Raw genomic sequence first — 70458 nt, 5'->3', positions numbered from 1 at the left:
AGGCATCAAAAGCTTCTTGTTGTTGTTGGTCACTGCCAACAGCCTTCTTTCTAGTTAGTTTCTGCAGAGGCCTCATTAAAATTGCCAAATACAAGATAAAAGTCCTCCAGTACCCCAGAAGTCCCACAAAGGCCTGTAACTGCGCTACCGGGGTTGGTACAGGAAATTGCTGAACTGTCTGCTGCACTTTATTTGGTATTTCCTTAATCTACCCATGCCAGACGACTCCCAAGAACTGTACAGTGGTACTAGGGCCCTGTATTTTCTTTGGATTGATTGTCCAGGCCTGGTTCTGCAAATGTGACTGCAATGACTCAGCAGCTGCTTCAGTTTCTTGTTGTGACTCTGCCGTGAGCAAGACATCATCAGTATCATGTCGTACAGTAAGATACCTGACCATGGTGCTACGTCAGCTGCTACCATTGATGGCATATAGAGGGGCTGTGCTTGTATCCTCGGGGCAGTACCTGAAAGGTGTATTGCTTTTGCTGCCAGGTAAAAGCAAACTGGTCCTGACTTTCTGGGGCAATGGCAATTGAAAAGAAAGCATTAGCAAGGTCTAGTACCATTTTCCATGGCAATAAGTTCTTGCCAGTTTTTTCTGTGAGTGTAACCATATCTGGCACCATAACTGCAAGGTGTGTGGGGGTGACATTATTGAATTCTCTGTAGTCTACAGTCATTCTCCAAGTACCATCTGTTTTTCGAACAGGCCAGATAGGATTATTGAAAGCCGTCACAGTTTCTTTAATGATCCCCACTTGTCAGAGTGCCCGAATAGTCTCAGTAATTTCTTCCTCCCCCCTGGGATGCGATATTGTTTTATAGTCACCCCCTTGGCAGGTGCAGGCAGCACAACAGGATCCCATTTTGGGAATCTACACAAGACAGTTACAGACCGGATAGCAAATCCTGTGCGCAGAGAGCCGAAAGCAAAATGACCATTTAAGGCTCCAACCGTCTGCCCTGGTAGGACATCAATACGCAGGATATATTCTTTAACTGGGGCAACCAACACTGTTCCAGTAAATGGCTTGGGATTTGCGATTGTGAGGGGAACAGTAGCTTGGAGAGCAGGGCTCAGATGTCCCCCCAAACCACAAATCTGCAATGTAGCATCTTTGTTCTTAATATCACTATGTAAAACTGTGACCTCAGCCCCCATATCCACCAGAGCTAATGCATTCAAAATCCCCCCAGACTGCCACTCTAGAATTAAAGGAACGTAAGGGCGTCGGTTCTTCCACAGTTCCCATACAGCAGGGGTGGCACTGGATGAGCTTTGAAGGTCCCTTCCAACCCAAACCGTCCTGTGACTCTCTGAACCCGCACTGCCCCGGCTCAGCCCGGCAGTGCCGCTGGGAAAGTGGCTCCAGGACAGGGTGAAAGCGCCGGGCGGCAGCTGCTGGCGAGGAGGGGAGGGCAGCGTGAGAGACGAGGCCGGGCAGCCCGGAGCAGAGGGTCTCGCTGAAACGGCGCTGTGGAAACCCTCGGGGGATGGCGGGAGCTGAGGGCAAAACAGTGGGAAACAGCTCCTGGGGCGCTGGGACCAGCCCTGCTGTAAACCTGCGTGTCTTTGCTGCCCCCGTGCCTGCCGTGCCCGCACGGCCTTCTGCCTCCCCCTGCAGTGCAGAGCCTAGGGGCCAGCGAGCGCCCGCCCGCCGGCACCATAACTGCGCCTGGAACCAGGCTGTGCTGAGGGACAGACGTCCTGCGGCAGCGGGAGAGCCCAGGAACGACACCGTCTGCTCAGCACGCTCAGGGCGCTGCACATCTGAAGGACACCAGGGCTTTGGCATTCTCCTCCAGCTTTATTAAACTCCAGCCCTCCTCCCGAGAAGAGCTGCACCTCCGCCGGGCTTAGCGGGGCCAGCAGCACAGGGCTCGCAGGGTCCATCGCGATCTCGGCTGCTCCCTTGGGTTGCCCAGGATGCGGATGGTCTGGGCTGCCAGGGAGCAGATGGAGGGTTCACTATCCTGCTCCAAGGGCTGAAGGGCTGCAAGGGAAAGAAGCAGAACCCAGATGAGCTCCCACGTCTGCAGAGACCCCCGGGCATCCCCTCCCGACCACGCTCCCTACTCACCGCTGCAGATCTCAGCCAGCTCCTCCTCCTCCCTTCGGTCCCTCAGGGGCCGCGCAGCCAGCCCTGGGCACAGAGCTCCATCAGCCCCTGCTCCCTCCCCTCATCAGGGCTGAGCCCAGGGGAGAGCAGGAGCCGAGATGGTGGCACCGGGCAAGGCGGCCACCAAGGCCACCTGCGTGGGCAGGGCTGGGAGGGCAGGCCAAGGCCCTGCCCGGGGCAGCCGGGGCTCTGGCAGCCACAGGGCTGCTCCTTGTGCCAGGGCAGCGGCGGGGACTGGGGCCAGGCTGCCGAAAGAGGGACCCGGGGGCTGTGACTCACCAATGAACCTCACGGCCCTCTCTCGCAAGCTGGCCTGAGCATCCCTCAGGTACGGCAGGCTCTGACTCAAGAGCTCTTGAGCTCTGCTCCTGTCCCGCTCCAGCTGGAGAGAGCACAAGGGCATGGGCATGTCACTGTCTCTCCCCACTTGGCTGGATCAGTCTCTCCTCCCATGAACCCATGCTCCCATGAACCCTTCCCCTCCGGCCATTCCCGTGTTCCAGCCAGGAGCCCCGTGGGGCTGAGAGAGAGACACAGGCCGAGGGGTCCCAGGGGTGCTGAGAGCCCTCCCTCCCGCTGGCTGCGGGGCAGAGGGAAGAGCCCTGGGGACTCTGTTCTTGAGCACAGGGAACAAGGATGCAGCTCGGGGCTGCAGCAGGACAGGGGAGGCACATCTGCAGAGCCCACAGCACAGACATGTGGGGCAGCCCCGTCCAGCCTGGGCCCTGGGCCTTGGGGGTTGTCCTCACCAAGCTCTCTCCAATCCGCCATGTCTGCTGTGTCTGCACCAGGTGTTCAAGCTGTTTCCACTTGAGGAGCTCTGCTGCACCGAGGAGGGCTTCCCCAGCGGCCTGTGGAACAGGAGAAGCTGGGAGATGGCACCACGGTTGGGGCAGGAGACCTGGCGTCACCCTCCTCTGGGCTCCATTCCTGGGGTGATTCTGCCCTTAGGGAGTGGTGACATGCCCTGGCCCAAACGCCCAGGGGTCTCTTCCCTGCATCGCTGCTCGGCTTTGAAATCTGTACCTTGGCCACGCTCTGCACTTGGTCACTCATGCGGAAGAAGAGAGGGAGCAGGCCACGTCGCACCGTGTTCTTCATCTCCCTCTTGTCGTTCCGCACCACCATCTTCATCAGGTCTCTGAAGAGGCTGATGGAGATCTCTCTCAGCTGGCTCAGCTCCTGGGAGGGAGCAGCACAGTAGGACCTGAGCACCAGCAGCTCTCTGCCCACGGGGAGCAGAAGCTCCTGCATGGCTGATGGGAGGGGAGACGCTCCAGGGCGGCATTGTGCACACTGCAGTTGTGGCCAGATCTGCGGCCCTGGGTCCATGAAAGGCCACTCGTGAGACTTGCTCAGGCAGTGCCTGTGCCTCAAAGTGCTCTCCCAGCCAGCCAGCACCCCCAGCAGCCTCAGCAGCCATGGTGGGGAGGAGCTGTGGGAGCAGCGGGCAGGGAGAAGCTGGGCTGGGCTGCAGAACACAGAAGCCATCCCACAAGAGCCCCGGGGAGAAAACAGAGGAGAAGTCCCTGCTTTGAGTGGCTGGGCTGAAGGGCAGCTGTCATTGTCCAGTGCCCACCCGCGGGGCTCAGGCTTATACATCAGCCTTACACATCAGCCTTACACATCAGCCTTACACATCAGCCTTACACATCAGCCTTATACATCAGCCTTATACATCAGCCTTACGTCATCAAAGAGGGGCAGGAGAAATTCTGCCAGCTGCACAGCGGTGGGACTGGCCTTCTCCCTCTCCAGCTGAGCCATCGCGTTTCTGAAGACCACCAGAGCCTTGATCTTGATAGCCTTATTGCTGTACTGCAGGACCCACATCAGGTCTGGCAGCATGACCTTCATTTTTCTGGCCTATATGAAGAAGAGAGTTTCCGTCTTGGGACCAGGTCGATGCCTGGAGAGCTCTCCAGGCAGCCCCCAGGCTTCATTGCCTCAGAAACCTCATGACTAGGTACATTGGAGCAAACTCCTCATCTTGCAGGTCACTGCTGGCCAGTATCTGAAAGCAAGCCAGCAGTGAGCAGAGCTGCTCAGAGTGGCAGAGCTGCTGGGGCTCCTGGCACCGTGCAGCTCCTGGGGCACCAGGAGCTTTTTCCAGTAACTCACAGCCAAGCGAAGGATGGCGGTGTCCACCCAGTGTGTATATAAGACCCTATAGTGCTGGTCCTGGAGTTGGATGAGCAGCTCCTTCAAAACGCTTTGCAGGGTCTGGGGCACGGAGAACATCACCTCCCACAGTGCCAGGGCAGTGCTGCAAGAGAGCGCTCTGTCAGCAGGGCAGCCTGGGCCACAGCAGCGTGTCCGGCTCCGCGCTGCAGGACGCTTGGGATGCCCTGGGCAGCAGCAGAGGCTGAGCTGGTGCTCCCGTGGGGCTGGCAGGAGTGCAGTGGGGGGCTCTGGGCTGGCTTGCTCAGCTGTGGCTGCTGCGGGCCTGGCTGACCCCCAGCGCTGGAAAGCGTGGTGGGATGGAGGGTCCTGCTCCTCGGGGGTGTCCTGCAGGATTCCTTGGCGCTGGCAGCCAGAGCATCTCTGGGCCCCTCTCCCCCCAGGGAACAAGCCCTCATGGCTTTTGGAGCCAGTACCTGTCTCCTGGTGGTGCAATTGTCAGCAGCGTAGACACCACCTCCCCAGGGCACTTGTCAGCCATGGGGACAATTAGGGACATCACACTCCGCCGGGCTGGTGCTGTGTTAATGCACTGCAGGGCTTTGTGGATGCAGCTTGTGATCTTTGGCACCTGGAGGAGACACAGGTGAGGATGGTGCTGCCATTCGAGTGCAGCCATTTCCTCAGATGTCCTTCCCATCCCTCTCTGCCGCCTTCAGGTGGCTTCAGGTGTCCGAGACACCAGGATTTGAGAGGAAGAGATGGATGGAGGGAGGAACAAGGCCTGACAGGGCCGAAGGGCAGGACAATCCAGCCAAAGGCCACTTACATCCACCAGCCAGAAATCACAGTTTCTCTTGACCATGCCCAGCATGTTTCTGGCTGCCTCCTTGTCAAAAGTGCTGGAGTCGCTCATCGCCTCGATGAACACCAGGACCATGTCTGTCCTCTCGGGAGGCTGGAGGTATTCTGCAAAGAGCTAAGGGAGGAACGGAGTCAGCAAAGCCAAGTCACACCGAGTGCCCCGGTGCTGCTGCGTAGCCGGGCAGTGCCAGCCGCCCTGCAGAGACGCCCGGCGGTGCTGCGGCAGTGCCCGCAGCAAAGCTGGCAGCAGGGGGGCAGTGACTGCATGGGAAGATGAGAAGAGAGGTCCGGGGAGAGGGAGGAGGGTTGGGGTCCTGGGCACAGGCTGCTGGTCCTGCCGTGAACCAGGGCTTGCTGGTGGCCAGCAGGGCTGGGGCTGCTGCTGGGACACTGGAGAGCAGCCCTCGCATCGTCCCTGCTCGGGGACAGCAGGAACCCTCTCAGCAGGGACGTGCCAGCCCCCTGATTGTGGAGGCCTTTGCTCACACAAGTCCCCTGCTGATGCCACCAACAAGAGTGCCAGCAGGAGCTCTTTACCATGATGTCGGGTTTTAGCCAGTCCTCAGAGGAGCTGTCGGGATCTTCCAAGTGGGGCTGTTGTGCTTGATTCCTCCTGTCTAAACAGCAGGGAAACATAGAGAACTCAGCAAAGCACAGCAGCTTTGTCAGCAAGCTTCCCAAAGCACCCCAAGATCTGCCCTCGTGATGGCAGGGCATAAGTGGTCAAGGAGAATTCTGGAGGGAATCAGGAACAGCTTCTTGCTACAAGCACTGGAAGCTCTAGCCAGGAGGACTCAGAGACAGACCTGCTCTTCACTGGCAGGACAACCATGGCTTTGGGTCATGGCAATCAGCCGTATGTTTGGGTCTGGGAACCACAGAACAGCAGGCTTCAGGATCCCGAAAGGAGGGAGGAAGGAGAGCAGCAGAGAACAGATCCCAGACTTTGGGAGAGCGCTCAGCTGCTGCAGCAAAATGGCAGCTGGGATGCTACGGGAAGCAGCTGGGAAGGACAAAGGAGGTGAGGAACAGGAGCAGACCCATCGGGAGATGTCTGTGTGTAGAGGGATTGAGCCCAGCACAATTTCTCTTACTGTTTTGTCCAGCCAAGAAGACAGCGAGGTGCTGCACTGCATCTCGAGCCAGAGTTTTTGCCTCTTCCCAGGAATGTTGGAAAAGGAGGAGATGCCCCAGCAGCTGTCCCAGGTCTGGGATCTGGATGTCTCTATAGCTGACAGGACCGTGTATGTCTGTCCTAGAGCGGCACCAGGCCTGGGCGAGGGAGACAGAACAGCAGGAGGGTTGAGGACAGGCGGCTGTGCCAAAGCCCTGAACCCAAGCGTGTGTCCAGGGCTCGGTGGGCAGGCAGGACTGTCCAGGGCCGTGCTGGTCACAGCTCCCAAAGCAGCTGGGTGGGCAACAGCCCCGCGTGGGGAGAGCTGCAGGCTGCTCTGGGGTGCAGGGATGGGCAGACGCTCTGGCCGGAGGGTGCCTGGCTCCTTACCCCCAGTGTGGGATTCTCAGCCAACATGAAGCTCAGCCCCTCAATCCTCCCCACGGCCCTCTGCCGCACATGTTCTCTATCGGAGCTGCTCAGAGTCAAGAGCATCTGGGGAGAGAGAAGCTGCTGGTGAGCCCTGGGAGCAGCCACCGCTACAGCAGAAGCAGCACCGCTCAACTCCTGGGCTGGACTGGCCCGCTCCATTAAGGGTTCCCCAGGACTCGACCAAAGCCTGTAGTGAGGTTCTTGCCCTGGGGTCCCTGGCAGGCTTGGGGCACATGCCCCAGGCCAGCCCCATGGCCAGGCAGGAAGGCAGATGCCACCCTCTGCGGCCACTGTGCTGCGGAAGAGCCTGGAGGGCAGCCCCTGGTTCCCCGGGGAGGTGGGCACCCTCCCGGCAGCGCTCTCTGCACGGCACGGGGTGGGACTGTCACCTCCAGAGTGGACACCCCGTCCCCAGGGTGAGGAACAGCCCTTGCGAAGCCCAAACTTCGCACACCCAGACCTGGAAGATATTCTGCAGCAGGTCGCTGACTCTGGAGGCACGAGAGTTGAGGAGCAACGCCTGCAGCATGTTGTCCATGGACCGCATGGTCTGCAAGAACACAACAGGTTGTGGTCGTGTTTCCGGCCGGGCTCACAGGCAGGGGACAAAGGGATGAGGGTGGGACAGCAGAGCTGAGACCCTGCCCTGCCTTGGATCTCTGGTTATATCACGGCACGGGGTGGTTGGGGAGCAGACAGAGGGACTGGGGGCTCCTGTAGCTCACGCAGCACTTACTTCTAAGTAGAGGTAACAGTCCATGTCCTCCACTTCTGGTGGAAGTGAGAAGACACTGGAGAAGCAGGCTTGGAGCAGCCTTGTCTCCTTGCCCTCCAGCACCCTCTCCACTGCGCTGCAGAGAGAGAGAGAGCAGCCAGCCGCACGCTGGTACCTGGAGCAGCGCCTCGAGGCCTCATGCAGGCGTCCCCGGGAGGGATGGGCAGGTACCTCAGTTCGGCAATGGCACGCATGGCGATCTGCCGCAGCGCCGTGCGCAGTTGGTCCCTGGGCTCCTCTTCCAGCAGCACCTGCAGAGCACAGCTGGGATGGGACCTGCAGCTGCCAGTGCCCAGCGCCGCCAGCCCCCGGCCCTGCCCAGCGCTGTCCTCACATGGTGCCGGTGCCGGAGTCCTCGACCCCTTCCCCAGAGCCGCCGGGTATCCCCTCACCTTGATATTCTCCGCCAGCTCGTATCTCCGGCAGAAGACATCTAGGCCCATTGGGGAGCGCTGGCGCCTGCTGGTGTCGCACAGGTCACGGATGTCCATAAGAAACCCGATCTTGTGGCTCTCCTCCTGGCAGCCAGGAAGCAGAGAGGCCAACAGGGAGCGTGAGATGGGGACACGCGGCCAGCGTCACCGCAGCATGGGGGTGCAGTGCCCATTAGAGACCTGGGAGCAGCAGCTCTGCCCATCCAGCACCCTCCAGCACCCGCAGCAGAGTCCCTGTCAGCAGACGCCAGCACAGGTGCCTTTAAAGCGGCTGCGGTTACCTTTTCTGGGCTGCTGAGAAAGGACATGATGGAGTCCATGTATCCGCTTAGAAATGCGTTCACAGGTAACGCATCAGCATCTAATAAAGGAGGAGGGCTGCAGAGAGGGTTTGCAGGCAGGACAGAGCAGAAGGAGCTCTGCCCCATGTCCATCCCAGTGCCCGCTGCCCCAGCACAGTCTCCCCGTGTGTGTCAGGGCTGCAGGGTGCCCGGCAGACGGGCTGCGATGCTGGAGCCAAGCAGGACGGGGAAAGCGCCCAGTGCAGCGGGTGAGGAACTCGCTTCAGACGGGCAGGAAAGGTCCCCGTCCCACAGCACGGCTGCCTCCTGCCCGCCCAGCTGCCTCTCGCTGCCCGCGCCCTGCAGCAGGAGCTGGGTCCCCTCTGCCCGCAGAGGCTGTGCTGGGGCCGGCTCCCAGCTCGGAGCAGCCCTGGGCTTCAGGCAGCATAATCCCCACCCATGGAACCCCCTGCCATCGTGTGGGGAACCGCGACCCTGGTGTCGAGCAGGGAGCAATCACTGGGCCCCACCCTGCCCAGACAATCAGGGCCCCTCACTCACCAATCTGCGGTGGCTGGGCCACATCCACCTGGTTGGGCTGCGGTGGAGATGTGACCTCCTGGGGAGCCCCAACCTCCTCCTGCCAGGCCACCCTGGGGCAGCTGGGGGGTCTCTCCTGCCAGGCCAGCCTGCATCGGATGGGGGGTCTCCCTGCCATTTTGCAATCAAAGGGAAGGACTAGGGATGGGGAAGGCGGGCGCTTCGGCAAAACGCCTCGGTGCTGCAGCTCTGCCAGAGGCAGCGGTGAAGGGTGTGGGATGCGCCCGTGTGCTCCTCGTCGGGGAAAGACGTGAGCTCAGGAGCTCCTTGCTCCAAGTCTGCCGGGGGCAGCTAGAGCTAGGCTGTGGTTGGACTCTGTGATCTTAAGGGTCGCTTCCAACCAAGAAGACTCTGATTCTCTGACAGACGTGGGCTACGCTCGGGGCTCTCGCCAGCTCCGTGCTCGCACCCTGTCCCGTCACCGTCCTGTCGGACAGTGTGAGCTGGGCCCACGGCTGCGCTGAGCACGGCAGGGCAGTGGGTGTCACAGTGTGAGGTCACAAAGGGCCCCACTGTGACCCTGCGCCTGGGGAGGCACAGGCCAGCTCAGCCCTGGGCACCTGCGCAGGGGTTTCTGTTAGATGGAGATTTGTTACTGAACCAGCCAGGAATTTCAAGGCCAACTCAAATGCTGAAGACAGGACCTTCTGTGGGAGAGAAGCAGTTCTGTAATAACAAGGCCTCAACATGACGTGGATTGATGGACCTGTCATCAGTGAGACTCCAGCGCATGGACAGCTCGTGAGCATTGATGATATCCAATCAGTGAATGCGTGCTTGGAGCGTGGACGCGTGATCAGAGAACAATTGCACGTATAAGGAGGCTTGTTTCTGTAATAAATGACTTTGCGTGGTTCACATTGAATCGGAATGCCGAGTCCTTTATCGTTCCATCAAACGGTGACCCCGGCGTGATGCTCTGAATGGTGTCTCACTGCGATCGGGGAAAAGCTGGAGCAGCCCAGCCGGAGGCGGTTGAGCCGGACTGAAGACCGGACAGAGGCGTACGGACGCCCCGGGGATAAATTCGTCGATGGATCACCGGAAAAGGTGAGCAGCTGGGGCAGGAGGAGGGAAGAGTGAAGCTCCTCCTGATATTCTCTCTGTGAGAGGACTTCAATATGAAGAAAGTAACATATGTAGAGTGTTAGTTTGGTGTAGAATTAATGTCTACCCAGGAGAAACCGAGAAGGCTTTTAAATGTTAACTTTGGGACGATAAAGGGCAGAAATGATGGGATAAGTTCAGCAATAGAGATAAAGAAGCTAAACCATTAGTAACTACATGGAAGCTTATAAAAGGTTTAAGGCTGAACGGTCTGCTGCTGCTGGAGTTTTTGTAGCGTTGCAGACTGATAAGGATCCTGAAAGTCGCTGTGGAGTTTACCCGGTTCGTGTCTTTGATACCCTCCCTATTCCATGTGCTGCTGTGCCTTCAGGCCCCCGTTGGCTCAGCAGTCTGGGGCGGGGGGAGGAAAAATGCCGAGCGGTGTCCTCCTACTCAATTACCCAACCCTGATGAGAATAGCAAGTCCAAAGAACTGGAGTCAGACAACTTGCCTAAAGAACCTGCGAAAGCTGAGGATGCTAAAGTCGTAAACAAGTGTACTATCAGTCCTTATACCAATTTGTAATCTGCCTGTACCGCCTTTTAACCCTCCAACTTCCACGAGAGAGCAGAAGGAGTCCCTGGATAAGAACTGGACAACAGAACTGTGTGACAGATGAGTTAATAGCGAGTGAATCCAGCAGTCGGCAATGCGGTCATGCTGATCGTGTCGGGAAAGGGGACGCGCCTGGGAACTCAGGTTATACGAATAATTATGATGCTAGAAAGTATTGCCGAGAATGTGCAGTGTTCCAAACCCCCCGGTTACTAATGATTCTCCAGCGCCGCTCAAGTCCGTGTTATCTAATGATGAGGATGAGGATGAGGGTTTGCAGCATTTTCTCGAAAAGTTGAAGGAGTATGTGTACGAGTTGCCCCGAGATCAGATAAAAACCACGAAAGACTCAAGCAAAATTAGACCTATGCAATGTAACAGCTATAGATCGTTTAGAATGGAACGATGGGGATTCATTGAAAGGGGTGGGTATCCCCCAACTCTTGGAAGAGACACTAATTGGCACATCACAATTAGAGGCGCGATTAGCTTCTGAAATCCTGAGGCAGGCAGCAGACCTCGCATATCAAGCTATGATAAAGGTGTCTGAAACCAACACAGCAGCCAAATCATTTACAACTATTAATCAGGGTCCCAATGAGAACTACATGCAATTTATTGACCATCTTCAAGAGGCCATCAATAAGCAGGTTGAAAACTTAGAAGCTAAGGAAGCACTGGTGCTGAGATTAGCAGTAGAATGCTAATGTTTGCTATCAACATGTTACTTGCGAGTTTTACAGTACATATTATGTGCTCCTGTGTATTCCCTCTCTGAAAATCAAGCAGCTGGTCAGGAATGTGAGTTAATTGTTTTAATAGTTGTTTTTAAGTGCGCCGTAAAACCTTCTTCCCGCTTTTCCCACTCGCACTGCCAGCAGCCCTGTGCTTCCCACCTCCCCCTTCTCAAGGGTTTTACTTGCAAGATGGGGTCAGGAATGATTATTTTCAGTTGTTCCTAAAACCTCTGTATTGGGAGGTGTTTTAAAACATAGGAGAGCACTCGGAATTATGAGGAAGGAAGATCTTGTTAAATATTGAAATCAGTGTTGGCTGCTGTATAACTTAAATGGTTGGGAAAAGTGTCCAAAGAATAGAATTTTGAAGCATAACACCTTCACAGAATCACAGAATCGACTGGGTTGGAAAAGACCTCAGAGATCATCGAGTCCAACCCTTGGTCCAACTCTAGTCCGTTTACTAGATCATGGCACTAAGTGCCATGTCCAGATTCAGTTTAAAAACCTCCAGGGCCGGTGAGTCCAGCACCTCCCTGGGCAGCCATTCCAAAGCCTGACCACTCTCTCTGGAAAGAATTGCTTCCTAATATCCAGCCTAAATTTCCCCTGGCAGAGTTGAAGCCCATGGCCCCTTGTCCTATTGCTGACTGCCTGGGAGAAGAGCCCAATCCCCACCTGGCTAGAACTGCCCTTCAGGTAGTTCTAGAGAGTGCTGAGCTCACCTCTAAGCCTCCTCTTCTCCAGACTAAACAAGCCCAGCTCCCTCAGCCTCTCCCCATGGGTCTTGTGTTCAAGTCCCTTCCCCAGTCTTGTTGCTCTTCTCTGGACCCGCTCCAGCACTTCAATGTCTTTCCTGAGCTGAGTGGCCCAGAACTGAACACAATACTGCAGGTGTGGCGTCACCAATGCAGAGTACAGGGGAAGCATCACTGCCCTTGTCCTGCTGACAACGCTATTTTTGATACAGGACAGGATACCATTGGCCTTCTTGGCCACCTGGGCACACTGTTGGCTCATGTTGAGCTTCCTGTCAATTAGTACCCCCAGGTCCCTTTCTGTCTGACTGCTCTCCAGCCACTCTGCGCCCAGCCTGTAGCGCTGCAGGGGGTTGTTGTGGCCAAAGTGCAGGACCCAGCACTTGGCCTTATTGAACTTCATCCCATTGGAATCAGCCCATTTTTCCAGTCTCTCCAGATCCCTCTGAAGAGCCCTCCTGCCTTCCAGCAGGTCGACTCTCCCTCCCAACTTGGTGTCATTAGCAAATTTGCTGATGATGGTCTCAATCCCCTCATCTAAATCATCAATCAAGATGTTAAACAGGACTGGACCCAACACTGACCCCTGGGGACACCACTAGTGACTGGCCTCCAGCTGGATGCAGCCCCATTCACCAGCACTCTCTGGGCCCGGCCCTCCAGCCAGTTCTTAACCCAGCGTAGAGTACACTTGTCCAAGCCATGGGCTACCAGCTTTTGCAGGAATATATTATGGGAGACAGTGTCAAAGGCCTTGCTGAAGTGCAGATAGACCACATCCACGGCTTTCCCCTCATCCACCAGCTGGGTCACCTGGTCATAAAAGGAGATCAGGTTGGTCAGACAGGACCTGCCCCTCCTAAACCCATGCTGGCTGGGTCTGATCCCTTGTCCATCCTGAAGGTGCTGTGTGATTCCATTCAGGATGATCTGCTCCATAACCCTGCCAGGCACCGAGGTCAGGCTGACAGGCCTGGAGCTGCCAGGGTCAGCTCTGCAGCCCTTTTTGTGGACTGGGGTAAGATTGGCCAATTTCCAATCATATGGGACCTCCCCAGTGAGCCAGGACTGTTGGAAGATGATGGAGAGCGGCTTGGCAAGTTCTTGTGCTAGCTCCCTCATCACCCTAGGATGGATCCCATCTGGTCCCATAGACTTGTGAGGATCCAGATGGCTCAGTAAATCACCAACTATTTCCTCCTGGAATACAAGGGGCCTATTTGGCTTCCTATCTCTGCCAACCATCTCCAGAGATGAGTTGTCCTGAGGGCCACCTGTCTTACTGGTAAAAACTGAGGCAAAGTAGGCATTAAGTACCTCAGCTTTCTCCTCATCTTTGTTAACTATATTTCCCTCAGAGTCCAACAGAGAATGGGGGTTTTCGTTGCCCCTCCTTTTGTTATTAACATATTTGAAGAAGGACTTTTTATTATCCCTGACAGAATTGGCCAAATTAACTTCAAATTGCACTTTTGTTTCACTGATGTTTTTTCTGCATGATCTAGCTATTTCCATAAATTCTTCATAAGTAGCCAGCCCTTTTTTCCGCAGTTGGTAAAGTCTCTTTTTATTTCTGATTTCATTCAGAATCTCCCTGTTTAGCCAAGCTGGTTGTCTTCCCCGCCGGCTAGCCTTTCGGCACACTGGTATAGCCTGTTCCTGTGCACTCAAAACCACCTGCTTGAAGCATGTCCAACCCTCCTGGTCCCCCTTGTTTTTAAGCATTGTTTCCCAGGGTGTGCTCTGAACTAGACTTCTGAATAGGCAAAAATCTGCCCTCCAGAAGTCCAGCGTAGAGGTTTTGTTAATGGTTCTCCCTGCATCTCTGAGATGGGGAACGGCTGCTGCTGGGGTGGCTGTGCTCAGTCATGGCCCATGAGCTGACCCTGCTCTGCTCCTCTCTCACACTGCCCACACTTGGATGGTCCTCAGGAATCATCCATGAACCTGGTGGATCCATGAACCTCCTGGAGTGATGGGTATGGATCCAAATAGAGGATTCAAGCAAGTGTGGGACTGGGACATTGAGGTGATTGGTGACCACTGCCAGGTGTATGAAAGAAGCTGGATGAGTTGTGAGGAACTCACAGGCATTTCCAACTCCACAGAAAACCAGAGACTTGCAGGTAAAGCAACAGCACTTGACATAAAACCCACCCCCAAAACACAAAACACTCACACTGACCACAGGAAAAGCCTTGAAAAACATTGGAGAAAGATCTACCAGGTCCCAGGGTTCAGGGCTCAGCCACTTTTCTTCATATTTATCTATATTTTTCCATAGTGCTTTTGCTGGGCTTTGTTTTTTGGTTCTTGTCTGTAATAATAAAATTCTTGACCTCCTATGTATCTTTACTTGAACCAAAGACCTCATGTACATATGTATATACGCTCCTTTGTTTTTTATAAACTCAATAAATAAAGCAGTTGAAAACATTTTGACTCAGTTCCCATCTCTTCACTCTCCCCTGGGGCTGGGGGAGCAGCCCCAGGATGCAGGAGGGTCCAGGAGGCAAATGCTGCCCCATGGAGGAGCAGCCCTGGTGGTCTTGGGGCTGCTCATGGGCGCCTAGGTAGTCGTTCCCTCTCTGCTGCCTGCAAATTGGGGCTGCTGCTTCCCTAGAGCCATGGCCAAGGGCAACAGCAGGACGTGGCCATTTCAGTGCTGGTGTCTCCTCACAGAGACACCGGCTTTGTCAAACCTGCAGTGGAGCTGGAGCACAGGATTGATGTCAAGCTCAGGGAAGGTCTTGTGGAGAGCAGATACTGGTCCGCAGCCACATCGCACACTGCCTACTGGTCATATATGAATATCACTCTTTTCCTTCTAATCTTCATGTGCAAACGTGACCAAGAACACACCAACACATCCAGTTTAGACACTCTTTGAATTTTGAACTGGGGATGGGGCGGGATGGGAAAGGCAATTTTAAAACAAATGGCTGTGCCCTTGGATTTGTGGGGCCCCTAAAGTCTCATGTAACTTGAGACTGTCCTGTTGTCCCTACAGTGGCACCCCTGAGGCTGTAGAGAGGAGCAGGCCATAGGAACCACTTGATCAGAGCTGGTCTGTGCAAACAACACCATAAACCCAGGGGCTCCTCAGGGCAGGGCAGAAGACTGGACGCCTCTTCCAAAGCTGGTGTCAGGAATACAGCCCAGGTGCTGCTCCCTCAGGAGGACTCCTGCTCTTTTGGGGTTCTTGATGGATTCAGGGGGACAGGCTCAGAGTCCCAGGGGGGTGTGTTAGGGACCAAGGACTGGACTAAGAGCTTCCTTCTTGTTTGCACATGTCCAAGAAGACTGTAACAGGTCTTGGACTTATCTGCCTGTTGCTGCCCCACCTGCAATAGGAATGATGACAGATGTCTCCTGGAGAGGAACTGTGTGCACCCAGAAGAGCTCAGGGGATCTCCAGGGACAGCATGGGAGTAAACTTCGGAAGGAGGGGCAGGTTACTCAGGAGGAATACAAGAATTCTGTGAGGTTATGGAGGGAGAGAACTAGAAGGGCCAAAGCCCACCTGGAGCTACACCTGGGTACTGCTGTAAAAGGTAACAAGAAAAGTTGCTATAAATGTATAATCAACAAGAGGAGGGCTAAGGGGAATCTCCATCCTCTGATGGATGGAGAGGGAAACACAGTGACAAAGGATGAGGGAAAGGCTGAGGTGCTAAATGCCTTCTTTGCCTCAGTCTTTAATAGTCAGAACAGTTGTGCTCCAGGTACCCAGCCCCCTGAGCCAGAAGACAAAGATGGGGAGCAGAGTGACTCCCAAATAATACAAGGGGAAATGGTCGGTGACCTGCTACACCACTGGGACACCCACAAGGCTATGGGGCCAGATGGGATACACGCAAGGGTGCTGAGGGAGCTGGCGGAGGGGATCACTGAGCCACTTTCTGTTATCTATTAGCAATCATGGCTAACTGGGGCAGTTCCAGTTCACTGGGAGTTGAATAACATGACACCCATCTAGAGGAAGGGCCAGAAAGACGATCTGGGGAACTACAGGCTTGCCAGTCTAACCTAGGTGATGGGCAAGGTCATGGAGCAGATGATGTTGAGTAACATCACACAGCACATACCAGAGAACCATGTGATCGGGTCCAGTCAACATGGGTTTAAGAAAGGCAGGTCCTGTTTGGCCAACGTGACCTCCTTCTATGACAAGGTGACCCAATTAGTGGATGAGGGAAAGGCTGTGGATATTGTGTCCTTAGACTTCAGTAAAGCCTTTGACACCGTATCCCACAGCATCTCCTGGAGAAGCTGCAGCTCACGGCCTGGATGGTGTATCTGTGATGGGTAAAGAACTGGCTGGAGAGCCAGGCCCAAGGAGTTGTGGTGATAGGAGCCAAATCCAATTGGTGACAGGTCATGAGTGGTGTCTCCAGAGCTCAGTATTGAACTCAGTTCTATTTAATCTCTATCAATTATCTGGATGAGGGGATCGAGTGCACCCTCAGTAATTTTGCAAATGACAGCAGGTTGGGTGGGAGTGTTGATCAACTGAAGGGTGGGAAGGCCAACAGAGGGATCTGGACCAGCTGCATTGTTGGGCTGAGGTCAATTGTCCGAACTTTAACAAGATCAAGTGCCGGGTGCAGCACGTGGGTCACGACAACCCCAGGCAGCGCTACAGGCTCAGGGACGAGCGGCTGGAAAATTGCCTGGTGGAAAGGGATCTGGGGATGTTGAATGAACATGAGCCAGCCTGTGCCCAGGTGGCCAAAAAGGCCATCAACAGTATCTTGGCTTATATCAAGAATGGTATGGCCAGCAGGACTACAGAAGTGATTGTGCCGCTGTACTCTGCTCTGGTGAGGTCCCACCTTGAATCCTGTGTTCAGTTTTGGGTCCCTCTTCATTAGAAGGACATTGAGGCACTAGGGGGAGTGCAGAGGAGGCAACAAAACTGCTGAGGGGCTGGAGCACAAGTGTGGTTGAGGGGCGGTTGAGGGAGCTGGGGCTGTTCAGCCTGGAGGAGGCTGAGGGGAGACCTTATCTCTGTCCACAACTACCTGAAAGTAGGTTGGAACATGGAGGGTGTTGATTTCCTCTCTGTCACAGAGGCAACCCACAGGTCAATTTAAGGGACAACAAGGTCCAAAAACAACTTTTATTAGACCGGCGAGGACCAGGGTTTTAGCACCCCAAAAGTGACTTAAATACAGGTTCGGATATCAGGGGAGGAAAATTATTTGAGAGGGACAGCCACTAATACAACAGGCGGTCCACAGAGTGCATGCACGTGGCTTCACTCAAAACAATGCCGGGGCCGTCCCCGAGTCCCGGAGGAGTACACACTTGCCTGAACACGGTGTGGGGTTATTTTTATAGAGATACACGTACTCGTAGTGAGTACGGAAAATGTGCACCCACGATTCCGCGAGAGTAAATTTATAATACGCTCGCAGTCCTGCGAGAGTTATTTTACACGTGCAAATGTGCACGGAAAGAAAATACACTCGCGATTGTGCGAGGGGCTCTCGGCAGCCACTCACGGTTGCGCGAGGAATAAGTTTACTTGTGCAAATGTGCGCGAAAAGTATAAATATACTCGCAATCCTGCGAGAGGTTTACTTACACCCGTGGCGGCGAGGCAAGCGGAGTCTCCATCCCAGGGAGGGGGCTCTCCTGGCGGCAGTGGCTAAGCTCGTACTCCAAGAGACCCCCACACAAAATGGGGCTTGGGTCTCGACGAGAGTCCCGTTTTTATCTGATCAGATCTGACTGTAGGCACTCTAGAAGCTTCTCTGCACCCCCCACACTGTCTGTGGGTGCCCCTGAAGCCTTCAAACATCCCCCACACTGAGCGCAGCTCAGTGTGCCTTGGCACTCCCTTCTTCTAATGCCTCAGGAGCCAGGGTGCTCTGGGCCAAACAAAAGAAGCTGTTAGCCTCAAGTAGCAGAGGAAGAGGGAGATGTGCCATACTGAAGGAGGGAGGGGGGTTGCAATCTGCCACACTCTCCCAAGTAGCAAGTGATAGGACAAGAGGAAATGGCCCCAAATTGCACCAGAGGAGGTTTAGATTGAATATTAGTAAAAAAAGCCTTCCTGGAAAGCGTTGTCATGTGGTGGAACAGGCTGCCCAGGGCAGTGGTGGAGTCACCATCTCTGTAGGTGTTTTAAAGGCATTTAGACGAGGTTCTTAGGGACATGGATTAGTGCTAGATTTAGGTGGTGGTTGGACTCAATGGTCCTGAAGGTCTCTTCCAACTGAAATAATTCTATGATTCTCTATTTTCAACTGGAATATTCTTCTATCACATCTTCTAAGTGCTCTTCACATATCTGCCTCTTCACCTACAGTCCTGAAACTTATCTAACTAGATGCACAAGTGTTGAATACTAATTGTAAATGATGAAAGCACCATCGATCTATCAGTCTGGTCTGATACCTGGCTGTCCCAGGCAAACACGTCAGGTACACGGGGCCTCTCGAGGTTTGCACTGGGTGCTTAGAGTGGGACCATGGAGCTCAGCCCGGAAACCTGAGAACTCCCCTCAAAACTGAAAACCAAACCAACAAAAAAAAGAACAAAAAACCCCACACTCTTTTTTTCATCAGATGAAATAGTTCATTATTTCCAATAAAATGTCTGCGAAATTTCTATTCTGCCAAAATATGAATTTTCAGAATGTGTACGGACTGTGGGAGATGAAACATTGGCCTTTCCCTGTGCTTGCAGTGCCAGAACTCTGTCTATCACTACGTGTATTTAATCCCCTGGACATGCAGGAGTTTCCACCTGTCCTTACCCAGCTCCCCGTGTCTGAACTCATCTCTTCAGAAGCCTGTCTGGACATTTGCACTTTCCATCGTTCCCCAGAGGTTCTTCACCTCTCACTCTTGGCTCATTCAGAGCCTCTCAGCTCTCACTCTGCTTTGAGCTTCAGGCAGGTCAAGTCTTTCAGCAGTTGCTCTCGTACTCCCTACAGGCAACTCTTCAACTATGGCAATGGACCTCGCTGGAAACTGCTTAATTTAACCACAGAACTGAGAAACATCATTAAGTTCTATTGTGCTTTCTTTTTTTTTTTTCCTTTTTTGTTTCCTCTAATTAAAAATTCCCCGGTGCCTGTTTACACCCAGTTCTCTAAGGAAACATGAAGCAACCCTGCGAAGAAGCTGTAACAATCAGTGCAAACTTCAGTGCAGAATCTGATGTAAAGAAATGTGCTGCAAATCCCAGGGGCCAATGAGCAGAACAGGGAGTTTGGGGAGCTGGTTATAGATTTCCTGCTAACAGTTTGAGTAGAGAAACATTCTTCACAGAACTGCTCTGTTCATTTGACACCTTTGAGGTCTCCTCCTCTGCCTCTATTTTTATTTTCTTGTTCCTCCACCTCTTCCTTCTTCCAAAACGTTTCCAAGGGAAAGATTCCTGGAATCACAGAGCAACTCAGGTGTGAACATCATCTTGTCTCACTGTCCTGCTCAGGGCAGGGTGACCCAGGTGAGGTTGTCCAAGGCCTCTGCCCAGCTTTGCACCATCCACTAAGGAGCTGAAGGTTCACTGTGTCACATCATACAGGGGGAGAATAGAGACGTTCAACAGTGTTGGCCCAAGTGCTGGTCCCTGAGGGATCCCACTGGTAACTGGCTCTGTGGGCACTTTGTACCACTGGTGACATTTGGGCTCTACGGGGGACTATAGATGCTATATAAAATGCTATAGAAAAAGGTGTGCTCATGCTTTTGTGACACTAGTCTATTGAAAAATTAAAATGTCATGAGTTTGCCTGTTGAAGAGTTGGGGTGTTCAGCTGGAGAAGAGAGGCTCCTGGGAGACCTTATTGCAGCCTTTCTGGACCAAAAAGGGGCTGATAAGAGGGTGGTAAAACACTGGGACGGGCTTCCTAGAGAGGGGGTGGATGAACCATCCCGGAGACATCCCAGGCCAGGCTGGACGGGGCTCTGAGCAACCTGAGCTGCTGAAGATGTCCCTGATGGTCGAGGGGAGTTGGACCAGACGGGCTGTGAATGTCACTTCCAACTCCAACTACTTTGTGATTCTAGGATTCAGTGACAGGAAAGACTGGATGCATCGATGCTGATAACCAGCAAAGGTCTTGTGTGGCTTGTGCGAGCCAGGCCAGCAGCTTCACCCAGCAGCTCTCCCCACCCGAGTGGAGAGCTGGCCCACTTGTGTACAACCGACCCTGCCCCTGCCCCACAGTGCCCAGAGGATGCTGCCCAGGATGGACATTTTTGGGGGAGTATTGGGAGCACTGGGAGGTTTACTGGGAGCACTGGGGCTTTACTGGGACTTCTTGGAGGTTTCCTGGGAACAATGGGGGTTGCTGGGGTCACTGGAGAGGATAGTGGGGGTTACTACGTACACTAGAATGATTAGTGGGGGAGTACTGGGAATACTGGGAGGGTTACTGGGAGCATGTGGGGTTGCCTGAGTACTAGGTCGTTACTGGGAGCACTGGGAGGGCTACTGGGAACACTGGGGGTTTACTGGGAGTCCTTGCAGGATTACTGGGAACAATGGGGGTTGCTGTGAGCACTGGAGGGGTTAGTGGGGGCCACTGGCTGCTCTGGGGAGGTGTCTGGGAACACTGGGGGTTGCTGGGGAGTTACTGGGAGCACTAGGTGGTTACTGGGAGCACTGGGAAGGTTACTGGGAACAGTAGGTTTATTAGTGGGGGGTTTCTGGGAACACTGGGAGGGTTCCTGGGAGTTCTTGCAGAATTACTGGGAACATTGGGGGTTGCTGGGGCTTTACTGGGAGGTTATTGGGACTGTAACTGGGAACATTAGAAGGATTAGTGCGGGGTTATTGGGAGCATTGTGGGGGTTACTGGGAACATTCCAGTTGGTGGGGGTTTACTGGGAGCACGAGGTGGTTGCTGGGAGCACTGGGAGGGTTATTGGGAGCACTGAGGGTTTATGGGGAATTTTTGGAGGATTACTGGGAACAACAGGGGTTGCTGGGATCACTGGAGGGGTTAGTGGGGGTTACTGGGAGCACTGGAGGGGTTAGTGGGAGGGTTACTGGGAGCACTGGAGAGGTTAGTGGGGGTTACTGGGAGCACTGGAGGGGATGCTGGGAGCACTGGAGTGGTTAGTGGGGGTTAGTGGGAGCACTGGAGGGGTTAGTGGGAGGGTTATTGGGAGCACTGGCGGGTTAGTGGGGGTTACTGGGAGCACTGGAGGGTTACTGGGAGCACTGGAGGAGTTAGTGGGAGCATTACTGGGAGCACTGGAGGGGTTAGTGGGGGTTACTGGGAGCACTGGAGGGGTCAGTGGGAGAATTACTGGGAGCACTGGAGGGGTTAGTGGGAGGGTTACTGGGAGCACTGGGAGCGGTCAGTGGAAGGGTCAGTGGGAGGTTTACTGGGAGCACTGGAAGGGTCAGTGGGAGGTTTACTGGGAGCACTGGAAGTGTCAGTGGGAGGGTTACTGGGAACACTGGAGGGGTTAGTGGTGGTTAGTGGGAGCACTGGAGGTGTTAGTAGGAGCACTGGAGGGGTCAGTGGGAGGGTTACTGGGAGCACTGGAAGGGTCAGTGGGAGGGTTACTGGGAGCACTGGGATCATTAGGGTGACACTGCTGTGGGTGTCCATCACAACCCACCAGCTCAGGGCGAGGACGTTGCCGAGGCCTCTCCAGCAGCTGAGAGCGGCCTCAGCCACAGGCCCTGCTTGTCGTGGGGGTTTGAACTCCCCTGATGTTTCTGGAAGGACGACTCAGGCAGACACAGCCCAGGAGGTTCAGCAAGTGCATCCATGGGAACTTCCTGATGCAAAGGGTGGAGGAGCCGACCAGGAGAGGAGCTGCTGGACCTCATCCTCACTAACAAGGAGGTGCTGGTTGAGGCTGTGAAGGTTGAGGGCTGCCTTGGCTGCAGCGACCATGAGATGGTGAAGTTCAGGATCTGGTGTGGCAGGAGCAGGATAGCAAGCAGAATTGCAACCCTGGATTTCAGCAGGGCAAACTTTGGCCTCCTCAGGCAATTGCTGGGGGAAATCCCGTGGGCAAGGCTGCTTGAAGGTAAATCCATAAATCCATGGGTCTGGATGGGATGCAACCGCGGGTGCTGAGGGAGCTGGCTGAGGTCATTGCTGGGCCGCTCTCCATCATCTTTGCTAAGTTGTGGCAAATGGGAGAGGTGCCTGAGGACTGGAGGGAAGCAAATGTCACTGCAGTCTTCAAAAAGGGCAAGAAGGAGGACCCGGGGAACTCTAGACCGGTCAGCCTCACCTCCATCCCTGGGAAACTGATGGAACAACTTCGCCTTGGTGCCGTCTCAAGGCATATCAGGGATAAGAGGGTCATTAGGGGCAGTCAACATGGCTTCACCAAGGGGAAGTCGTGCTTGACCAACCTCATTGACTGCTATGAAGACATAACGAGGTGGATACATGATGACAAAACAGTGGATGTGGTCTACCTTGACTTCAGTAAAGCCTTTGACACAGTCTCGCACAGCATCCTTGCTGCTAAAATCAGGAAGTGTGGACTGGATGATTGGGTAGTGAGTTGGACTGTGAACTGGCTGAAGGGAAGAAGCCAGAGGGTCGTGGTCAATGGGCCAGAGTCCAGTTGAGGCCTGGATCTAGTGCAGTGCCTCAGGGGTCAGTGCTGTGGCCAGTACTATTCAATAAATTCTTCAGTGACTTGGATGAAGAAATAGAGTAACTGTCAGCAAGTTTGCTTGTGACACCAAGCTGGGAGGAGTGGTGACACTGGAAGCGGTGCTGCCATCCAGAGACCTGGACAGGCTGGAGAGCTGGGCAGGGAAAATGTAATGAAATAGAACAAGGGCAAGTGTAGAGTCTTACATCTGGGCAGGAACAACCCCAGGTTCCAGTGTAAGTTGGGAAAGGATCTGTTGGAGAGCAGCATAGGGGAAAGGGACCTGGGGGTGCTGGGGACAGCAGGGTGACCATGAGCCAGCACTGGGCCCTTGTGGCCAGGAAGCCAGTGGTACCTGGGGTGGGTTAGAAGGGGGTGGTCAGTAGGTCAGAGAGGTTCTCCTGCCCCTCTGCTCTGCCCTGGGGAGACCACACCTGGAATATTCTCATACCAATATATTTTTTACTAGCAAGAATACAATGCTGGCAAGAAGTATCTCTGCAGAGCAGAGGTTGTCTCAAAGGATGTGCCCCTGGAGCCTGAGGGACACCTGGAGGAGCCCAGAGGGGACAGAGAAAGGGACATCATGGGCTGCTCCTGTGCTGCTGAGCTGGGCTGGGCTCCTGGGACACAGGGAGCTCATGGCAAGTGGCAGCGCTGCAGAGAGACAGCTCTGCCCAGGAGCAGCTCCTCTGCACACGCAGCAGGGCTGAGGGCTCTGCCTGCAGCACCGAGGGCACAGGAGCCAGGCACAGAGAGGGAAATGCAGTGTGGGCTGGGAGGATGCTGAGAGTTCAGTGGAAATGAAATCCTCTCAGATATGAAGCCTGTGGCTGCAGGGCCATCTGCAAATCATGGTAGGATCTCAGAAAGCTGTCACATTGCAGAGCCTACAAGAGATGTAAGTACAGATCTCAGAGATTCTCTGATCAGAGGGGAGGATGTGCTGCAGAGCAGGGATTGCCTTCTGCACTGTCAGAGTGACAAGACGTGAATGCTGCGTTCTCCCCAGGGTGGCTGTGGGGTGTAAATGTAAATGTGCAGGCAGGGGTGCCCAGGGCTGTCCTGCAGAGCAGGGTCCCTGCACCCCAGGGCTGTGCCGGGCAGGGACTCTGCCGCCTGCCAGGGTCAGCGCTCAGCCTGCCCGGGAGATCCCAGCAACACTGAGGGGAGAAGCTGTGGGGGGACGAGCGACCCCCGGCAGGGCAGGGTCCTTCTGCTGCTGGGTTCTCCATGGGTCGGGGCTGCTCACAGCTCCAGCTCACTCCAGAATATTGACAAGGGGAGGTTTCAAGGAGAAGACAAAAAGTACTACAAAGGAACCTCCCTGAGTCTGTGTTTTCAGTCTCCTACTCTGGGGAATGGGTGGTGATTAAGACAGTTTTTAATTTTAAACAAATACTTGAGACACATGAACTGCAGTAGGTCTTCAAGAGAATCCTGGCATGCCTTGCCTCTCCTCTGCCTATGCAAAACCAGCATCACCTTTGCTGGACACCTTACACTTAATCTGTAATCTGTTTTCCAGCCTGCAAACAGGAAGATGCCCCCAGGCAGTGCCTTGTGAACAGGCAGGATCTGTAGGGCCAGGGGGAGGGCACAGAGGGTGGGATGGTCTGTGAGCACTGACAGGGAAGAGACATGGACAGGGAAACACCTCCCAGGGGGAGAATCTCCAGGCAGCAGGGAAATTATCAGAAATGAGAGGAAACTGAACCCGGAATTGTTATGGGAGGGAGAACAGAGAAAAGTGCCTGTGATCCCCTGCAGTGCAGATCCCTCCTGTGAGCAGCCCCCTGGCCTCCTGTCCCACCCAGCAAAGCCTCTGCCCTCAGGGCCAGGGGCTCCAAGGCATGAAGCAGCTCCTGTGCAGCCAGAGCTCCAGTTCCTCTGCAGAGCACAGGGGCTGAGAGCAGCTGCCCGGCAGTGTTGGTGTCTGGGAGGTGGCTGCACAGCTGGGGAAGGGTGACGCTGTCTGCGTGCCCGGCTGCCTCTGCCCTGGCCTCTCTCACACCCACCCTCACCGCATTTTCCTTCTTGCTCCCCTGCTCTGGGTCACTGCTGCTGGGATCTTGTTCTTGCTGTCAGGCTCTCTGGGGATGGCAGGTTCAGCTGCAGAGTCACAGCCTGATCTTGTGGGTCCTTTCCTGCAGGTGTGTCCATGGGCACATGTGTCCCAGCTTTGCTCTGACCTGTGGGCTGTGGGCAATGCAGTCTGTGGGGCTGGGGAATGAGCTGAGTCTCCCTCAATCAAACGCCATCATCAGGACACTTGGATATCTCCCTGGGGTTTCCTTCCAAGCTGTGAGCTTCCCTCCACAATGCAAACCTGTCCTACAGCATCTGTGTGTATCTGAAAGCCCCACAGAAAAGCAAAGATTCTACAACAGATAAAATGCTTTTTGGTTTGGGAAATGAGCTGTGTGTGTCCTGAGCTAAATGTGGGGTGTTGAGACCTTAGGAAAGGGTGAGACCTGTTACGGTCTGAGGTGGATCCGTCTGCTCTCAGCAGTGCCTGGTGGCTTTTCAGGGTAACATGGGAGTGTGATCAGCCTCCATCTCAGAAAGGTGCCAGCCCAGGGCAGCTGGAGCAAGACAGAGGGACAGAGCAGCTGCCCTCACTCTGCACTGACCCACAGGCACCCTCTGGTCTCGCAGGACTCACTCTGTTCTCCCTGAGTGCAGCAGAAATGCTGAGGGTTTCTGACACCCAACAACACTCTGCAGTGAATATGGGGGGATATGTAAAAAAACGTGGAACTCCCAAACTACCTTCACCATCTGTGTTCCCTATCACTGGGAAAGCAAGTGCTGACAGCCCCTCTGTGTTAGCAGAACCAGGACAGTCCCCACCGTTCCTGTGGCCCCACTTCTGCAGAGCTGGACTGACTTATCGACGGCCCATGGGCAGAGGCCCCGCTCTTGGTTGCACATTTTCCAGCCCCAAGCAGGGCTACAGCCACAGTGCTGAAAAAGAGTGTCTGTGTGTAACAGGGGAGAGTCTATGGGAGTGGGTTTGATTTTTGTCAGAGAACTCTGCCCTGGATTCTCACTGTGTTTTTTTTTTTTTTCTCATGACAGCGCCCCATGCCCAGGAAAAGCAAATGTCCAACAGCAGCTCCATCACCCAGTTCCTCTTCCTGCCGTTCACAGACACACAGGAGCTGCAGCTCTTGCACTTCTGGCTCTTCCTGGGCATCTACCTGGCTGCCCTCCTGGGCAACGGCCTCATCATCACCACCATAGCCTGGGACCAGCACCTCCACACCCCCATGTACTTCTTCCTGCTCAACCTTGCCGTCCTCGACCTGGGCTGCATCTCCACCATTGTCCCCAAGTCCATGGCCAATTCCTTCATGGGTACCAGGGCCATTTCTTATATGGGCTGTGCTGCCCAAGTCTTTATGTTTTCCTTTTTCATTTCAGCAGAATATTCTCTCCTCACAGTCATGTCGTACGACCGCTACGTTGCCATCTGCAAACCCCTGCACTACGGGACCCTCCTGGGCAGCAGAGCTTGTGTTCACATGGCAGCAGCTGCCTGGGCCACTGGGTTTCTCAATGCTCTGCTGCACACGGCCAATACATTTTCACTGCCCCTGTGCAAGGGCAATGCCCTGGGCCAGTTCTTCTGTGAAATCCCTCAGATCCTCAAGCTCTCCTGCTCACACTCATACCTCAGGGAACTTGGGTTTCTTGCAGTTTGTATATTAGTAGTATTTGGCTGTTTTGTTTTCATCGTGGTGTCCTATGTGCAGATCTTGAGGGCCGTGCTGAGGATCCCCTCTGAGCAGGGACGGCACAAAGCCTTTTCCACATGCCTCCCTCACCTGGCCGTGGTCTCCCTGTTTGTCAGCACTGCCATGTTTGCCTACCTGAAGCCCCCCTCCATTTCTTCCCCATCCCTGGACCTGGTGGTGTCTGTTCTGTACTCGGTGGTGCCTCCAGCAGTGAACCCCCTGATCTACAGCATGAGGAACCAGGAGCTCAAGGATGCCCTGAGGAAACTCATATCTTAGTGTTTTCTGAAGCAATAAACTGCCCATCTGCTTCTACACAGTAGTTTTAATGTAGCTAATTACAGGCTCAGCCTGTCATCTGGATTTTCTGTTGTTTTTGTTGTTTTCTTAGTGCAATGATGTTTTCAGCCCCTTTCTAATCCACTGTCTGCTTTTCTTTTAGAGCCACTGGCTGTTTAAATGAGGAACAGTAAACTTCTTGTCTCTAAACAAAAGAAAGATTCCTGTAGTGACTTGTTTTTCAGTATATCCTTCCTGCAAGGCCTTTTTGCACGTTCAGGGACAGTTCCTGTGAGGGGTGAAGGGTAAAAGAGTCCATCCTGGCAGCCCTGCCAGGGAGCAGCAGTGCTTGTTCTTCCAGAGCTGTTCTGGTTCCACTCCCACACTCTCCTTCTCATCCCTGGTGTTGGTGCAAGGCCTGAGTGCTCTGGCAGCTTGGTCACCGTCCTGCTGTGTGTCAGTCCTGTGAGCGCAGGCAGGGACAGGCAATGGGCACTGCTGTGACAGAGCTGGCCTCACAACAGCCTTTCCAGATAGAAAGGTGATCTGGTCAGGGCAGGACCTGAAGGTTTAGTTCTTCTTACAAAGATTCTCTCAAGAACATGCCCAAGAAAGTGACCTATATATGAAACCTCATTATACGGCTGAGCAGTGTGTGTGTGCAGGGCTGGCACACAGCAGTGTCCTCTCACAGCCAGGCTCCTGCCAGAGACCTGCAGGACCAGCAGAGCAGGGGCTGGGCTGTGCCCGTGTGCACTGGAAACCCCACAGAAGCTGCCCCAGGGCATCGTCATGGATGGGCCCCTCACAACCATCATTTCCAGCCCTGGCCTCTCTCCCCAGCTCACAGAGGTTGTTCTTCTGTCCATGGAGGGACACTGAATGAGCAGGTCAGCAATCCATGTATGCATTGTTCAGATGAGATGTGAACACGCACATCATGGACGTGAGGTGAGATGAACCTGAGTGAGCATAAACAACATCAGCTAATCCTGAGAGTTCCATGAAGAGAGTTCTGTGGGACAGACAATGTCTCGAGGTCACTTCATGTTGGGAGAAACATCCTATGGGAAACCACCTGAATGCAGCACTGGGTTGTGCATCCTCCAACTGTGATCCCCGTGTCCATTCCTTATGATGTGGGACATCTCAGATGAGTGCAGAGCAGGTGACACACCACAGGGCTGAGGTGCCTCCCGTCCTTTGGGAATGGCAATAGGAGGCCAGAGAGAAACTGAGACTACAGCCTCTATGCGTAAAAGGGACAGACTCTGTCTCTGAACATCCCTGGTACAGAAGGAGTCCACGAGACCAGCTCAGACATGGATGCCTGACCGACCCTGACATTTCTGTGTGTGACTCCAGGAACAAACCCCACTGCCCCAGTGAGACTGATCTCAGCTGCCTTGGACAGGATCATTGCCAGGGCTCCAGTTTGCTCTGTCACCCTTGCCTGGGATTCTGGATTGTGCTCTCATAAGAACCAGGGTAATTAGGGAGGTCCAGGGGTCCTTGGAAAAGGCAGAAATCAAAGTTCAAGAAAGGCAAGCAAAGGCATTGGGAGCCTGGTCAGCCTTTCTCTGTCCCTGGGAAGGGATTGGACATGTCCTCCTGTAGAATGCGATTTTAACTCTTTTGAGGGTGATGCAAGGATGGTTCAAGGTCTTGAACAGGACAGTGTTCACCCAGCCTTGAGCAGGACAGTGACACAAGATGAGTGAGACAAGGGGTCTCTTCAAGCAAGGCAAGGAAGTGAGATAGGTATCTACAGCCTGTAGGAAAAGAGGGGCAGGTGCAGGACTATGTAGGACACAATTCAGTCTTGGTCAGGTCCTGGGTGCTAAGGAGGGGGATGGATGGGTGTGGTATTTTGAGGTCTGTTGGGTCTCAGACACTCATAATCCAGTCAGAATCCTGTGGCTCTGAAGGGGACAGTGAGGTCAGTTCTGTGTCTGGAGGTGACAGCCCAGCAGCAGGGACATGGCTGGGAAAGAACCTCAGCCTAAGTATGACAGATCCTACCCAGGAAGAGATCTTGGAGACAGGTTGTCACATCCATCCCACCTGAGAACATGATGGGACAGCAGCAGGGACATGGTCGTGTGTATCAGAGAAGCTGAAAGGCCAGCAGCACTCACGGGATTTAGGAGATCATGGTGAGGTTACTTCTCTCTGGTCAAGTGCAAGATGACTAGAAGAATAACAGGTTGGGATCTCTGCTTGATTGGCAGCTTCTGAGGTGGTAAAGCTTCCAAAGTAGTGGGAAAAAGCAGCAGAGAAAAAAAACAAAGCCACCAAGTGCAGATGGGGAAGTGGAGACTGGTTATCAGGAGGAAGAAATGTCACTGGAAGAGCAGTGCTGTGGGGCAAGAGGTCACCCAGAGCGACGTGTCTCAGCTCAGCCTGGGACCTCTGGTGCCTGCCTGAGCCATGTTGTAGGTGTGTGTGCCTGTCTCTGCCCCATCTCCTGGACGGGCCTGGGCCCTGCCCTGCAGAGAGCAGCTCTCCTGGATGGAGTCCTCAGGCCTGGCTCAGAGCTCATCATGCTCCAGGCACAACTACCGAGCACAACGGTGCTGTGCTGTGCTGTGATGTGCTGCTCTATTCTGTACGCTCACAATGAATCCAATAAAGATGTGACTGTTCAACTGAAATGCCAGAGAGGTTTTAGATCCAAAAAAAGTTTCAGGGACATATACACAAGGGACAAAACTGGAAACACAATTTTATTTTATTTTTTTATTTATATTTATATTTATTTTATTAAAATTACAAATTTTAATAGAAGGAGGAGAAGGAGAGCTGGCTCCTGCTGCAAACTTGCCCTGGGAGAAAGAACCTGAGAAAGCCAGGGCACGAGTGGTGCCTTGGAGGGCAAGAGCAGTGGGCATGAACCGAGCCAAAAGGGCCCAGAGGAGCTCTGACAGGTGGTCATGCTCAATGCTGCAGAGGAAGGCAAAAAAACCCCGGGGACCAGGGCCAGTCTGCCCCGGGGGAAAATTCCTTCCTGACCCCAACACTGGTGATCGGCTGTTCCCTGAGCATTTGAGCAAGACCTGGCTCCTCGGCCCACAGGCTGGTCATGCCTCCCAGAAGACCTCAGAATAATAGAATGATAGGATGATGATCTCCTCTTCTCTTCTCTTCTCTCTTCTCTTCTCTTCTCTTCTCTTCTCTTCTCTTCTCTTCTCTTCTCTTCTCTTCTCTTCTCTTCTCTTCTCTCTCTCTTCTCTTCTCTTCTCTTCTCTTCTCTCTCTCTTCTCTTCTCTCTCTTCTCTTCTCTTCTCTTCTCTTCTCTTCTCTTCTCTTCTCTCTCTTCTCTTCTCTTCTCTTCTCTTCTCTTCTCTTCTCTTCTCTTCTCTTTCTCTTCTCTTCTCTTCTCTTCTCTTCTCTTCTCTTCTCTTCTCTTCTCTTCTCTTCTCTCTCTTCTCTTCTCTTCTCTTCTCTCTCTTCTCTTCTCTCCTCCTCTCCTCCTCCTCTCCTCCTCCTCTCCTCCTCCCCTCCTCCTCCCCTCCTCCTCCCCTCCTCCTCCCCTCCTCCTCCCCTCCTCCTCCCCTCCTCCTCCCCTCCTCCTCCCCTCCTCCTCCCCTCCTCCTCCCCTCCTCCTCCCCTCCTCCTCCCCTCCTCCTCCCCTCCTCCTCCCCTCCCCTCCCCTCCCCTCCCCTCCCCTCCTCTCCTCTCCTCTCCTCTCCTCTCCTCTCCTCTCCTCTCCTCTCCTCTCCTCTCCTCTCCTCTCCTCTCCTCTCCTCTCCTCTCCTCTCCTCTCCTCTCCTCTCCTCTCCTCTCCTCTCCTCTCCTCTCCTCTCCTCTCCTCTCCTCTCCTCTCCTCTCCTCTCCTCTCCTCTCCTCTCCTCTCCTCTCCTCTCCCTCTTCCTCTTCCTCTTCCTCTTCCTCTTCTCTTCTCTTCTCCTCTTTCTTCACCTCTTCCCTCTCCCTCTTTTCCTTCTATCTCCTTTCACTAGCACTACATGCTGAGGAAATTCCTGACAAACACTTGTAACCTTGCCCAGCTTAGCCATTCGCTTCATCACCTTGTCCGAAGGACGCATGTACTTTCTGGTGCCCGGGAGAGCACCAGGCCCTCTTCAAACCACTCTGCATTCCACTTCCTACAGCTGCTGTCCCTAGCTCCCCACTCCATCAGGACGGTGAGCTCTGCAGTGCTTCTCAAGAAGGCATTCTGTTCATTTTGCTACTGCTATCCAGCTGAAAAGGATGTTCATCCATCAGATGAACTTGGAAGGTTGCCCTGCTGGGAGATGGCCTTGCAGCAGAGAAACTCCAGTTGCCTCGTCCAGGTCTTCCTCCTTCAGCCCCTGTCAAGGGATTCCACCGGCTCCTCAAGGACTTCCTCTTCAATGTCTTCAGGCTGCCTCGAGGCCAGCTCTGGCAGCAGACACGGGACGCTGCTCCCTTTTATACTGCCCTGGGGCATTGTGACATCAGCATTGCCGGTGATTGCATTGTGACATGGAGGTGACATGGGCCCCCAGTGTCCCACCCCACCCACTGCCCACGCACCCAGCACTCCTTGGAGGAAGGACTTCGGGGTGCTGCTGGCCCCGAGGCTGTCCTTGTGCCCAGGAGGCCTAGGGGGCTGTCCCTGCTCTTGGTGGTGAGATGAAGGGTGGTCTGGCAAACATCACCCTTTGTGTCCCCAGGTGATGGACACTGCTCATGTGCCTCTGCAGAGAGTGGCAGGAGCTGGATCGCCTTCTTGGGACAGACTCCTTCCAGGAGAGACACAGACAGAGGGGGAACTCACCAGGGCCTTACGGCATTTCATTCAGCATCAGTTTTGACATATTGGGTGCTGTCCTGTGACTGCCCTTTCTGCACAAATTATCATAAAAACACAACCAGTTAAAGCAACAGCACTCGACATAAAACCCACCCCAAAACACAAAACACCCATACTGACCACAGGAAAAGCCTTGAAAAACATTGGAGAAAGATCTACCAGGTCCCAGGGGCCAGGACTCAGCCATTCTGGTGATGAACAAGCATCAAGGGCTGACATGGCATCAGAGCCACCTCCACATGGCCCTCACCACCTGGAACCAGTGTCTCCAAGTCTTTCCTTCACCAGCCTCCAGGGACAGGGACCTGCACTGGTTGTTTCCTTCACAGCTGTGTCAGTGATGGCCCTTCATGGGGTCCAAACACCCTCAGAAACTTGGGGTTTGCTTCTGCCTTTCACTTCATTAGAAGTATGTTCATTCTCTCAGTAGCTGCAGTTCAGGATCATGGCATCAGAGAACTCGCTAACACCTAAAATGCTCTTACAAGCCAAGGCTCTGTGCATCATTTTCCTAAAGGCTTCAAGTCGGGTGTGGATGATTAGAGAAATTTCAGAAATAGCCAAACAGAGAGCATTTCTAAAATAAATAGCAAGAAAGCCAAATATCTTCTATTTCCTTCCCTGCTCGCCCTTCCCTCCCTTTCCAATACAGGTGGTATCAGCAGCCTCTAGTTCATATTGGTGTGGAGCATCTCCTGATAAAGACTGAGTATGTCACAAAACGGGTTGCCTAAAACACCATGTGCATGAGGAGATAATCCAGGACACCTCAAGAGGAGTCACACTCCTCTGGACCAAGAGGTGGGTGTTCCTGGCAATCTCAGGTGCTGTGCACAGCTATACTTGTGTTCAGGGAGCTGGTCAAATGACCATCTCCTGTTCTGTAATGCTGTCTGAGTTTGCTCAGGTCACCCCTGACTTGAGCCCATCCACTGCTGGGTGTTCTCCAGACTCCTGCCTTCAGGAACAAAGGCCTAGGAGACCTTGCTGGTGAAGATGGAGGCAAAGAAGCTATGAAGAACCTCAGTCCCGTCTGATTCTACTCTTATGAAGTTCAGCAGCAGGCCCACGTTCACCCTGTCTATTCTCTTACTGCAAGTGAAGCTCTGTCAGCTCATCTTGCTGCCCTTCCCGTGCAGGTATCAAGTCCAGGGCAGCTTTGGCATCATCCCCACATCCATGGACAAGGTTTCTAAATTCCCACTTTGCAGCTTCCCCTGCTTCCACCTCCGTGTGCTGCCTTATTGCCCTGGAGCTCCATCGGTGCAGATGAGCAGCCTCACAAGATAAATGCTTCTGTTCAGGGGTACTTGGAGAGATCATTTTTGTGCTTGGAGCAGGATGTCCTGTAAGGATTATCAGATTTCCTGAGCTCCTTCACCCTTCAGATTTACTTCCATGTCACCATGTTACCCACCATCCCCCAGTATGTCAAAGTCTTCTCCTCTGGAGCCCACCAGCCTGTGCTCTGCTGCTGGCCTTCCTCCCTCCCCTCTGGTGCCTGGGACCCCACTGTGTCCTGGTCACAACAGCCAAGGTGGACACTGATGTTCTCATCCCTCGCCAGGGTTTCCTTGTTTTCCAGTTCCAGATCCAGGTGAGAATCACCCTTGTTGGCCCATCAGGCAGACATGTTAAGCAGTTGACCCAGGATCCTTTGGACTGTTGGCAGCTGCAGCTTTGCCTGGCCAGTGAATGTCAGGGCAATTACAGTTCCCCACAGGAACGTACTCATTGCCTGGTGAGTTGCTCGATTTGCCGACAGAAGATCCATTTCTTCTCCATGATCAAGTAATTTGTGGCACACAACATGTTGTCACCCTGTACTGGGCTTACATGGCAAAGTCTTGGAACTAGGGGTGAGTGTGGGTGTGCTACAGTTGTCACCGCTCTGAGAAGACAACAAGAGTTTGACCAATGTCAAACAGAGTCGATTTCAGCTGCTCCAAGATGGACCCACTCCTTGCCAAATCTGAGCCACTCAGAGATGCTGGCAGCACCTCTGGGATATTGTATATGAGAAAGGGTAAAAAACGCTGCACAACAGCAGGTGGGAGAGAGGAGGGAGGAGATGTGAGAGAAAAGCACTGCAGACACCAAGGTCATATCCCATTGGACCCAAGCAGGTCCCTCAGCAGGCCAAAGCTTGCTCTCCTGAAATCCTGCTCTTGGCCTTGTTCTCATCTCCCAGGAGCCTCAGCTCCACTTTCCCATCCCTGACTGTGCCATCCTGACCAACTCTTTCTGTTTTGTAAGTGTGAAGTCCCACAGGGCACCTCACCCCACTGACTCCTCAGTCACCCGTGTCAGGAAGATGTTGTCAATGAGCTCCAAACACTCCTGGATGGCCGGTACCTTGCAGATATTGGGATATCTCAGATCTGCCACGAGGACATGGCCTGGAAACATGAGGCTTCTGTCATTTGTGTGAAGGAGGCCTCATCTCATTCCTCTTCCTCATCAGTGAGTGTATAGGTGATGTGCAGTCACCTCAACATTGCCCATGTTGTTCTGCCCTCTCATGCTGACTCCTCAACCTTCAGCTGGCATTGTCTGTCCCCAGGCAGAGCTCCACGCATTCCTGCTGGTCTCTCATATGAAGGGAAACTTCCCCTCCAAGCCCAGACCTCTGGCATTATGAGTATCAGATGGCCAGGGCCCCACAGTTTCTCCAGAAGATGGTATTTGTAGTGCCCTTCAACTCCACATCCTGGTATCTTGGGAGAGACACCCTTATCAGGGTAAGCCATCTGCATGCAAACATTATGAGCTGAACAAATGGAGCTTCAGTCAAGGGAGAGTGCAGACCTTGAGAAAATCTGGTGTTCACCCATCAGAAAGCTCTAAAGATTTAAAAAGGGAAGTGACCAGTTCTGTATCGGGGCAGGAGAACAACCCCATCCATCAGGACAGAGCAGGACCTGACACGCTGAGCAGTGACCCTGAGGAGAAGGGCCTGGGCACTACAAGGTCCCCACACCAGCCCGTGGTGCACGCTCACCATGAACAAGGCAGCCGCACACGGGGCTGCATGAGGAGGAGCGTGGGGACCCAGACACCTGCAGTTCTCATCCCATTCGGTTCAGCACTGATGTGACCCCACACACACGGGTGTGTGCCAGTGTGCGGCTTCCCAGTTTGGAGCAGCAGGGAGGAACTGCAGAGTGCAGGGCTGTGCCAAGGCAGGTTCAGCACCTTGTGCACATGGTGTGGGATGCTGAGAGACCTGGGCTGCTTTGGCCCAGCAGCGCTGGGGAGGCTGCAGCAGTGCAGGAGTAGCCTGAGAGTGCTTGAAGGGTGGTTTCAGAGGTGGTGGAGGTTTCTTCATAGTGGGAAAGAGCTTGAGAAAGAAATAATGGCCCAAAGTGCAGCTGGGGAGGTCCAGGCTGGACATGAGCAGAAAGGAATGTGATGGAAGGGCAGTGCTGTGGTGGAGCAGGTCAGCAGAGGGAGTCTGCATCAGCCCAAGGCTTTGTGCTTCAAGGACCAGCTGGGGAGGATGGAGAGATCTCATCAAACGAAGGAAGATGCTCAGACAAGAGCAAGGTGGGGCAGCAGGGGGGATGTCTCCAGCCTGCAGGGACAGAGGTGCAGGGGATGCCACAGCACAGGACAGGCTGTCATGGAGATGATCACAGGATGGAAAGCGGCTGAAAGCCCCCACCAGACATGAGCTCCTCCTGCCCTTGGCTATGGCTGTTGTCTGCACCTCTGATGCCTGTGAGGAGACACCTTGTCCTTGCAGCACAGGGGCCTCATGGCCTCCTTGTCCCCAGCCAGGAACCTGGGAGGTGTGGGACCATAGTCCTGCCCTTGGCCTTGCACAGCCCCACATCACACTGTCCCAGGAAGGGCCCTGGCCAACGTGGGAGGGACAGGATCTGCCTTCCCAGGGCTGGGGGTCAAGGCCTGGCCCTTTGTCTAATGAAACACATCCAGGTTTACTGGTTATCAGAGAGACCTTCACCTTGCTTTTCCTGACCTGTCATTCTGCCTCCAGTTTTCTGCTCTAACCAGATCCTAGGAACAATTTCTCAGTTGTGTCTCTCAGTGTGACCCATTAATGCCACAAGAAACTTTGGAGTTTACATCTGAGTTTGACTTCTTGAGAAGATTCTTCAGCTTCCCCTCAGGGTCTGATGTCCATGGACTCAGCACCAAACCCACCAGAGGGGTCATATTAAAGCGCCTTGGGCTGCTCCTGTGCTGCTGAGCTGGGCTGGGCTCCTGGGACACAGGGAGCTCATGGAAGCGGCAGCGCTGCAGAGAGACACCTCTGCCCAGGAGCAGCTCCTCTGCAAAGTGCAGCAGGGCTGAGGGCTCTGCCTGGGCATCTCAGGAGACGAGCAAGGCAGAGAGAGATTAAAGGTGGTCAGGATTGGGAGGATGACTGAGAGCTCCCTGGAGGAGAAACCTTTGCAGCCCTCTCCATGGTAAGTCTCTGGGTGCAGGGCAGTGCATCTGTAGCTCCTGGAGGCATCTCCTGAAACTGGCACAGGCACAGCTTGTGGGATCTGTAAATACAGGCCCTTGTCAGGCCATGTTGAACAGCTGTGAAGCTGGGTGAGCACCCAGGGGTGCCCAGGGCTGTCCTGCAGAGCAGGGTCCCTGCACCCCAGGGCTGTGCTGGGGCAGGGACTCTGCCGCCTGCCAGGGTCAGCGCTCAGCCTGCCCGGGGAGATCCCACGGCAGCAGCTGTGGGTGGAAGGAGCGACCCCCGGCAGGGCAGGCAGGGAGCTTGTGGGCTTGAAGGGGGCTGTGTGGGTCAGGGCTGCTCAGAGCTCCAGATCCCCCCACAGACATGGCAGAGAGTCCTTCTGAACAATGACATCAACTCATGAAAAGCTGCAAGGGAAGGAGTCTGTGCTTTCAGTTTTCCACTCTTGCTCGTCTGGGTGTGCAGTGGGAGATGGGGATTTATTTCTCTCTTTGGAGCAGACACTGAGACCCCAGTTCTCGTTAGGACTTGTCTGAGCTGCTCCTGGGCCCCTGCACACACAGAGCTGCCCCTGGGCAGTGCCAGGAGGTGTGAGCAGGACAGAGCTGAGCACACAGCGGGTGGGACGGGGTCTGTGACACCGTCAGGGAGCAGACCAGGGAGAGACACACAGCTGCAGGCAGCACAGACATGGGCAGGGAGAAGGAGCTCGTACCAGATATGCCAGGGATGGTATTTAGGAACCCCCCTGGCATCCTCTGCAGTGCAGACACATTTCCCAGTGCAACCCCTGGTGTCCTCTCCTCCCCAGCAGACCCTCTGCCCCAAAGCCATGGGGTCCAGGTCACGAGTCTCCATCTCAGCAGCTGGACCTCCAGGTGAAGGGTTCCTGCAACGTGGTACTCAAAGAAGGTGCTAAAAGTACTTGCTCTACAGTGTGATAATGTGAGTGGCAGCAGCACAGCCGGGTAAGGAGAAGGTTCCACAGCATGCCCGTCTGCCTTTCTGTCCTTGCTTTATTTTCTGGTAGCACTGCAGTGTTCTTCCCTGTTTCTCCACCTGTCCCTGGTGTTCTTGCTCTCTGGGGTTGGGGTGGGAGTGTGGGTCAGTTTTTGTTCTGACACCGACTCAGGGGGCTTTGCCCTAGAGCTGTGTTCATGGAAACTAGTTGCCCAAGCTGCATTTTAAACTGTGGTGAACTGTTTTTCTCACTTGGTAGAAAGAGAGAATGAGCTGAAACATCCCTCCATCAGGGAGGGGCTTTTCCATGATAAACAACATGATATTTTCCCCAGAGAAATCTCCCCTAACTTGTTACTTCCTTTTCCTCCTTGCACAGGTCCTCATGCCCACAGGCAGCCAATGTCCAACAGCAGCTCCATCACCCAGTTCCTCCTCCTGCCGTTCACAGACACACGGGAGCTGCGGCTCTTGCACTTCTGGCTCTTCCTGGGCGTCTACCTGGCTGCCCTCCTGGGCAACGGCCTCATCATCACCACCATAGCCTGGGACCAGCACCTCCACACCCCCATGTACTTCTTCCTGCTCAACCTCGCCCTCCTTGACCTGGGCTCCATCTCCACCATTGTCCCCAAGTCCATGGCCAATTCCCTCTGGGACACCAGGGCCATTTCCTATTCAGGTTGTGCTGTGCAGGTCTTTCTGTTTTTGTTCTTCATTTCAGCAGAGTTTTATCTCCTCACCGTCATGTCCTACGACCGCTACGTTGCCATCTGCAAACCCCTGCACTACGGGACCCTCCTGGGCAGCAGAGCTTGTGTCCACATGGCAGCAGCTGCCTGGGCCACTGGGTTTCTCACTGCTCTGCTGCACACGGCCAATACATTTTCACTGCCCCTGTGCAAGGGCAATGCCCTGGACCAGTTCTTCTGTGAAATCCCCCAGATCCTCAAGCTCTCCTGCTCACACTCCTACCTCAGGGAACTTGGGCTTCTTGTGGTCAGTGCCTGTTTAGCTTTTACGTGTTTTGTGTTCATTGTGGTGTCCTATGTGCAGATCTTGAAGGCCGTGCTGAGGATCCCCTCTGAGCAGGGACGGCACAAAGCCTTTTCCACCTGCCTCCCTCACCTGGCCGTGGTCTCCCTGTTCATCAGCACTGCCATGTTTGCCAACCTGAAACCCCCCTCCATCTCCTCCCCAACCGTGGACCTGGTGGTGTCAGTTCTGTACTCAGTGGTGCCTCCAGCAGTGAACTCCCTCATCTACAGCATGAGGAACCAGGAGCTCAAGGATGCCCTGAGGACACTAATGTCTGGATTCTTGTCAAAGACATTAGAATTCCCATATTCTGCATATCACTCATGACATGACTCATGACAGGTCCAACCTGTCTTTTTGTATTTTGTATTTGGGGATGATTGGAGTTGGGGGAAGGCTCATTTGGATTTGATTTTTTAACTATAATAATATTGCCCACAAAGAAATGTTCGTCCCGCTTTTAATTGTCTGTACACCTTTATACTTCAAGTCAAAGACCTTGTAAATGAGAAGTCGTGCTCTCTGTGGATCTAAACAAAATAAACAACCCTGCAGTGAACTATTTGTCTGAGATCTTTCCTCTGCAACCTTTGTGAAGCTCAGCACAAGGTGTGTGTGCAAAGATGGAGGAAACAGCCCCAAGATAGCAGGTCTACCAGGCAGCACCAGCCTCGTTCTTTACAGAGTCATTCCCTTTCCACTCCCACACTCTCCTTCTCATCCCTTGTGTTGGTGCAAGGCCTGAGTGCTCTGGCAGCTTGGTCACCATCCTGCTGTGTGTCAGTGCTGTGACCAGGACAGGCAATGGGCACTGCTCTGACAGTGCTGGCCTCAGAACAGCATCTCCATCAGCAAGGGCATCTCCTTAGCACACTGCCTGAAGGGTTAGATCTTCTTCCAGAGTTGTTTTAAAGAACATGCCTAAGGAACAGACTCACAAGATGCTCATTGTTTTGCTTGTTTCTCTGTCGGCTCAGTGTGATGAGATCATGTTCCCACTGTGGCTTTCGAGGGACTTTGGGCTGTTTGTTCAGGTGTTGCTTGTTGGTGGCCAGCACCCACACAGATGGTGAATAAGTCAGAGTCCCTCTGAACAGCCTCCATGGCCACCCAAGAGCTTGTGTGGGAGGCGGTCAGTGGCAGTGACCACCATCAGCTGGGGCTGCCTCCCAGCCTGACCAGTATGGCCCTGCAGAGTCACCACAGCCCACTTGACCTACAGAGCAAAACCCCCAGCTCGGGGCTGTGGGCGGCGTGGGGACAGGGTGCAGGAATGGCAGCCAGGCCAGTGCAGGCCAGTGCTGCCTGAAGAGCCCCGGGGCCAGGACTTGGTGCTGTCCTGGGGAGCGGGGCTGGCACAGGGAGCTGAAGGATTCCTGGTATTGGGACATCCTGAGTGTCGCAGCCAGAGAGACACTGTCACTGACCCCCGTTTCCTCCATTTCGTTCTACAGGGTCTGCCCAGATGGAGCTTCTCTGCTGGGCTGGGCTGGAAAGTGCCCCAGAGAGGGAAACACCAATGAAAAGCTGAAGTGTGTGAGCATGCAGGGTGGGGGCACCAAACTGGGAGGAAGGGCTGACACACCAGAACGCTGTGGTGGCATCCAGCGAGACCTGGACAGGTTGGAGGACTGAACAGAGGAGAACCCGAGGAAGTTCTACAAAGGCAAGTGCAGGGTCCTTCCCCTGGGGAGGAATAACCCCAGGCACCACTACAGGTTAGGGGCAGAGCTGCTGGAAAGCAACTCTGCGGAGAAGGACTTGGGAGTTCTGGTTGATAACAGGTTGACCATGAGTCAACAATGTGCCCTTGTGGCCAAGAAGGCCAGTGGTACCTGGGTGCATTGCAAAGAATGTGACCAGCACGTCAAGGGAGGTGAAGCCTCCCCCTCTGCTCTGCCCTGGTGAGGCCGCATTTGTAGTTACTGGGTCCAGTTCTGGGCTCCCCAGTTTAAGAAGGACAAGGAATTACTGGAGAAAGTCCAGTAATGGGCTACAAAGATGACGAGGGGTCTGGAGCATCTTTCTGATGAGGAGAGCCTGAGAGAGGAGGTTTGTTCAGCTGGAGAGGAGAAGTTGAGAGGGGATCTTATCAATGTTTATAAATATCTCGAGGGTGGGTGCCAAGAGGAAGGACCAGACTCCTTTCACTGGTGCCCAATGATAGGATGAGGGGCAACGGGCACAGGCTGAAGAACAGGAGGTTCCATCTGTACAATGAGGATAAATTTCTTTACTTGGAGGGTGACAGAGCCCTGAAACAGGCTGCCCAGAGCAGGTGTGGAGTCTCCTTCTCTGGAGACATTCAAACCCACCTGGACATGATCCTGTGCGATCTGCTCTGGGTGAACCTGCTTTAGCAGGTGAGTTGGACTGGATGATCTTCAGAGGTCTCTTCAACCCAAACAAGCCTGTGATTCTGTGGGGCACACAGCAGTGGTCTCGCATGGCCAGGCCTGCTGGGAGAGACATGAAAGACCAGGAGAGCAGGGTCAGGCCTGTGCCCATGTTCCTGGACACGCTGTGGCAGCTGTCCCAAGGCATTCGTCACAGATCAGCCCATTGCAACCATCATTTTGATTATTGTCCTCTCACCACACCTGAGAGAGGTTGTTTGTCCCTCCGTGGAAGGACTCTGAATGACTAGGTCAGAAGCCTGAGTGTGCACAGAGGGCAGATGGGAGCATGCACACTGTTTGTGGGGGGAAATGAGTCCAAATGAGCACAAATGCCTCAGCTATCACTGTGGGGACATGGAGGCCTGTGGGATGGTGTATCAGGGTCACTTCATGTTGAGAGTAACTTCCCCAAGAAACCACCTGAATGCAGCACTGGGATGTGCTTCCTTGAACCGAGGTCAGTGTGACCTCCCTGGAGACCTGCATCAGCTCCAGCACCCAGACCCAGCTGCTGCCCGGATTTCTGAATGATGACGGCACCATCTCTGCTTGCAGCACTGTCACTACTATTTCCTGCAGCTCTTGCCTGTACTGAGTGCTGAGGCGTTGTGTTGTTGGTTTCTTTGTTTTCTGGTGGCCACATCCTGCAACCAGTGTTGTCCCTAAGCCACCCGCTTCATTTTGCAAGAGTCACAGGCTGGACAGTCTGTCTCCAGAAGGCAGCTGCACCTTGGCCATGGGGATTTCTGTCCCCTACAGTCATCACTTCATTCTTTCCATAGATATAGTTTTGTGTTTGTATTTTAGAGCCATTTGTTCGCTTCCTGTTCACACGGGCATCCCATGAATGCATCACTGCTCTCTGCCCCAGTGTAGACAGGCACAAGGCCTTCTCCACTGGACCTCTCACCAGTGCCACTGTTTTCTACAGCACCTTCATCCTGGACTGTGGGATGCCCAGGACAGCCATCCCAAGACAGTTTGACAAAGCCTTTTTTCTACACCTTCCCCACATCCCTGCTCAATCCCCTCATGTACAGCTCAAGGACCAGACAGGTTGGGTACAAGTGGGACAGTGAGAAAAATGGTCAGGAAAGCTTTGAGGTGCACAGAGAGCCCATCAACATGTTGGCCTGCTGTTCTCTCTGAACAAGCCCAGAAGACCAGCACAGCATTTGCTGTGTCCCAGAAACTCACCTGGAAGGTTGGGATATGGAGAAAAGGTTTGGTCTGGGAAGGGTCAGACAGGGGCTGGTGGAACTGGCTGGTGTGACCGTGAGACGTCTCTCCAACACCTCAGAAAAGTCCTGGCTCTCAGGGAGGCTGCATGGTCCTTTGAGAAAGAAAACAGCAAAAATGACTTATCATGGAATCATAGAATAATTGTGGTTGGAAGAAACCCTCAAGGTCATCAAGTCCAACCATAACCTAAATCTGGCACTAAACCATGTCCCTAAGAGCCTCATCTATCTGCGTTTTAAACACCTTCACTGATGGTGACTCCACAACCTCACTGGGCAGTCTGTTTCATTGCTTCAAAACCCTTTCCCCGAAGAATTTTTTCCTCATATCCAATCTAAACCTCCCCATGTGCAACTTGAGGCCATTTCTTGTCCTATCACTCGTTACTTGGGAGAAGAGACCAACACCCACCATGATAAAACCTCCTTTCAGGTAGTTGTAGACAGCGACAAGGTCTCCCCTCAGCTTGCTGTTCTCAAGGCTGAACAGCCCCAGCTCCCTCAACCACTCCTCATAAGACTGGTGCTCCAGACCCTTCACCAGCCTTGTCACCTCCTCTGAACTCTCTCCAGCACCTCAATGTCTTCCTTGCCATGAGGGGCCTAAAACTGACCCCAGGATTCAAGGTGCAGCCTCACCAGTGCCCAGTACAAAGGGATGATCACTTCTCTAGTCCTGCTAAAGCTCTGATTGAATCAAGGCTTGAACACCTTGGTGTGACCCGGTTTGAGACAGGTTGGACTGCAGACTCATGAGGTCCCTTCAACCTCAGTTCTCCCATGAACCCATTGTGATGTTGGGATCTGTTTCAGACTGGAGCAGAGCAGGCGATGATGGGGCAGGATGCACCTGTGCTGTAGGTGACCATCTAAACCAACATCTCAGCCAGTGAACCAGCCAACACCTCAGTGTGACTCTCTCTGGGCAACATGTGAGGAGTCCTGGGCAGGGAAGTTTCAGAGGGCATGGGGTGTTATGCAAGACACAAAATGATCTTGGCTTCATTCCTGCAGGCCCATCAGATGTCAGTTAATGTCAATGAAAATTAAAATAAGAGGAACTGAAGACAAAGACCCAAAGGAGAGGATGGTGTCAACATACTTTTTTTTTGTTTCTTTGGTGTGGTGTCTTTTCTTTGAAAAGGAAAGAGTTCTCCAGAACTGGGCATGGATTTAGGACACAAATGTCTTCAGCTCCAGGGACACAAACACCTGGTGCCAGTGTAGATGCCCCGGGAACCCCTGCCCAGGCTCCACCTGCACTGCAAGGTGCTCTGGTCTCCCCAGGTCCTGTGTGACAGATGCCAATCCCAGGCCAGCACCTCAGGTACACTGGGGCCCTAAAATGGCCCTGGCTGTTTATGGTGAGACAGCTGATGACTGATGTCTGTCTGGAAGTGTACTAAGGATTGGAGAAGAAATAGTGATCTTCCCCTGTACTTCTATTACCAACACTCTATTATTTCATCTCCCTCGTCATTCAGGAGTTCCCACCTCTCCTGATTAAATGACCCTGTCCAAGGACAACTTTCCAGCAGACTGTGTGGACATTTGCCCTTCCTAGTGCTCTCAGGTTTCTCCTCCACTTGCTCTTTAGTCATTCAGTGGCCTCTCAACTGTCTGGTTTCTGCCTTGAGCTTCAGGGAGTTACAAACTTGCCCCGTTCTTCAGAGCTCTAATTAACATGGCAGTCAACACGTTCATTGTGTTTATTTCTATCCTCTCTTATCTCTCTGTCTAAACCAGTTCTTGTGTGGGTGTCCCTTGTGGATGCTGGACCTCACCAGATCCAGCTTACACACACAGCTGAGGAAAGTGTTTTGCTGTTTATTAAACTGTGCAGTGTTTGCACAGGAGAGCAGGTGGAGCTGGTGCACAGGAGCTGCAGCATCTCCTGCAGAGCTCAGTGGAGAAGTCTGGTGTAGGAAAAGTGATGCAATCTCTGGTGGCCAATGAGGGAACCGGCAGACTGGGGGTGGGGGTGAGGAGCCAGGTTGTCCATACAGTGTCCAGCCTCAAGGACTGTTCTCCTGCCTGTCCAGATGTCTCCAGGAGACCCTCGGGATCAATGTCCAGTGTAGAATGCTGCTGTCACTTCTTCTATACACTGGAAAATGATAGAAAACACCCTGGAAAGAAAAAACCCTCCTTTATTAAATCTTCTTTGAAATCTTCATCAGCAAGTGTCCCATTGAAACCTCTCCAGTTAGTTCTACAAGTCTGGAAGATTTGAAGGAAATTACAGAAAGAAACATTGCTCGTTAGGGCTTTCTGTGTTTTAATGATCCCCATGGCGTATTTGGTGCTGAGTCCATGAACCTCAGATACCAAGGACAGACTGAAGAATCTGCTCAACAAGTCCAAGTCAGAAAAAACTCCAAAGTACCTTGAAGCATTAATGGGCCCCACTGAGGGCTGTTCCTGACAAAGCCTCCCCAGGGACTCGTTAGAGCAGATAATTGGAGGCAGTGATTGCATCAGGCAAAGGCAAAGTGCAGCAGCTCTGATGCTGAGAAAGCCCTTGGTTTGTCTGATGAAGGAAAATGGCCAAGCCTTGAGCCCCTGCCCCTAGGAAGGGAGATCCTGTCCCTCACGTGTGGCTCAGAGCTCTTCCTGGGAATGTGGGGAGTGTGATGCCAAGTGAAGGACAACGGTGTCATACCTCCTTGTCTCCCTGGGGGTGCAAGGAGGCAAAGAAGCCCCATGGCCATGATGACTGTGCCTTTTCTTAGGCCTCATTGGCAGAGGCATCAGCCATAGCCAAGGGGACAAAGACCTTGGCTCTTTCAGGGACATCCAGCCTTGCCAGCACCCTTGGCCATGTCCACCACAGTCCATCCTGCACTGTCCCAGGCCTGTGGCTGTTTCCCCACAGGCTGCAGACACCCCATGCGCTTCCCCACCTTGTTCTCAGCCCAGTGTGTCCCCACCTGTGCTGCTGTCTCTCCATCCGCATCAGCTGTTCCTTGAAACACAAAGTCATGGCTGATCCAGAGTCCTTCTGAATGGCCACAGCACTGTGCTCAGAATGACATTTCTTTATTCTGAGCTCCACTCTGGACCTCCAGAGCTGCAGTTACTGATGGTTTTCCTTTCTCATGCTGTTTCCCTCCTCCCATCATCTTGGAAAGCGATTTTCAGGATTTCTGAGGCTACTACTGCCCTTTCTTGTCATGGTTTTACCACAACCACCAACTAAGACCATGAGAGCTGCTCACATCCTGTCCCCAGTCCCCAAATGGGATAAGGGAGAGAACTGAATGGGAAGGGAGAAACTTGTGGGTTTAGAAAAAAAAATAATAAGACAATAGAAATAATAAAAGAAACACACTACTACTAATAATATACTTATACTATTTCTATTTACATAAAGTAAAATATATGACACTCAGTGCAGTCCCCCACAGAACTCCAGTTGTGCTGAACAGGCAGCCCAAAAGAAGAGAGCACCCTGGTCCTGAACAGCTGATCGCAGCAAGAGAAATTACAAGTGCAAAAAGCAGAGAGGCCCAAGGGCCAACTGAAAAACAGCGAAACATCGTAAAACCGAACTAACAATGAACTCCCAATGCAATGGAACTTCTGAACAGAGCTAACCAATGTAGCCGGAAAACCAAAACTAGCTGGCTGGAAAAGGCATCTCCAGCTTCATACCGAGCATGACACTAATGGTAGAGAATAGCTCGTTGATTGACCTGCATGTCAGTCAAGGTGCTGTCCTGTCTGTGCCCTCTCCTGCCAATTTGATCTTTCAGCTGGACTCCAGAGAAGACCTTGGTTTCACTGACAATAGTCCAGGTAAATTCAATAGAAATAAAGAAATTAAATTAAGAAAATATACTCAGTGAAATGCCTCATGTAACTCCAGTCACATGGAAGATCCAGTCCTGCAGAAGGGAGCACCTTGGTCCTGAACAGCCCATCCCAGCAAGAGAGAGCAAAAGGGCAACAGGCAGAAAGGCCCAAAGGCCAGTGGCAAAATGGCAGAACAGCAAAAGGCTGAACTGACATCGAACTCCTGACAGAATGAAACTTCTGAATGAAACTGACCAAACCAGCTGGAAAACCCAAAGTAAGGGATGTAACAAGCCCTAAAAGCCGGCTCCAGCTTTAGACTGAGCATGGCGCTAATCATAGGGAATATTTCATTGATCAGCCTGCATGTCAGTCCAGGTGCTGTCCTGTCTGTGTCCCCTCCTGCCAATCTGCATCTGCAGCTGGGTGGCCGAAGGAGTCCTTGGTTTCCCTGACAACAGCCAAGATCTCAGTGAGTTCTGACATTCCTTTCATAGCAAATGGCAAACACTGTAAAGCTGCTAAAAGACAAAATGAACTCTATCCCAGAGAAGGAACAGCGTTATTTCATTATTCTCGTAGTAAATCTAAACAAAAGACTGCGCTAGCTGTGAAGGAGAGAGGTTCAAAATGCATGAAGAAAATTAACTCAATTTCAGTATAAACAGCATGTTTCCTCAGGCTCCCCTTCACCAGGCTAAAGAAGTTTGGGTCTCTCAACATCTCCACACATGACCCAGACTTTCTCTGGCCACACGACAGCTCCTCCTGTTCCTCCAGAATGGGGAACCTCACACTGGGAGACACGGCTCCAGATGTGACCACACCAGTGCTGAGTCACGATGGGCAATAACTGCCCTTGTCTGGGTGGCCATGCTCCTCCCAGTGCAGCCCAATGTGCTCATGGGCATGTTCCTGTTTAGCACCACTGAGAACTGGCTGAACATCCAGGCTCAGAGGGTTGTGACCAGTGGCACAAAGCCCAGCAGGAGGTACCATGAGGAGCACTGGAGGACACCATATCCCCACCCAACATCTCCTCCCCTCTTGGGTGTCTGGACCCACCTCGGTGACAAGGGGGAGAGCACTGACTGTATGGGTGGAGGAGATGGGGTCTGGAATGAGGGTCCCCGGGCAGTTTCTCCTGGTTGTTCATGCACCAGCAAGCTGGGCTGGATATTTGGAGAGAGGAACTCTTCCTAAGGGCCTCCAATGGGCATGGTGATTGTCTCCAGTTTCCTGCATGCTGCCTTTTCTGGTGGAGCTCACAGAGGCTGCCAGCCCTTTAGAGGACCCAGGACAGGCCTTGTCCTTCCTCTGGTCACAGCTGTACCCCAGTTCTCCAGCTCAGCCCCAGCTCAGGAGCCTTGTCTAGGGGTGACTTTTGGGGTAAGGTTGACAAGAGGGGTGCATAAGTTTGTCTCAAGGACATGTGATGAGCACCAGGACTGAAGTACCAGAGCAAAATGGTGTGGCTTCTGGGTGAATACTTTCTGCAGTGCAAGTCCTGACACAGGGTCCCAGACTTGCTTTCCATGACACCCTTTAGGAGGGAAAATGCACTAAGAAATGGCACGTGGGGGACACCAATCCTTCTGCAGCTACTTCCCACACCTGGTGAAGCACCAGGACAGCAAGGACTTCTGGCCCTGCACCCTTAACTCTGGGTGTTATCTTGGGGCAGCTGAACAACAGCATTTTTCTCTCCAAGGCAATTTCTAGCCCAGGTCAGTTCCTGTCTGATCTCCCCCATCCCTCCTCTGATCTGCTCTGGTGCTCCTGGCCCCATCCTGTGCTCCACAAAGGGCCCCAACCTGGCACTGATGCTCTGCAGAGCAGGTTGGCTGCAGAACCATGGGGTGACTGCACACTGGTTGTGCTGCTCAGTGAGGGACACAGATGCAACTGGCTGGGCTGCACTCTCACTGAGCTCTTTCCTGGGGGTCTAAAGCCCTGGAATGGGTCCAGAGCATTTCTTGGGACTCAGTGGGTTTTCCGCTCATTTTGGTTCAGCAATGCCTTCCTTGTCCTTCAGGTTCCCGGAAAGTGGTGCAGGAAGACGCTGCCTATCCCCTTCCCAGGGACAGAGGTAGGCTGACCAGCCCTTAATTTTTCAAATCCTCCTTCAGGCCCTACTTGAAGATGGGCTTGACATCTTACTTGACAGTAAGTCATTGACCTGGTCACATCGTACACAGGTGCCTCCCATACCATTCTCTGGTACTAATGCCAGGCACAGACACTCTGCGCAGCCAGAAGCCTGGGTGGCTGCATCCTTCTTGGCAGGTAGTGTCTGTGTAGACACACTCTTTGTATTAATGGCAGCAACAGCTTTCCTTTTTCTAGAAACCATTACTACCCTTAGCTAAATTGGGGACAAGAAAACAAAATGAAACCCTGGACAAACTCACCTACAAGAGCTAGTTGTGTCCAGTCTACTTGCCCTGCCACACCCCAGTCTGTGTCACCAGCAACAAGTGAGAGGTCTAACAGCAAGGAGTGACAGAACCTCTGACCCCTACTGCACGAGCAGCCCCAGTCGCTGCTGCAGCACCGTGTGGGTAGTGCTCACCTGCCTCACAAGCACTTCACCTCCCAGAGTCTAGTGGGCTCCCGGAGGCTTTTTCAACGCAAGAGGGAGGGGTGTGACCCCCCGTCACCGTGGTAACGGCCGCACCACATCAGCTGGTTCCGCAAGGGGTGCCGGGGACTCCCGGGTAGCGGAATCGAAAACGCGACCAGAAACCCCTCTCTTTACCCTCTTTTACCTCTGTAGCTTCGAGACTTTACCGACTGTGGAAAATAGGGCTGGCTACTTATGAAGAATTTATGGAAATAGCTAGATCATGCAGAAAAAAATCAGGGAAACAAAAGTGCAATTTGAATTTAATTTGGCCAATTCTGTCAGGGATAATAAAAAGTCCTTCTTCAAATACGTTAATAACAAAAGGAGGGGCAAGGAAAACCTCCATTCCCTGTTGGACTCTGAGGGAAATATAGTTAACAAAGATGAGGAGAAAGCTGAGGTACTTAATACCTACTTTGCCTCAGTTTTTACCAGTAAGACAGGTGGCCCTCAGGACAACTCATCTCTGGAGGTGGTTGACAGAGATAGGAAGACAAATAGGCCCCTTGTATTCCAGGAGGAAATAGTTGGTGATTTACTGAGCCATCTGGATCCTCACAAGTCTATGGGACCAGATGGGATCCATCCTAGGGTGATGAGGGAGCTAGCACAAGAACTTGCCAAGCCGCTCTCCATCATCTTCCAACAGTCCTGGCTCACTGGGGAGGTCCCATATGATTGGAAACTGGCCAATGTTACCCCAGTCCACAAAAAGGGCTGCAGAGCTGACCCTGGCAACTACAGGCCTGTCAGCCTGACCTCGGTGCCTGGCAGGGTTATGGAGCAGATCATCCTGAATGGAATCACACAGCACCTTCAGGATGGACAAGGGATCAGACCCAGCCGGCATGGGTTTAGGAGGGGCAGGTCCTGTCTGGCCAGCCTGATCTCCTTTTATGATCAGGTGACCCAGCTGGTGGATGAGGGGAAAGCCATGGTTGTGGTCTATCTGGACTTCAGCAAGGCCTTTGACACTGTCTCCCATAATATACTCTTGCAAAAGCTGGTAGCCCATGGCTTGGACAAGTGTACTCTACGCTGGGTTAAGAACTGGCTGGAGGGCCGGGCCCAGAGAGTGCTGGTGAATGGGGCTGCATCCAGCTGGCGGCCAGTCACTAGTGGTGTCCCCAGGGGTCAGTGTTGGGTCCAGTCCTGTTTAACATCTTTATTGACGATTTAGATGAGGGGATTGAGAACACCATCAGCAAATTTGCTGATGACACCAAGTTGGGAGGGAGAGTCGACCTGCTGGAAGGCAGGAGGGCTCTGCAGAGGGATCTGGAGAGACTGGAAAAATGGGCTGATTCCAATGGGGTGAAGTTCAACAAGGCCAAGTGCCGGGTCCTGCACTTTGGTCACAACAACCCCCTGCAGCGCTACAGGCTGGGCGCAGAGTGGCTGGAGAGCAGTCAGACAGAAAGGGACCTGGGGGGACTAATGGACAGGAAGCTCAACATGAGCCAACAGTGTGCCCAGGTGGCCAAGAAGGCCAATGGTATCCTGTCCTGTATCAAAAATAGCGTTGTCAGCAGGACAAGGGAAGTGATCCTTCCCCTGTACTCTGCATTGGGGAGGCCACACCTGGAGTATTGTGCTCAGTTCTGGGCCCCCCAGTTCAGGAAAGACATTGAAGTGCTGGAGCGGGTCCAGAGAAGAGCAACAAGACTGGAGAAGGGACTTGAACATAAGACCTATGGGGAGAGGCTGAAGGAGCTGGGCTTGTTTAGTCTGGAGAAGAGGAGGCTTAGAGGTGACCTCATCACTCTCTATAACTAACTGGAGGGAAGTTATAGCCAGGTGGGGATTGGTCTCTTCTCCCAGGCAGTCAGCAATAGGACAAGGGGCCATGGGCTTCAACTCTGCCAGGGGAAATTTAGGCTGGATATTAGAAAGAAATTCTTTACAGAGAGAGTGGTCAGACATTGTTAACCCTTTTAGAGCAGGTTGTTCTAGAAGTGTCAGCATCCATGTACAGAGTCTGCACAGCAACCAGGCGGCAAAGCCACCGGTACAGAAATGGGGACGAGACACTTGACCAGCTCCTTAAACCCAGATATCAGCGTGACATGTCTGCTGAGATTCCCGGGAACACCTGAACTGTAAGAGCAGAGCATGTGAGTCCTGGTTGGGTATCCTGGCTTGTCTCCTGACCCATGTGGTGCTTCAGGCTGTGAAGAGAATCAAAACCAGCCATTGGACTGGGGCAGTTCCATTTTACACATGTCACACAGGGCAGATGAAGGGAGCTCAGAACTGCAGACTCTGCTGCACGGTTGGGACTACAGAGACTGGAAATGCAGGTGACAGTGTGTGTCAGTGCACACACATAAAGATTCTGGCTTCCTTTGAGCCTTTGCACTGACCTGGGATCTGTTCCTTGGCCTTCTTTGTCTCAAAAATAAACTATTCTCCTATGCAACCTCCACATCACACCACATAAGAAATAATTAAAAGGTAGAAAAATAATGAAAGAAGCACAATTTGGGGGTAATTCTGTCCAAGAGGTGTACTCTTTAAATGATTAAAACAAAAAACAAATGAGAGAAAAAGCATTGTTCTAAAAACTTATTCCAAGACACAACTGCTGAGGTGTAGTAGATGCTTGGAAAAGCAAGAATGACTGTTCGTACTGAAATTAAAGAGATTTAAATCATCATCATCATCAGTGAGAATAAGGAGTTCCCTGTTACTGTTACTAGTGACAGCACCACTGTTCACAAACATCTTCAGCGCATCTCCATTTTTCCTGGGCTCCAAAGCTCAGCCTGCTCAGAGTTTGACAGGATTGCTGCAAACCCCTGTGACCCAGATCTCTACAACTGTCTCTGCTCAACAGCCTTTTACCCCAGGAAGGGGAAAACGGCCAATGCAGACACCAAACCAGTGCCCAACCTGCCTGGAGAGCCAGGACAGTTGTGCCACACAACAGCAGCCTCTGAGGGAACCTGGAGGTGATGGAACTGAAATGGTTTCAACCAAAAACAGAGAATCAGAGAATCATTTAGGCTGGAAAAGACCCTTAACAACATGGAGTCCAACCGTAAATCAAACACTGCCCAGTCCACCACTAAACCGTGTCCCAAAGTGCCACATCTCCATGTCTTTTAAATAACTCCCACAACGGAAGCTACAATCCTGAGCTGGCAGGACACCATTGGCTGCATTGGACATAAGATACTGGTCACGGCTGTGAGTTCAGCCCTCGCTGGCAGAATGTCTCACACCCTCACTGAGGAGGGCAGGGGGCTGGGAGATGGGAGCACGTTTCAGTTTCCAGATCCCAGCACAGAGCCCAAACCATCCTGCCCTTGGACTCTGGATCCCATTTCCTGAGATGCAAAGCTGGTGGGACTTCTGTGGATAATCATGTTAAAGGCATGAATAATCCTTCAGGTGTTTGTGTAATTTGTCTAGGAATGTCAGTTTTTAAAGAAAAATCAAAGTTTAACATGCTTATATTTAAATATCTGTTAAATAGTACTCTGCATCTGTGGTCGCCCCTCTGGCAATGACAATTAAATAGGTATTGCCACTATAAGGCTCCATACCTCATCCACAAGCACCCATCTAAGTGGTTCAGATGACGGGTGGTCTGGCAAACGTCACCCTTTGTGTCCCCAGGTGATGGACGCTGTTCATGTGCCTCTGCAGAGAGTGGCAGGAGCTGGATCCCCTTCTCAGGACAGACTCCTTCCAGGAGAGACACAGACAGAGGGGGAACTCATCAGGGCTTTACAGCATTTCACTCAGCATCAGTTTGACATATTGGGCGCTGTCCTGTGACTGCCCTTTCTGCACAAATGATCATACAAACACAACCATTTAGTAAGACATGGTCATAGAGGGGCTGTTATGGACAAGAAAGCTCACCATGAACTCTGGAGAGAGCGAGGAAGTTCATAATAAGCAGTTAATAAGTTTATAATAAGAAGAACAACCAAGAAGCTCAAGGTCTCTTCTGAAGAGCGGGAGGCCTGAGCAGCCATGATTGGCCATTGTAGGTGTGGGAGAGGGTCAGGGCATGTCAGGGAGAAGCAATGAGATGGCTGATGGCTTCAGTGAACCCTTCCAGCCATGTCTGAGCCCAGAAATGGAAAGCAGTTGATGTCTGCAGGTGGAGGAGGAACAGGAGGAAGATTTTCCTGGGAATACGGAAGGAAGAAAGGCCTCTCTTGGGCTAATCATGTATGGCAGTGCCATTTGCATGATGTGGGCATGGCTGTGCCTGGGAGATGGGGAATGGCTGCTGCTGGGGTGGCTGTGCTCAGCCATGGCCCATGAGCTGACCCTGCTCTGCTCCTCTCTTACACTGCCCACACTTGGATGGTCCTCAGGAATCATCCATGAACCTGGTGGATCCATGAACCTCCTGGAGTGATGGCTATGGATCCAAATAGAGGATTCAAGCAAGTTTGGGACTGGGACATTGTGGTGATTGGTGACCATTGCCAGGTGTATGAAAGAAGCTGGTTGAGTTGTGTTTTGCTCACAGGCATTTCCAACTCCACAGAAAACCAGAGCCTTGCAGTTAAAGCAAAAGCACTTGACATAAACACCACCCCCAAAACACAAAACACTCACACAGACCACAGGAAAAGCCTTGAAAAACATTGGAGAAAGATCTACCAGGTCCCAGGGGCCAGGGCTCAGCCATTCTGGTGATGAACAAGCATCAAGGGCTGACATGGCATCAGAGCCACCTCCACATGGCCCTCACCACCTGGAACCAGTGTCTCCAAGTCTTTCCTTCACCAGCTTCCAGGGACAGGGACCTGCACTGGTTGTTTCCTTCACAGCTGTGTCAGTGATGGCCCTTCATGGGGTCCAAACTCCCTCAGAAACTTGGGGTTTGCTTCTGCCTTTCACTTCATTGGAGGTTTGTTCAGCTTCAGTAGCTGCAGTTCAGAATTATGACACCAGAGGGCTCACTAACATCTAAAATGCTCTTAAAAGCCAAGGCTCTGTGCATCATTTTCCTAAAGGCTTCAAGCCTGGTGTGGATGATTAGAGAAATTTCAGGAATAGCCAAACAGAGAGCATTTCCATCATAAATGGAAATAAAGCCAAATTTATTCTATTTCCTTCCCTGCTCGCCCTTCCCTCCCTTTCCAGAACAGGTGGTACCAGCAGCCTCCAGTTCATATTGATGTGTTGCATCTCCTGATAAATACTGAATATGTCAGAAAAGCGTGTAACTAAATCACCATGTGAGTGAGGAGACAGGCCAGGACACCTCAAGAGGAGTCACACTCCTCTGGACCAAGAGGTGGGTGTTCCTGGCAATCTCAGGTGCTGTGCACAGCTATACTTGTGTTCAGGGAGCTGGTCAAGTGACCCATCTCCTGTTCTGTAATGGTGCCTGAGTTTGCTCAGGTCACCCCTGACTTGAGCCCATCCACTGCTGGGTGTTCTCCAGACTCCTGCCTTCAGGAACAAAGGCCTAGGAGACCTTGCTGGTGAAGATGGAGGCAAAGAAGCTATGAAGAACCTCAGTCCCGTCTGATTCTACTCTTATGAAGTTCAGCAGCAGGCCCACGTTCACCCTGTCTATTCTCTTACTGCAAGTGAAGCTCTGTCAGCTCATCTTGCTGCCCTTCCCGTGCAGGTATCAAGTCCAGGGCAGCTTTGGCATCATCCCCACATCCATGGACAAGGTTTCTAAATTCCTCCTTTGCAGCTTCCCCTGCTCCCACCTCCTTATGTGCGGCCTTTTGCCCTGGAGCTCCATCGGTGCAGATGAGCAGCCTCACAAGATAAATGCTTCTGTTCAGGGGTACTTGGAGAGATCATTTTTGTGCTTGGAGCAGGATGTCCTGTAAGGATTATCAGATTTCCTGAGCTCCTTCACCCTTCAGATTTACTTCCATGTCACCATGTTACCCACCATCCCCCAGTATGTCAAAGTCTTCTCCTCTGGAGCCCACCAGCCTGTGCTCTGCTGCTGGCCTTCCTCCCTCCCCTCTGGTGCCTGGGACCCCACTGTGTCCTGGTCACAACAGCCAAGGTGGACACTGATGTTCTCATCCCTCGCCAGGGTTTCCTTGATTTCCAGTTCCAGATCCAGGTGAGAATCACCCTTGTTGGCCCATCAGGCAGACATGTTAAGCAGTTGACCCAGGATCCTTTGGACTGTTGGCAGCTGCAGCTTTGCCTGGCCAGTGAATGTCAGGGCAATTACAGTTCCCCACAGGAACGTACTCATTGCCTGGTGAGTTGCTCCATTTGCTGACAGAAGATCCATTTCTTCTCCATGATCAAATAATTTGTGGCACACAACATGTTGTCACCCTGTACTGGGCTTACATGGCAAAATCTTAGAACTGTGGGTGAGTGTGGCTGTGCTACGGTTGTCACTGCTCTGAGAAGACAACAGGAGTTTGACCAATGACAGACAGAGCCGATTTCAGCTGCTCCAAGATGGACCCACTCCTTGCCAAATCTGAGCCACTCAGTGATGCTGGCAGCACCTCTGGGATATTGTATATGAGAAAGGGTAAAAAACGCTGCACAACAGCAGGTGGGAGAGAGGAGGGAGGAGATGGGAGAGAAAAGCTCTGCAGACACCAAGGTCGTATCCCATTGGACCCAAGCAGGTCCCTCAGCAGGCCAAAGCTTGCTCTCCTGAAATCCTGCTCTTGGCCTTGTTTTCATCTCCCAGGAGCCTCAGCTCCACTTTCCCATCCCTGACTGTTCCATCCTGACCAACTCTTTCTGTTTTGTAAGTGTGAAGTCCCACAGGGCACCTCACCCCACTGACTCCTCAGTCACCCGTGTCAGGAAGATGTTGTCAATGAGCTCCAAACGCTCCTGGATGGCCGGTACCTTGCAGATATCTCAGATCTGCCACGAGGACATGGCCTGGAAACATGAGGCTTCTTTCATTTGTCTGAAGGAGGCCTCATCTCATTCCTCTTCCTCATCAGTGAGTGTATAGGTGATGTGCAGTCACTTCAACATTGCCCATGTTGTTCTGCCCTCTCATGCTGACTCCTCAACCTTCAGCTGGCATTGTCTGTCCCCAGGCAGAGAGAGCTCCACGCATTCCTGCTGGTCTCTCATATGAAGGAAAACTTCCCCTCCAAGCCCAGACCTCTGGCATTATGAGTATCAGACGCCCAGGGCCCCACAGTTTCTCCAGAAGATGGTATTTGTAGTGCCCTTCAACTCCACATCCTGGTATCTTGGGAGAGACACCCTTATCAGGGTAAGCTGTCTGCATGCAAACATTATGAGCTGAACAAATAGAGCTTCAGCCAAGGGACAGTGAAGACCTTGAGAAAATCTGGTGTTCGCCCATCAGAAAGCTCTAAAGATTTAAAAAGGGAAGTGACCAGTTCTGTATCGGGGCAGGAGAACAACCCCATCCATCAGGACAGAGCAGGACCTGACACGCTGAGCAGTGACCCTGAGGAGAAGGGCCTGGGCACTACAAGGTCCCCACACCAGCCCGTGGTGCACGCTCACCATGAACAAGGCAGCCGCACACGGGGCTGCATGAGGAGGAGCGTGGGGACCCAGACACCTGCAGGTCTCATTCCGTTCAGTTCAGCACTGATGTGACCCCACACACACGGGTGTGTGCCAGTGTGCGGCTTCCCAGTTTGGAGCAGCAGGGAGGAACTGGAGAGTGCAGGGCTGTGCCAAGGCAGGTTCAGGACCTTGTGCACATGCTGTGGGGTGCTGAGAGACCTGGGCTGCTTTGGCCCAGCAGCGCTGGGGAGGCTGCAGCAGTGCAGGAGTAGCCTGAGAGTGCTTGAAGGGCGGTTTCAGAGGTGGTGAAGGTTTCTTCATAGTGGGAAAGAGCTTGAGAAAGAAATAATGGCCCAAAGTGCAGCTGGGGAGGTCCAGGCTGGACATGAGCAGAAAGGAATGTGATGGAAGGGCAGTGCTGTGGTGGAGCAGGTCAGCAGAGGGAGTCTGCATCAGCCCAAGGCTTTGTGCTTCAAGGAACAGCTGGGGAGGATGGAGAGATCTCATCAAACGAAGGAAGATGCTCAGACAAGAGCAAGGTGGGGCAGCAGGGGGGATGTCTCCAGCCTGCAGGGACAGAGGTGCAGGGGATGCCACAGCACAGGACAGGCTGTCATGGAGATGATCACAGGATGGAAAGAGGCTGAAAGCCCCACCAGACATGAGCTCCTTCTGCCCTTGGCTATGGCTGTTGTCTGCACCTCTGATGCCTGTGAGGAGACACCTTGTCCTTGCAGCACAGGGGCCTCATGGCCTCCTTGTCCCCAGCCAGGAACCTGGGAGGTGTGGGACCATAGTCCTGCCCTTGGCCTTGCACAGCCCCACATCACACTGTCCCAGGAAGGGCCCTGGGCAACGAGGGCAGGACAGGATCTGCCTTCCCAGGGCTGAGGGTCAAGGCCTGGCCCTTTAATTAATGAAACACATCCAGGTTTACTGGTTATCAGAGAGACCTTCACCTTGCTTTTCCTGACCTGTCATTCTGCCTCCAGTTTTCTGCTCTAACCAGATCCTAGGAACAATTTCTCAGTTGTGTCTCTCAGTGTGACCCATTAATGCTACAAGAAACTTTGGAGTTTACATCTGAGTTTGACTTCTTGAGAAGATTCTTCAGCTTCCCCTCAGGGTCTGATGTCCATGGACTCAGCACCAAACCCACCAGAGGGGTCATATTAAAGTGCCTTGGGCTGCTCCTGTGCTGCTGAGCTGGGCTGGGCTCCTGGGACACAGGGAGCTCATGGAAGCGGCAGCGCTGCAGAGAGACAGCTCTGCCCAGGAGCAGCTCCTCTGCACACGCAGCAGGGCTGAGGGCTCTGCCTGGGGATCTCAGGAGACAAGCAAGGCAGAGAGAGATTAAAGGTGGTCAGGATTGGGAGGATGACTGAGAGCTCCCTGGAGGAGAAACCTTTGCAGCCCTCGCCATGGTAAGTCTCTGGGTGCAGGGCAGTGCATCTGTAGCTCCTGGAGGCATCTCCTGAAACTGGCACAGGCACAGCTTGTGGGATCTGTAAATACGGGGCTCTTGTCAGGCCATGTTGAACAGCTGTGAAGCTGGGTGAGCACCCAGGGGTGCCCAGGGCTGTCCTGCAGAGCAGGGTCCCTGCACCCCAGGGCTGTGCCAGACCAGGGACTCTGCCGCCTGCCAGGGTCAGCGCTCAGCCTGCCCGGGGAGATCCCACGGCAGCAGCTGTGGGTGGAAGGAGCGACCCCCGGCAGGGCAGGCAGGGAGCTTGTGGGCTTGAAGGGGGCTGTGTGGGTCAGGGCTGCTCAGAGCTCCAGATCCCCCCACAGACATGGCAGAGAGTCCTTCTGAACAATGACATCAACTCATGAAAAGCTGCAAGGGAAGGAGTCTGTGCTTTCAGTTTTCCACTCTTGCTCGTCTGGGTGTGCAGTGGGAGATGAGGATTTATTTCTCTCTTTGGAGCAGACACTGAGACCCCAGTTCTCGTTAGGACTTGTCTGAGCTGCTCCTGAGCCCCTGCACACACAGAGCTGCCCCTGGGCAGTGCCAGGAGGTGTGAGCAGGACAGAGCTGAGCACACAGCGGGTGGGACGGGGTCTGTGACACTGACAGGGAGCAGACCAGGGAGAGACACACAGCTGCAGGCAGCACAGACATGGGCAGGGAGAAGGAGCTCGTACCAGATATGCCAGGGATGGTATTTAGGAACCCCCCTGGCATCCTCTGCAGTGCAGACACATTTCCCAGTGCAACCCCTGGTGTCCTCTCCTCCCCAGCAGACCCTCTGCCCCAAAGCCATGGGGTCCAGGTCACGAGTCTCCATCTCAGCAGCTGGACCTCCAGGTGAAGGGTTCCTGCAACGTGGTACTCAAAGAAGGTGCTAAAAGTACTTGCTCTACAGTGTGATAATGTGAGTGGCAGCAGCACAGCCGGGTAAGGAGAAGGTTCCACAGCATGCCCGTCTGCCTTTCTGTCCTTGCTTTATTTTCTGGTAGCACTGCAGTGTTCTTCCCTGTTTCTCCACCTGTCCCTGGTGCTCTTGCTCTCTGGGGTTGGGGTGGGAGTGTGGGTCAGTTTTTGTTCTGACACCGACTCAGGGGGCTTTGCCCTAGAGCTGTGTTCATGGAAACTAGTTGCCCAAGCTGCATTTTAAACTGTGGTGAACTGTTTTTCTCACTTGGTAGAAAGAGAGAATGAGCTGAAACATCCCTCCATCAGGGAGGGGCTTTTCCATGATAAACAACATGATATTTTCCCCAGAGAAATCTCCCCTAACTTGTTACTGCCTTTTCCTCCTTGCACAGGTCCTCATGCCCACAGGCAGCCAATGTCCAACAGCAGCTCCATCACCCAGTTCCTCCTCCTGCCGTTCACAGACACACGGGAGCTGCGGCTCTTGCACTTCTGGCTCTTCCTGGGCGTCTACCTGGCTGCCCTCCTGGGCAACGGCCTCATCATCACCACCATAGCCTGGACCAGCACCTCTACACCCCCATGTACTTCTTCCTGCTCAACCTCGCCCTCCTTGACCTGGGCTCCATCTCCACCATTGTCCCCAAGTCCATGGCCAATTCCCTCTGGGACACCAGGGCCATTTCCTATTCAGGTTGTGCTGTGCAGGTCTTTCTGTTTTTGTTCTTCATTTCAGCAGAGTTTTATCTCCTCACCGTCATGTCCTACGACCGCTACGTTGCCATCTGCAAACCCCTGCACTACGGGACCCTCCTGGGCAGCAGAGCTTGTGTCCACATGGCAGCAGCTGCCTGGGCCACTGGGTTTCTCACTGCTCTGCTGCACACAGCCAATACATTTTCACTGCCCCTGTGCAAGGGCAATGCCCTGGACCAGTTCTTCTGTGAAATCCCCCAGATCCTCAAGCTCTCCTGCTCACACTCATACCTCAGGGAACTTGGGCTTCTTGTGGTCAGTGCCTGTTTAGCTTTTACGTGTTTTGTGTTCATTGTGGTGTCCTATGTGCAGATCTTCAGGGCCGTGCTGAGGATCCCCTCTGAGCAGGGACGGCACAAAGCCTTTTCCACCTGCCTCCCTCACCTGGCCGTGGTCTCCCTGTTCATCAGCACTGCCATGTTTGCCAACCTGAAACCCCCCTCCATCTCCTCCCCAACCGTGGACCTGGTGGTGTCAGTTCTGTACTCAGTGGTGCCTCCAGCAGTGAACCCCCTCATCTACAGCATGAGGAACCAGGAGCTCAAGGATGCCCTGAGGACACTAATGTCTGGATTCTTGTCAAAGACATTAGAATTCCCATATTCTGCATATCACTCATGACATGACTCATGACAGGTCCAACCAAATACAAAAGTATTTGGGGATGATTGGAGTTGAGGGAAGGCTCATTTGGATTTGATTTTTTAACTATATTAATATTGCCCACAAAGAAATGTTCGTCCCGCTTTTAATTGTCTGTACACCTTTATACTTCAAGTCAAAGACCTTGTAAATGAGAAGTCGTGCTCTCTGTGGATCTAAACAAAATAAACAACCCTGCAGTGAACTATTTGTCTGAGATCTTTCCTCTGCAACCTTTGTGAAGCTCAGCACAAGGTGTGTGTGCAAAGATGGAGGAAACAGCCCCAAGATAGCAGGTCCACCAGGCAGCACCAGCCTCGTTCTTTACAGAGTCATTCCCTTTCCACTCCCACACTCTCCTTCTCATCCCTTGTGTTGGTGCAAGGCCTGAGTGCTCTGGCAGCTTGGTCACCATCCCGCTGTGTGTCAGTGCTGTGACCAGGACAGGCAATGGGCACTGCTCTGACAGTGCTGGCCTCAGAACAGCATCTCCATCAGCAAGGGCATCTCCTTAGCACACTGCCTGAAGGGTTAGATCTTCTTCCAGAGTTGTTTTAAAGAACATGCCTAAGGAACAGACTCACAAGATGCTCATTGTTTTGCTTGTTTCTCTGTCGGCTCAGTGTGATGAGATCATGTTCCCACTGTGGCTTTCGAGGGACTTTGGGCTGTTTGTTCAGGTGTTGCTTGTTGGTGGCCAGCACCCACACAGATGGTGAATAAGTCAGAGTCCCTCTGAGCAGCCTCCATGGCCACCCAAGAGCTTGTGTGGGAGGCGGTCAGTGGCAGTGACCACCATCAGCTGGGGCTGCCTCCTAGCCTGACCAGTATGGCCCTGCAGAGTCACCACAGCCCACTTGACCTACAGAGCAAAACCCCCAGCTCGGGGCTGTGGGCGGCGTGGGGACAGGGTGCAGGAATGGCAGCCAGGCCAGTGCAGGCCAGTGCTGCCTGAAGAGCCCCGGGGCCAGGACTTGGTGCTGTCCTGGGGAGCGGGGCTGGCACAGGGAGCTGAAGGATTCCTGGTATTGGGACATCCTGAGTGTCGCAGCCAGAGAGACACTGTCACTGACCCCCGTTTCCTCCATTTCGTTCTACAGGGCCTGCCCAGATGGAGCTTCTCTGCTGGGCTGGGCTGGAAAGTGCCCCAGAGAGGGAAACACCAGTGAAAAGCTGAAGTGTGTGAGCATGCAGGGTGGGGGCACCAAACTGGGAGGAAGGGCTGACACACCAGAACGCTGTGGTGGCATCCAGCGAGACCTGGACAGGTTGGAGGACTGAACAGAGGAGAACCCGAGGAAGTTCTACAAAGGCAAGTGCAGGGTCCTTCCCCTGGGGAGGAATAACCCCAGGCACCACTACAGGTTAGGGGCAGAGCTGCTGGAAAGCAACTCTGCGGAGAAGGACTTGGGAGTTCTGGTTGATAACAGGTTGACCATGAGTCAACAATGTGCCCTTGTGGCCAAGAAGGCCAGTGGTACCTGGGTGCATTGCAAAGAATGTGACCAGCACGTCAAGGGAGGTGAAGCCTCCCCCTCTGCTCTGCCCTGGTGAGGCCGCATTTGTAGTTACTGGGTCCAGTTCTGGGCTCCCCAGTTTAAGAAGAACAAGGAATTACTGGAGAAAGTCCAGTAATGGGCTACAAAGATGACGAGGGGTCTGGAGCATCTTTCTGATGAGGAGAGCCTGAGAGAGGAGGTTTGTTCAGCTGGAGAGGAGAAGTTGAGAGGGGATCTTATCAATGTTTATAAATATCTCGAGGGTGGGTGCCAAGAGGAAGGACCAGACTCCTTTCACTGGTGCCCAATGATAGGATGAGGGGCAACGGGCACAGGCTGAAGAACAGGAGGTTCCATCTGTACAATGAGGATAAATTTCTTTACTTGGAGGGTGACAGAGCCCTGAAACAGGATGCCCAGAGCAGGTGTGGAGTCTCCTTCTCTGGAGACATTCAAACCCACCTGGACATGATCCTGTGCGATCTGCTCTGGGTGAACCTGCTTTAGCAGGTGAGTTGGACTGGATGATCTTCAGAGGTCTCTTCAACCCAAACAAGCCTGTGATTCTGTGGGGCACACAGCAGTGGTCTCGCATGGCCAGGCCTGCTGGGAGAGACATGAAAGACCAGGAGAGCAGGGTCAGGCCTGTGCCCATGTTCCTGGACACGCTGTGGCAGCTGTCCCAAGGCATTCGTCACAGATCAGCCCATTGCAACCATCATTTTGATTATTGTCCTCTCACCACACCTGAGAGAGGTTGTTTGTCCCTCCGTGGAAGGACTCTGAATGACTAGGTCAGAAGCCTGAGTGTGCACAGAGGGCAGATGGGAGCATGCACACTGTTTGTGGGGGGAAATGAGTCCAAATGAGCACAAATGCCTCAGCTATCACTGTGGGGACATGGAGGCCTGTGGGATGGTGTATCAGGGTCACTTCATGTTGAGAGTAACTTCCCCAAGAAACCACCTGAATGCAGCACTGGGATGTGCTTCCTTGAACCGAGGTCAGTGTGACCTCCCTGGAGACCTGCATCAGCTCCAGCACCCAGACCCAGCTGCTGCCCGGATTTCTGAATGATGACGGCACCATCTCTGCTTGCAGCACTGTCACTACTATTTCCTGCAGCTCTTGCCTGTACTGAGTGCTGAGGCGTTGTGTTGTTGGTTTCTTTGTTTTCTGGTGGCCACATCCTGCAACCAGTGTTGTCCCTAAGCCACCCGCTTCATTTTGCAAGAGTCACAGGCTGGACAGTCTGTCTCCAGAAGGCAGCTGCACCTTGGCCATGGGGATTTCTGTCCCCTACAGTCATCACTTCATTCTTTCCATAGATATAGTTTTGTGTTTGTATTTTAGAGCCATTTGTTCGCTTCCTGTTCACACGGGCATCCCATGAATGCATCACTGCTCTCTGCCCCAGTGTAGACAGGCACAAGGCCTTCTCCACTGGACCTCTCACCAGTGCCACTGTTTTCTACAGCACCTTCATCCTGGACTGTGGGATGCCCAGGACAGCCATCCCAAGACAGTTTGACAAAGCCTTTTTTCTACACCTTCCCCACATCCCTGCTCAATCCCCTCATGTACAGCTCAAGGACCAGACAGGTTGGGTACAAGTGGGACAGTGAGAAAAATGGTCAGGAAAGCTTTGAGGTGCACAGAGAGCCCATCAACATGTTGGCCTGCTGTTCTCTCTGAACAAGCCCAGAAGACCAGCACAGCATTTGCTGTGTCCCAGAAACTCACCTGGAAGGTTGGGATATGGAGAAAAGGTTTGGTCTGGGAAGGGTCAGACAGGGGCTGGTGGAACTGGCTGGTGTGACCGTGAGACGTCTCTCCAACACCTCAGAAAAGTCCTGGCTCTCAGGGAGGCTGCATGGTCCTTTGAGAAAGAAAACAGCAAAAATGACTTATCATGGAATCATAGAATAATTGTGGTTGGAAGAAACCCTCAAGGTCATCAAGTCCAACCATAACCTAAATCTGGCACTAAACCATGTCCCTAAGAGCCTCATCTATCTGCGTTTTAAACACCTTCACTGATGGTGACTCCACAACCTCACTGGGCAGTCTGTTTCATTGCTTCAAAACCCTTTCCCCGAAGAATTTTTTCCTCATATCCAATCTAAACCTCCCCATGTGCAACTTGAGGCCATTTCTTGTCCTATCACTCGTTACTTGGGAGAAGAGACCAACACCCACCATGATAAAACCTCCTTTCAGGTAGTTGTAGACAGCGACAAGGTCTCCCCTCAGCTTGCTGTTCTCAAGGCTGAACAGCCCCAGCTCCCTCAACCACTCCTCATAAGACTGGTGCTCCAGACCCTTCACCAGCCTTGTCACCTCCTCTGAACTCTCTCCAGCACCTCAATGTCTTCCTTGCCATGAGGGGCCTAAAACTGACCCCAGGATTCAAGGTGCAGCCTCACCAGTGCCCAGTACAAAGGGATGATCACTTCTCTAGTCCTGCTAAAGCTCTGATTGAATCAAGGCTTGAACACCTTGGTGTGACCCGGTTTGAGACAGGTTGGACTGCAGACTCATGAGGTCCCTTCAACCTCAGTTCTCTCATGAACCCATTGTGATGTTGGGATCTGTTTCAGACTGGAGCAGAGCAGGCGATGATGGGGCAGGATGCACCTGTGCTGTAGGTGACCATCTAAACCAACATCTCAGCCAGTGAACCAGCCAACACCTCAGTGTGACTCTCTCTGGGCAACGTGTGAGGAGTCCTGGGCAGGGAAGGTTCAGAGGGCATGGGGTGTTATGCAAGACACAAAATGATCTTGGCTTCATTCCTGCAGGCCCATCAGATGTCAGTTAATGTCAATGAAAATTAAAATAAGAGGAACTGAAGACAAAGACCCAAAGGAGAGGATGGTGTCAACATACTTTTTTTTTGTTTCTTTGGTGTGGTGTCTTTTCTTTGAAAAGGAAAGAGTTCTCCAGAACTGGGCATGGATTTAGGACACAAATGTCTTCAGCTCCAGGGACACAAACACCTGGTGCCAGTGTAGATGCCCCAGGAACCCCTGCCCAGGCTCCACCTGCACTGCAAGGTGCTCTGGTCTCCCCAGGTCCTGTGTGACAGATGCCAATCCCAGGCCAGCATCTCAGGTACACTGGGGCCCTAAAATGACACTGGCTGTTTATGGTGAGACAGCTGATGACTGATGTCTGTCTGGAAGTGTACTAAGGATTGGAGAAGAAATAGTGATCTTCCCCTGTACTTCTATTACCAACACTCTATTATTTCATCTCCCTCGTCATTCAGGAGTTCCCACCTCTCCTGATTAAATGTCCCTGTCCAAGGACAACTTTCCAGCAGACTGTGTGGACATTTGCCCTTCCTAGTGCTCTCAGGTTTCTCCTCCACTTGCTCTTTAGTCATTCAGTGGCCTCTCAACTGTCTGGTTTCTGCCTTGAGCTTCAGGGAGTTACAAACTTGCCCCGTTCTTCAGAGCTCTAATTAACATGGCAGTCAACACGTTCATTGTGTTTATTTCTATCCTCTCCTATCTCTCTGTCTAAACCAGTTCTTGTGTGGGTGTCCCTTGTGGATGCTGGACCTCACCAGATCCAGCTTATACACACAGCTGAGGAAAGTGTTTTGCTGTTTATTAAACTGTGCAGTGTTTGCACAGGAGAGCAGGTGGAGCTGGTGCACAGGAGCTGCAGCATCTCCTGCAGAGCTCAGTGGAGAAGTCTGATGTAGGAAAAGTGATGCAATCTCTGGTGGCCAATGAGGGAACCGGCAGACTGGGGGTGGGGGTGAGGAGCCAGGTTGTCCATACAGTGTCCAGCCTCAAGGACTGTTCTCCTGCCTGTCCAGATGTCTCCAGGAGACCCTCGGGATCAATGTCCAGTGTAGAATGCTGCTGTCACTTCTTCTATACACTGGAAAATGATAGAAAACACCCTGGAAAGAAAAAACCCTCCTTTATTAAATCTTCTTTGAAATCTTCATCAGCAAGTGTCCCATTGAAACCTCTCCAGTTAGTTCTACAAGTCTGGAAGATTTGAAGGAAATTACAGAAAGAAACATTGCTCGTTAGGGCTTTCTGTGTTTTAATGATCCCCATGGCGTATTTGGTGCTGAGTCCATGAACCTCAGATACCAAGGACAGACTGAAGAATCTGCTCAACAAGTCCAAGTCAGAAAAAACTCCAAAGTACCTTGAAGCATTAATGGGCCCCACTGAGGGCTGTTCCTGACAAAGCCTCCCCAGGGACTCGTTAGAGCAGATAATTGGAGGCAGTGATTGCATCAGGCAAAGGCAAAGTGCAGCAGCTCTGATGCTGAGAAAGCCCTTGGTTTGTCTGATGAAGGACAATGGCCAAGCCTTGAGCCCCTGCCCCTAGGAAGGGAGATCCTGTCCCTCACGTGTGGCTCAGAGCTCTTCCTGGGAATGTGGGGAGTGTGATGCCAAGTGAAGGACAACAGTGTCATACCTCCTTGTCTCCCTGGGGGTGCAAGGAGGCAAAGAAGCCCCATGGCCATGATGACTGTGCCTTTTCTTAGGCCTCATTGGCAGAGGCATCAGCCATAGCCAAGGGGACAAAGACCTTGGCTCTTTCAGGGACATCCAGCCTTGCCAGCACCCTTGGCCATGTCCACCACAGTCCATCCTGCACTGTCCCAGGCCTGTGGCTGTTTCCCCACAGGCTGCAGACACCCCATGCGCTTCCCCACCTTGTTCTCAGCCCAGTGTGTCCCCACCTGTGCTGCTGTCTCTCCATCCGCATCAGCTGTTCCTTGAAACACAAAGTCATGGCTGATCCAGAGTCCTTCTGAATGGCCACAGCACTGTGCTCAGAATGACATTTCTTTATTCTGAGCTCCACTCTGGACCTCCAGAGCTGCAGTTACTGATGGTTTTCCTTTCTCATGCTGTTTCCCTCCTCCCATCATCTTGGAAAGCGATTTTCAGGATTTCTGAGGCTACTACTGCCCTTTCTTGTCATGGTTTTACCACAACCACCAACTAAGACCATGAGAGCTGCTCACATCCTGTCCCCAGTCCCCAAATGGGATAAGGGAGAGAACTGAATGGGAAGGGAGAAACTTGTGGGTTTAGAAAAAAAAATAATAAGACAATAGAAATAATAAAAGAAACACACTACTACTAATAATATACTTATACTATTTCTATTTACATAAAGTAAAATATATGACACTCAGTGCAGTCCCCCACAGAACTCCAGTTGTGCTGAACAGGCAGCCCAAAAGAAGAGAGCACCCTGGTCCTGAACAGCTGATCGCAGCAAGAGAAATTACAAGTGCAAAAAGCAGAGAGGCCCAAGGGCCAACTGAAAAACAGCGAAACATCGTAAAACTGAACTAACAATGAACTCCCAATGCAATGGAACTTCTGAACAGAGCTAACCAATGTAGCCGGAAAACCAAAACTAGCTGGCTGGAAAAGGCATCTCCAGCTTCATACCGAGCATGACACTAATGGTAGAGAATAGCTCGTTGATTGACCTGCATGTCAGTCAAGGTGCTGTCCTGTCTGTGCCCTCTCCTGCCAATTTGATCTTTCAGCTGGACTCCACAGAAGACCTTGGTTTCACTGACAATAGTCCAGGTAAATTCAATAGAAATAAAGAAATTAAATTAAGAAAATATACTCAGTGCAATGCCTCATGTAACTCCAGTCACATGGAAGATCCAGTCCTGCAGAAGGGAGCACCTTGGTCCTGAACAGCCCATCCCAGCAAGAGAGAGCAAAAGGGCAACAGGCAGAAAGGCCCAAAGGCCAGTGGCAAAATGGCAGAACAGCAAAAGGCTGAACTGACATCGAACTCCTGACAGAATGAAACTTCTGAATGAAACTGACCAAACCAGCTGGAAAACCCAAAGTAAGGGATGTAACAAGCCCTAAAAGCCGGCTCCAGCTTTAGACTGAGCATGGCGCTAATCATAGGGAATATTTCATTGATCAGCCTGCATGTCAGTCCAGGTGCTGTCCTGTCTGTGTCCCCTCCTGCCAATCTGCATCTGCAGCTGGGTGGCCGAAGGAGTCCTTGGTTTCCCTGACAACAGCCAAGATCTCAGTGAGTTCTGACATTCTTTTCATAGCAAATGGCAAACACTGTAAAGCTGCTAAAAGACAAAATGAACTCTATCCCAGAGAAGGAACAGCGTTATTTCATTATTCTCGTAGTAAATCTAAACAAAAGACTGCGCTAGCTGTGAAGGAGAGAGGTTCAAAATGCATGAAGAAAATTAACTCAATTTCAGTATAAACAGCATGTTTCCTCAGGCTCCCCTTCACCAGGCTAAAGAAGTTTGGGTCTCTCAACATCTCCACACATGACCCAGACTTTCTCTGGCCACACGACAGCTCCTCCCGTTCCTCCAGAATGGGGAACCTCACACTGGGAGACACGGCTCCAGATGTGACCACACCAGTGCTGAGTCACGATGGGCAATAACTGCCCTTGTCTGGGTGGCCACGCTCCTCCCAGTGCAGCCCAATGTGCTCATGGGCATGTTCCTGTTTAGCACCACTGAGAACTGGCTGAACATCCAGGCTCAGAGGGTTGTGACCAGTGGCACAAAGCCCAGCAGGAGGTACCATGAGGAGCACTGGAGGACACCATATCCCCACCCAACATCTCCTCCCCTCTTGGGTGTCTGGACCCACCTCGGTGACAAGGGGGAGAGCACTGACTGTATGGGTGGAGGAGATGGGGTCTGGAATGAGGGTCCCCGGGCAGTTTCTCCTGGTTGTTCATGCACCAGCAAGCTGGGCTGGATATTTGGAGAGAGGAACTCTTCCTAAGGGCCTCCAATGGGCATGGTGATTGTCTCCAGTTTCCTGCATGCTGCCTTTTCTGGTGGAGCTCACAGAGGCTGCCAGCCCTTTAGAGGACCCAGGACAGGCCTTGTCCTTCCTCTGGTCACAGCTGTACCCCAGTTCTCCAGCTCAGCCCCAGCTCAGGAGCCTTGTCTAGGGGTGACTTTTGGGGTAAGGTTGACAAGAGGGGTGCATAAGTTTGTCTCAAGGACATGTGATGAGCACCAGGACTGAAGTACCAGAGCAAAATGGTGTGGCTTCTGGGTGAATACTTTCTGCAGTGCAAGTCCTGACACAGGGTCCCAGACTTGCTTTCCATGACACCCTTTAGGAGGGAAAATGCACTAAGAAATGGCACGTGGGGGACACCAATCCTTCTGCAGCTACTTCCCACACCTGGTGAAGCACCAGGACAGCAAGGACTTCTGGCCCTGCACCCTTAACTCTGGGTGTTATCTTGGGGCAGCTGAACAACAGCATTTTTCTCTCCAAGGCAATTTCTAGCCCAGGTCAGTTCCTGTCTGATCTCCCCCATCCCTCCTCTGATCTGCTCTGGTGCTCCTGGCCCCATCCTGTGCTCCACAAAGGGCCCCAACCTGGCACTGATGCTCTGCAGAGCAGGTTGGCTGCAGAACCATGGGGTGACTGCACACTGGTTGTGCTGCTCAGTGAGGGACACAGATGCAACTGGCTGGGCTGCACTCTCACTGAGCTCTTTCCTGGGGGTCTAAAGCCCTGGAATGGGTCCAGAGCATTTCTTGGGACTCAGTGGGTTTTCCGCTCATTTTGGTTCAGCAATGCCTTCCTTGTCCTTCAGGTTCCCGGAAAGTGGTGCAGGAAGACGCTGCCTATCCCCTTCCCAGGGACAGAGGTAGGCTGACCAGCCCTTAATTTTTCAAATCCTCCTTCAGGCCCTACTTGAAGATGGGCTTGACATCTTACTTGACAGTAAGTCATTGACCTGGTCACATCGTACACAGGTGCCTCCCATACCATTCTCTGGTACTAATGCCAGGCACAGACACTCTGCGCAGCCAGAAGCCTGGGTGGCTGCATCCTTCTTGGCAGGTAGTGTCTGTGTAGACACACTCTTTGTATTAATGGCAGCAACAGCTTTCCTTTTTCTAGAAACCATTACTACCCTTAGCTAAATTGGGGACAAGAAAACAAAATGAAACCCTGGACAAACTCACCTACAAGAGCTAGTTGTGTCCAGTCTACTTGCCCTGCCACACCCCAGTCTGTGTCACCAGCAACAAGTGAGAGGTCTAACAGCAAGGAGTGACAGAACCTCTGACCCCTACTGCACGAGCAGCCCCAGTCGCTGCTGCAGCACCGTGTGGGTAGTGCTCACCTGCCTCACAAGCACTTCACCTCCCAGAGTCTAGTGGGCTCCCGGAGGCTTTTTCAATGCAAGAGGGAGGGGGGTGACCCCCCGTCACCGTGGTAACGGCCGCGCCACATCAGCCGGTTCCGCAAGGGGTGCCGGGGACTCCCGGGTAGCGGAATCGAAAACGCGACCAGAAACCCCTCTCTTTACCCTCTTTTACCTCTGTAGCTTCGAGACTTTACCGACTGTGGAAAATAGGGCTGGCTACTTATGAAGAATTTATGGAAATAGCTAGATCATGCAGAAAAAAAATCAGGGAAACAAAAGTGCAATTTGAATTTAGTTTGGCCAATTCTGTCAGGGATAATAAAAAGTCCTTCTTCAAATACGTTAATAACAAAAGAAGGGGCAAGGAAAACCTCCATTCCCTGTTGGACTCTGAGGGAAATATAGTTAACAAAGATGAGGAGAAAGCTGAGGTACTTAATGCCTACTTTGCCTCAGTTTTTACCAGTAAGACATGTGGCCCTCAGGACAACTCATCTCTGGAGATGGCTGACAGAGATAGGAAGCCAAATAGGCCCCTTGTATTCCAGGAGGAAATAGTTGGTGATTTACTGAGCCATCTGGATCCTCACAAGTCTATGGGACCAGATGGGATCCATCCTAGGGTGATGAGGGAGCTAGCACAAGAACTTGCCAAGCCGCTCTCCATCATCTTCCAACAGTCCTGGCTCACTGGGGAGGTCCCATATGATTGGAAACTGGCCAATGTTACCCCAGTCCACAAAAAGGGCTGCAGAGCTGACCCTGGCAACTACAGGCCTGTCAGCCTGACCTCGGTGCCTGGCAGGGTTATGGAGCAGATCATCCTGAATGGAATCACACAGCACCTTCAGGATGGACAAGGGATCAGACCCAGCCGGCATGGGTTTAGGAGGGGCAGGTCCTGTCTGGCCAGCCTGATCTCCTTTTATGATCAGGTGACCCAGCTGGTGGATGAGGGGAAAGCCATGGTTGTGGTCTATCTGCACTTCAGCAAGGCCTTTGACACTGTCTCCCATAATATACTCTTGCAAAAGCTGGTAGCCCATGGCTTGGACAAGTGTACTCTACGCTGGGTTAAGAACTGGCTGGAGGGCCGGGCCCAGAGAGTGCTGGTGAATGGGGCTGCATGCAGCTGGCGGCCAGTCACTAGTGGTGTCCCCAGGGGTCAGTGTTGGGTCCAGTCCTGTTTAACATCTTTATTGATGATTTAGATGAGGGGATTGAGACCACCATCAGCAAATTTGCTGATGACACCAGGTTGGGAGGGAGTGTCGACCTGCTGGAAGGCAGGAGGGCTCTGCAGAGGGATCTGGAGAGACTGGAAAAATGGGCTGATTCCAATGGGATGAAGTTCAATAAGGCCAAGTGCTGGGTCCTGCACTTTGGCCACAACAACCCCCTGCAGCGCTCCAGGCTGGGCGCAGAGTGGCTGGAGAGCAGTCAGACAGAAAGGGACCTGGGGGACTAATTGACAGGAAGCTCAACATGAGCCAACAGTGTGCCCAGGTGGCCAAGAAGGCCAACGGTATCCTGTCCTGTATCAAAAATAGCGTTGTCAGCAGGACAAGGGAAGTGATCCTTCCCCTGTACTCTGCATTGGTGAGGCCACACCTGGAGTATTGTGTTCAGTTCTGGGCCCCTCAGTTCAGGAAAGACATTGAAGTGCTGGAGCGGGTCCAGAGAAGAGCAACAGGACTGGAGAAGGGACTTGAACATAAGACC

General features: G+C 52.8%; 2 protein-coding genes and 1 pseudogene across 2 annotated transcripts; all 3 read left to right on the top strand.

Moving 5' to 3' along the window:
- The first annotated feature begins 25476 nt into the window (after positions 1–25476).
- On the top strand, positions 25477–26709 carry LOC135576337 (olfactory receptor 14J1-like). The gene has a single exon (XM_065040735.1). The coding sequence runs from the start codon at positions 25572–25574 to the stop codon at positions 26514–26516; it is 945 nt and encodes a 314-aa protein (XP_064896807.1). The 5' UTR covers positions 25477–25571; the 3' UTR covers positions 26517–26709.
- Positions 26710–37117: 10408 nt separating this feature from the next.
- LOC135576394 (olfactory receptor 14A16-like) lies at positions 37118–38080 on the top strand. Its single transcript, XM_065041234.1, has one exon. It carries the CDS (start codon positions 37118–37120, stop codon positions 38078–38080), a length of 963 nt encoding a protein of 320 aa, XP_064897306.1.
- A 19658-nt stretch (positions 38081–57738) lies between these two features.
- LOC135576393 (olfactory receptor 14A16-like) lies at positions 57739–59038 on the top strand (annotated as a pseudogene).
- Positions 59039–70458: the final 11420 nt, after the last annotated feature.

Source organism: Columba livia, chromosome 25 (genome assembly GCF_036013475.1).
Source record: "Columba livia isolate bColLiv1 breed racing homer chromosome 25, bColLiv1.pat.W.v2, whole genome shotgun sequence".
In the NCBI taxonomy this organism is placed as follows: Eukaryota; Metazoa; Chordata; class Aves; order Columbiformes; family Columbidae; genus Columba; species Columba livia.
The sequence above is the reverse complement of the archived record's forward strand: the minus strand, read 5'-3'. Positions and strand labels throughout refer to the sequence as shown.

What these genes read in the sequence shown, in the direction of transcription:
- LOC135576394 (XM_065041234.1), top strand. Translation starts at nt 37,118, where the DNA reads ATGTCCAACAGCAGCTCCATCACCCAGTTCCTCCTCCTGCCGTTCACA.
- LOC135576337 (XM_065040735.1), top strand. Translation starts at nt 25,572, where the DNA reads ATGACAGCGCCCCATGCCCAGGAAAAGCAAATGTCCAACAGCAGCTCC.